The sequence below is a fragment of the Uranotaenia lowii genome, chromosome 2 (assembly GCF_029784155.1).
Source record: "Uranotaenia lowii strain MFRU-FL chromosome 2, ASM2978415v1, whole genome shotgun sequence".
NCBI classification, from domain to species: Eukaryota; Metazoa; Arthropoda; class Insecta; order Diptera; family Culicidae; genus Uranotaenia; species Uranotaenia lowii.
This window is the reverse complement of record NC_073692.1, coordinates 186,047,403-186,119,491: the sequence shown is the minus strand read 5'-3', so window position 1 is coordinate 186,119,491 and position 72,089 is coordinate 186,047,403. Positions and strand designations below refer to the sequence as shown.

Here is a 72,089-nt window from a genome sequence, read left to right as displayed (position 1 = left end):
TGGTTTTCAGCTAAATGTATAAACCATTGAAACTCAGAAATTGGCAAAAGCAATGCACCGAAACCAATTAACGATATCTGTCTGTGTGCTCAAATTTTCATCATTCATCATTCTTATTGTTGTAATCTAGAAATGTTCGTAATAAATCAGGGCTTGAACGGACTTATTTTAATTATCATCCGACTTGATTAGGTCGACAGTTAACCACCCTCTATTCACATCGATTGGTTAGTTTCTATATTAAGTTGCAAAATTACATCACTTTTAATTCTTGATGTTTCTTTTTTTCCATGAAGGTATTTTTTAGTGTCAAGTAGTAAGTTAGTGAAAATGTATTATTCATATATATATATATATATATATATATATTAACTTAGCTATAATGTAATAATTGAGTTGACGATTGTATTCAACAAATGTCAAATAAATGCAAGTGTCTTTTCATAATTATTACCACTAGTTCAGTTGTTTCAGATTAACCCACAATTATCTTCATTTTAGGTCTATAATTTCAAATTTGATATAATGCCGTTGCCGAAGGCGCTTCAGGCAAAAAAAGTTAACTTGACATATACTCTCTAAAAGTCAACTGTGCTCATAAGAATCGTCTTCTGGAAATGCTGGTAGTTATCGAAAACTGTGAATTTTCGGTTCTTTTTTTACCGAAAACGGTAAAATGTTCGATAATTTAAGCTTATGGCGCACAGCGTTTTACGCGAAATGATCTCGAAGGCCTCGAACCATCTCGCATAATACGCTGGGCATCATTAGCTTGAATTACCAAACGTTTTACCGTTTCCGGTAAAAGTAAACCAAAAATTTTACAGTTTTCGGTGAATTTTACCGGCATTTCGGCATTACAGATACTTCAGTAAAAATACATATTTTCGGTAAAAATAACTAGAGTTTCGGTAATGATTACAGATATTTCGGTAGAAACCACCGGTTATTCGGTAAATGTTACCGAACTTCTTCAAATTTTTTGGAAAGTCTCACCGGTATTTCGGTGAGTTTTACCGGAATTTCGGTAATTTTTATCGGTATTTCGGTTATAACTACAAGTATTTCTGTATTATCTACCGGCATTTCGGTAGTTATTACAAGTAGTTCGGCAAATTCTACCGATGGTTCGGTAAATATTACCGAACTTATCAAGTTTTTTGGTAAAAAAATTACGAAATTTCGGTAATATTTATAGATACTTTGGTATTAATTACAGGTATTTCGGTAATAATTTTATGTATTTCGGTAAACTTTACGGGTTCTTCGGTATATATTTCCGAGCGTTGATAGTTTTTTCGGATAAACATTACCGTCTTTCGGTAATAAATACAGGCAGTTCGGTGGCAATCTACCGATTGTTCGGTAATACAACGTTAACAACTGTCAAAATTTTGACAGATGAAAAGATTTGATTAGCCGAGTTTCGGTTATTTTTACAGAAATAGGTCCGTAATATTTGACAGCTGTCACTTCTGGGCCATGAAAAAATTACCGAACAGTTTAACGAACTCCACATGTTAGGATTTCGGTAAAAAAATTACCGAACTCGGTAATTTTCGTTTACTGTGCACATGGAATTTTCTGAAAAAGTTAAGTTTCAATTTTTAAATATATCGAGCAAGGCCGGGTGAATTAGCTAGACAAATAAATAAAATGATCATAAAGGGTGATACGTTCCAAATTTGGTCAAGGGAAAACGCGTGTAAATCGGTGAAATCGTTTATTTAAAAAATCAAATTAAATTTCTTTTTCAAGTTTAATTAGTATAAAATTCAGGAAAAATATTCAGTTAGGCTTCCGCTTTTCCAAATCCGAATTGCCGGGCCTTACGCTTAACCCCTGCCATCAGATTTTGTACAGCCACCTTGTCCACCTTCTTCGCCGCAGAAAGCCAGTTTGCCTTGAACTGCTGCTCGTCCTTAGCAGTTTTTTTGGTTTTCTTTAGGTTCCGCTTGACTTGACAATAGCCCAGTATTTCTCAATTGGGCAGAGCTCTGGCGTGTTGGGAGGGTTCTTGTACCACTCCATGGCCTTTTTACCGTAATGGCAAGATGCCAAATCCGGCCAAAACAGTACGGAACAACCGTGTTTCTTCAGGAAAAGCAGCAGACGTTTATTCAAACACTCTTTCACGTAAATTTCGTGGTTGACAGTCCCCGAAGCTATGAAAATACTGCTTTTCAAGCCACAGGTACAGATGGCTTGCCAAACCAGATATTTCTTCGCGAATTTTGACAATTTCATGTGCTTGAAAATTTCTGCTACCTCTCCCCTTCCTTTTGCCGTTTAAAACTCCTGTCCCGGAAGCTGCTTGTAGTCGGCTTTGACGTAGGTTTCGTCGTCCATTACCACGCAGTCAAACTTCGTCAGCATCGTCGTGTACAGCCTCCGGGATCGCGCTTTGGCCGTCGTATTTTGTTTATCATCGCGATTTGGAGTCACTACCTTTTTGTAAGTCGATAGTCTGGCTCGTTTTTTAGCTCGATGCACGGTTATAGACGATACACCCAGCATATTTGCGGCATCTCGGAGAGAGAGGTTAGGGTTTCGCTTGAAACTACCGGCAACTCTCTTTGTCGTCTCAGCGGCTTCCGGTTTTCGATTTCCCCTCGATCCAGACTTCCTGGCTGTCGACAAATGTTCCCCAAACATTTGAATTACATTTGTCACGGTTGATTTGGCAACTTTTAGCGATTTTGCCAGCTTTGCATGCGAGTAGCTCGGATTTTCGCGATGGGCGAGCAAAATTTTGATACGCTGCTCTTCTTCCTTGGACGGCATTTTGACAACTGAAGAGTGAATTCCAAATTCAAAATAGGAGCAACATTCTACACACACACACACCTCCAAAATGAGGGATGTTCAGGTTTTTAAATGCAAAATTGAAAGAAATACGTCAAGTTGATATTGACCAAATTTTGACCGTATCACCCTTTAATCACAAGCGATTTTTTGTTTTTGATACTATTAGGATATATGATGATGATCACATGGGAATACAATTCCCTTCATTCCGATAGACATCGACACTCGACCAGTATAATTTTCATACGCCAGGTTGTCTCCTGTAGTAGAATGGTAATACATGGGCCCCGGAGAGGCGCAAGATGTGGGTTCAAGTCCTACCGGGAGACTAGGCGAATTTTTTTCACATGTTTTCTACATTAATTTTCATCTTGTCTAGTCCCTGAAATTTCAACTTACAGTTGGATTCATTTCTCTACAAAAAAATGAAATGTTTGAGTCAAGACCCATCTCTGGGTCACAATTAAAAAAAAAAAACTATAAGGATATTTTCACGGTTTTCGCCGTACTTGCTCTTGAATTTCAATACAAAACAAATGCTTGAATAGATTTCTTATTTTTATTATGGTTGTTAGCATGAATTATTTGTTTTAATGTAAAACTCACATGAGTTTCGTTTTAAGTTTAAAATTTCTAGAGAACATCACATCACAAAATTCATGTACCATTTAAATGAATCAATTTTTGTGCTTAAAAGTGACATTATTTAAGCAGTCTACCACTAAGGAATGTATTTGAAAAACAAAAATCAACTCTTTGTTTTGTGAATAGAATGCATAGATATAAATTGATGAAAGTTTCAGCGCTGCTGCGTAATAATGTAATGGTTATACGTGCAAATTTTTCGTGCAGCTTCGAAAAAAAATATTCGACTTTAATTTTTCGGCACAAAGTTCACCATCTATAATGTATAGGTACTATTTACCACTTTTTTTCAAATCAAGTCTATTTTTGATAATGTCTTCTGTTTCCTGAAGCTTGACTCTCAAAATAACTCAAAACTTTTAATTTAATCTAATTTAAGACAAATTTAGCCGATTGTTCTCCTTCGACACAAAATCTACATATTTGATTTTTTATCACTCCACCACAGTTTTCACGTACCTAATAACAGGATTCTAGGTCCAACAAGGAACATAGAATCAACTTTGTTTTCCTTTTAATGCCGGGAAAATGATCGCATTTAGGGGCAGTCTTTTTTTGTATATTATTGAAATCCTGACTAATTTGCAGCTCCCATAGATTGTTAACTTCCTCAAGTACTAGACACGAAATTTTCCATTTTTCTTCTTATTTATCTCCAGAACATCCAGGCGAGACATTTCAACGAAAACTTTCGGACTGGAAATCTGAAAGAGTTCGATTCGCTGACAATTACAAAATTTTTGAAAATATCTCCCCGCTAGCGGTCGGTATTTTTCGTACGAATTGACTACCGTATTTTGTTAATTTTACCAGTGCAGTGGGCCGCATTTTTACCTTGTAGAAGTGGAGCAAGGCAGCTTTTTAAATCTGCTAGACGAACCAGTAAGAAAAAGTTTTGTTTATTTATCACATCCCGGAATGATAGTTTCCGATTGCGCTTCCTTTACTTAATGGAAATAAAAATCTTCACTTTTTTCGAATTTTAGTTCATTGTTAGATCCTCGATTTCTCTTTGAACGATTGTATTTTGGTCGAATAGTTAATTCCCAGCTGTTTTTGGGTCTCCTACTGGGACTTTCCAGGATTTTTCTCGATCGTACCCAGAAAATTTTGTCTATGAGCTTTAGTATAGGAGGCTATCTCAAAAACCACTTGACCGATTTTCACCAAATTTTACACACGTTCACATTGCATTACTAAATAGGTTCTCTGATTTTTTTCATTTTCCATTCATGCATTCAAAAGATATTACCAAATCAAAGTGTTGTATTTTTTTTCGAATACACTGCTTAGCATTTCCTTCTCAAAATGAGATCTTTTTGGCATTTTTTTTATTTTGCAGCAAAAATAGTTTGTTAAAATATTTAAAATAGTTATTTTCACCAGGTTCGGAAATAGGAAATCAACATAAGATAAATTGCGTGTCAAATTATAAAATGGAGCTTACAAAAATTTTAAAACTTGTAAAATATTATAACAAATGAAATATTTTTAAATTTGATTCAGTTTTGCATACAAATTAAAAAGCAATATCTTGAGCCATAAAGTTTGATGGATTGATTCCCTCAATCAAACCTGAATAAAATGAATTGATTCTCTAAAAAGTGTCACAAAACTTAAAATGTTATCTTACCCTGATACATTTAAGTAATAAGTTAAAACAATTATAAAGAACATTGAATTTGTAAGATTCTTCGCCAAGCCTCAATACACCTTTGTTTCTGGGTTGTTCCCGGAATTGAAATTAAAAATGTAGGAAATTATTTCTCTGTTTCGCGTTAGCACGAGAGCACATCATTGTGAGGCAAAAGCTATCACTTCAGTACACTCCTCTCACTCTGATGAACGCAAAGACAATGGTAATGTACTTGAATTTGCACTTCTATTTATCGTCAGATTAAACGGGCGGAAAACAACAGCGCAGCGGGGGAAAAACCGTTTCACTTCTGCCTGCTGCTGATATTAAATTTATAGAATAAAACAGAGCTCCAGAACCCATACCTGGGATGGAATCCTGGATGACGTGACGGAGAAAAGTATTTGATTGTGAAAACTTTGTTACCCATTTACGGAAGGAGGGCGGAGAAATCGCTACTTCTTGCTTCGTTTCTATTCTGCTGCTGCTACAAGTGTGCACTCCAAACCAACTCGAAACAATCCGTAACAACCGGAAATGGCTCGACGCCGAGGAGCAAACCAGGCAAACGCGAGGGGAGCTGCACGTTACACTTACCTACGAGGTACTTGTTGGGTGGAAATTAATTTAACATTCTGCTGTTTACACAGGTGGAAATTGAAATCCGCGGCATCACGTCTTGCAAGCTTCGTTTCTTGTATTGGCAGCCCTTTAAAAATGAACGAACGGCGCGGCGGAAGAATCCATTGACTGTGGACGGATAAATGGATGGATGCCTTTCGCCATCGAGGTGTGGCTCATGATTGGATCTAAGTTTGTTGTCTTGCTTGTAACAGAATAGCTTCTCAATACTTTATCGCACCTTCCGAACCCATTTGTTACAATCTCAACCAAAACTTTTAATGTATTTCGAGATGACTGAAATTTTCTTATCGGAGTAGGTATCACTCTTAAAACTTGAATGACCAACGTCCAGAAATAGTTGGTCCTAAAAACTCTAACAGCTAGAATTAAAATTTAACTTGACAATCGAGTTGTACCTAATATTGACCTATCTGACTATTCAGTCCAATATTCGGTCGAATATTCTATTGAATTTTTAATAAAACAATCAAAAGCGTTTTTTTTTAATTTCCCTCTGTTACTTTCATTTTAATTTTTTAAATCGAGTATTTTAAGCCAGATGATGTTTTTTTTTTAAAACGAACACACACATATAGGATCTGATATATGATTTTAATCGCCGTAATTTGTATGATTATAATTTTAATGGCATGTGCGGCGAAATGAAAACTAGAGAGAGAATTTATTTTATAGAATTTGAAAGAAAGGTGGATAGACAGGCATTAGTGCGCCACTAGGAGAAAGCTTGATAGGTGTTGAAATTTTAGGCTAGAGGGCATGTTGATGAAAAGCTCCCATGAATTGCTCCCGCCTTTGCTCTGCATTAGCTAACTATACATGAGAAACCCAGAAACCATTGGGCTCGCTATACATGGGAATTCTCTTTCTGGGTTTCTCATGTATAGTTAGCTAATGCAGAGCAAAGGCGGGAGCAATTCATGGGAGCTTTTCATCAACATGCCCTCTAGCCTAAAATTTCAACACCTATCAAGCTTTCTCCTAGTGGCGCACTAATGCCTGTCTATCCACCTTTCTTTCAAATTCTATAAAATAAATTCTCTCTCTAGTTTTCATTTCGCCGCACATGCCATTAAAATTATAATCATACAAATTACGGCGATTAAAATCATATATCAAACAATCATTGGCAAAAAGAAAAAATACAACAAGAAAAATACGGTTCAAAAAAAATTGACACTTGGCCAAAAAGTTAGAACGCTGAATAGATATAATGTGAAATGCGAAAAAATCGACAAGTAGCAACTATTCGCTGCGAATCTGAAATAATGGCAACGTCGATAGAACTGTTCTCGCATAAGGAAAGCTCAGTAGGCCCATGGGTTGCTACGTTTTTGCTCGTTTGAAGTGTGCGTAAAAACACGCTCTCAAACCATTGGGCTCGCTATACATGGGAATTCTCTTTCTGGGTTTCTCATGTATAGTTAGCTAATGCAGAGCAAAGGCGGGAGCAATTCATGGGAGCTTTTCATCAACATGCCCTCTAGCCTAAAATTTCAACACCTATCAAGCTTTCTCCTAGTGGCGCACTAATGCCTGTCTATCCACCTTTCTTTCAAATTCTATAAAATAAATTCTCTCTCTAGTTTTCATTTCGCCGCACATGCCATTAAAATTATAATCACATATAGGATCTCAGTGAAACTTCATGTTTCTTTGAAAAGATCAAAATTCTACTTAAGACTAAAGTGTACATCTTTCTAATGCTAATACCACCAACCCACAGAACGAGTACTATGTATGCCGTGACCGAGACTCGATCTCATGACCTCTGGCTTAGAAGACGTGAACGCTATCCTCTAGGCCACGGTCGCCAATGTTACACGATTTGTCTATGTATCGTGTGACCAACATCTTTTAAATAAGTGTTGGTGAATCGTGTTTTTAAGCTTTTTTTCCTCAGATTTAAGCTTTTTTTTACCTTGAGAACATAGGAGATTATAGGAAAGGTTAAATCTCAGGAAAAAAGCTTAAATCTGTCAAAAAAAGAAGAAAAAAGGAGAAATCTGAGAGATGTGCTCCACACGGTTTGAATAACATTGCCGGAGTCTGGGTTTTACACACACTTCAAACGAGCAAAAACGTAACAACCCATGGACCTACTGGGCTTTCCTTATGCGAGAACAGTTCTAGCGACGTTGCCATTTTTTTTCAGATTCTATTTGCAGCGAAAATCGGAAAAATTTCAACGTCGCTAGAACTGTTCTCGTATAAGGAAAGCTCAGTAGGCCCATGGGTTGTTACGTTTTTGCTCGTTTGAAGTGTGTGTAAAATCACGCTCTCGAACCACTGGGCTCGCTATTGGGCTTGGGCCTGCTAAAAAGAAAAAAGCCTGCTCTTCACTCTTACACAGATTTCCATAAGAATGACAGCTCATCGGAGAGAAATTGGAGTGAAGGCTGTTGCTCTCTCTGTTTAACACACGAGAAATCGTATACTGGGATTGCGAGCGTGCCCATCGCCCACACATGGGTATTCTCTTTCTGAGTTTCTCATGTATAGTATTAGCTAGTGTAGAGCAGAGACGGGACCTTTATTGGGAGCTTTTCATCAACATGCCCTCTAGCCTAAAATTTCAACCCCTATCAAGCTTTCTCCTATTGGCGCACTAATGCCTGTCTATCCACCTTTCTTTCAAATTTTTATAAAATTAAAATTCTCTCTAGTTTTCATTCCGCAGAACAAGCCATTAATATTAAAATCATAACTGAAAGGACATCAGATGACTTGTCGCTTCTAGATCGTTAAAAGATTGTGTTTCTGTGAAATCCGGGACAAAACATGTCGAAACAGGTGCGAAAAAATTTGAAATTGCTTAATATTTGATATCGAATTAGATAAACGTCTAATTTTAGCAAGATACTTCAAACTAGTTGTTACAATCAACTAAGATCGATAACCTTAGAGCAAGTTCACTGGTGTTGGGAAAAAGTGGTAGAAATTTTGTCACTTTTTGCACATTTTGAAAATTTTTCCATGCAAAAACATTTTCAAGGTCTGTGGCCTTCAAGTTTTTCTACAACACGTGTTGTATTTTCGCATGCTGTGATGTAAAAAATAGCAATATTTCTATCACATATGGCTGAAATAGAAACAGTGCTGTAAAAATATACAACGCCCAAAGCTTATGAAAACATTTTACATGGTAAAATTTTCAAAATGCCAAAATTTCTACCACTTTTTCCAAACACCAGTGAACTTGCTCTTAGGCATATCATACTTTCTAACACACGTATTCATACGGTCGGGAAATTTAGGACGAATTTTGGAAAATTTGTTAAAAACCGACATATTAGAACAAAATCTAGGTAGGCATTTTTTTTTAAATATTCAAGAGAAAAATGAAAGAAAATTCACCAAATTTTAATTAAATCATAGCAGTCGATGATTGTTTGCCAGGTTCGTCCAAAAATGTGTTGAATAGGTTTGTCAAGAAAAAAGTTGAGAAATCTAAAATTAAAGCTTTGAATAAAGGATCAAAGAATCAAGTGAAAAATAGAACCAAAGCCAAAATGTCGCTGCAGAAAGCTTTTCCAGATTTGCAAAAAATCCCCAGCACAAGAAAATACAACCGCCAAAGTTCCTGCTCATCTCAACTTCGGATTCAATTGCAAATCTTACCAGTAATACTGCTAATCGTCTGGTCCATCAAGCTCCATCGGAATGTACAACATTATTTTGATTATTGGTCCAAGAAATGCACTTCTTAGTGATCTTGATGCTATTCTAATTTTTTGATCAAGTGATCTATAGAATTTCCAAGGTGTTCACACGGTACTAAGTACTTATTTCTTGAACAAAATCATCCAGGACACCTTAATAGTCACGGAGAGTAGAAAATTGGTATCAAATCTGTTCAATAGTAAGATAATTCTGTCATCTATGACTTGAAACGGGATAAATAGTATGTTGTTTAAAACATCAGTATTTTTGAATAAGAAGCCTGTTTTTTTTATTCAAATTCATCCTAGAATCTATGTTTCATCATTTAACTTCATGTTAATGAATAAATTAGGTAGTTTGATAAAGTATTATAGCTCAAATATCAAATTACTTAAGGCTAAAGGAACATCTCTTAAAACCAACTTCAAAACCTTTGAAATACTTGAAAACACCTTAAAATGCATTTATCTATTCAAATAGTTCGTAAAAGCATTATTATTCACTTTTACACAGTAAGTTTTAAGAAATAATCTCGTATTTGTAGAAAAACATAAGTGGTACTATTCTTATTTAGCACCTTTTTTTCATATTTTTGGTCCTTAACGCCAATTGTTTCTTTCAAAAAATCTTATTCTTGATTTATCCGTTAAATAATTTAAAACAAACTGTGGAAGAAAATTTGGGCGATTTTCATTCGCGCAAGGATAGCTAGTGTCCGCCTCATTTAATGACACCCACTGCAACCCTGAGCCCTCGACACATTTCTTGTATAAGAATAAGCTAGCATGCTAAATTTGGTAGGTACCTATTGCTCGCTCCGTTCTCGAGTTATTCTGAAAATTATAAGCGTGCACCCCGCTCTCCCTTTTTATCTCCTTAATGGGAGGAAGCAGGGGTCCATAATATTCTTAAAAAAAAATCTTGTTCTCAAATGTCCTCTCTTGCCAAATTTGGTTCCAAATTTTTAGGGAAAGACAATCAATGATTTTTACCTTTCACTATTTGAATGATGAAATTGGTCAATGCTTAAAATCGATCTTTTCTGCTGTCAAATAGTATTGAAAAAGATTGTGCTTTGATAAAATTCCTCTTCCCAAAGAACAGAATCCTCCTGAAATAAATTGGCACACTATTTGTAAGGTTGCACTTATCTGTCCAGTAGCAGCAACAACATCTTCCTGCTCCCCTACGTCGCGTTTCCCATTAGTTCCTCAGTAGAGCACATGTAACACTTGCGCGAATAATTGAAAACGTATAGCTGATAATTTATGAAGATCGTAAAACATCGTCCAGATGCGCGCTCCGTCGTGGGAACTAAGAATCAACCCCCAGACGGATGCACCCCTCCGGAAGGTGGGAGGGGTTTGACTGCCAATAGTACGGGGGTTTGGTACCAATTTCATCGTGGTGTGGCTGCCTGTCGATATCGTTTCAGGTTGACACATTCGATGCATCTCGGTCGGTTTACATAGTTACGTCCAGTAGTGGCAGTGAGGACACACAAAGGATGGAATCTTTCTTTGCTTTCACCTGTAGGGAATTCGGATCGGAACAACGACGTGTACTATCAAGTGCTTCCGCGATCCGATCCGGCAAACATCGGCATGGGGTGATATTTTCCCTTTTTCTTCCTTCGAACAGTTGATAGTGACATTTTTCGTACTTACCGGTTGGTTTGGATATCTATCCGTTGAGATCGTCCGTATCCCCACCAAGAGTGCTGGGTTTGAGAGTGTAAAGAATGCTGCTGTTTGCGAAGAAATTCATCCCACGTTCCGGATTCCGGACAACACAGGAATAAATTTTCTCCAACTGACAATGGAGAAAGTGAAAAACTACCTGGAAATGGGTGCGAAACATGAATCTGATTTTTCTTGTAGCGAAAATTTGTTTACAATTTCGAGATGCAAGAAATTCTAAAACACGCAAAATTTCTTTATTCATTGATTGTAAAGTTACTGATATTTACTATCGACTATAATAGATATGATTTTAATTCCGTATGATTGTTAAATTTCAGCTCATGAGAGAGCTAGTGAAAATTAAGTACCTTAATCCGGGGTAAGATTGGGCACTTTTTTCAATATTTTTCGATTATTTTTTCTGTTAAGGGGAATGTGGTGTGTTTCATATGTTTAAAACCAGTACGGGACTCTTAAGAACGTAAAACATGGTTGCAGAAATTTATTAGACTACTTTATATTTGAGTTAGAAATCGATTTCTTTGGGGTAACATTGATAAGTCTATATTTTGACGGTTTTCTTGTTCATAAAGGATACAAAACATCTCCTGAATTTATGTATTTCTTATTTAGATTTCTTTGCGGTCCAAAAAAAACACATCGAGATCCTTAATGTGTTGAGGCCGAACAACAAATCAAATCGAAAGATGGACAAAGATGATATATAAATTTAGGGGATTATTTTTTTTAACATTACTTATAAACTTTTAACTACAAAAAACAGATGAAATTTTGCCTTCATTCAATTCTCTAGGCCCTCGCACTATTCCTCTTTAATTTTTTCCTTCAAACTTTACCGTTTGATAGGGTTTCTTGCCTTTTGTCCTAGACTGGCTTACTGGCTTATTTTTGGAAAATGCCCCATTTTTTTGAATATCAAAAATTTACCACAATTTGCAACAAAAACTACCCAAAAGCTATACATTCACTAACAAAAACAGTTGAACTCTCACATCAATCAACCTGATTTCTTCTAAACGCTTTGATTTCATCAGGAAGGGTTGTTGTTTGGCAGCCTTCGAAAAAATGGATAATTCAAAATTTTGAAGTTACATTTTTACTTACATTTGAAATTTTAAAAAAACAAACCAAGTTTTTCCCAATTTGAAACTCAACTTATAGGTTTATAAACGTAGAAAAAAGGTTTGAGATATTATAACTTTAGACTTAGTTATTGATGATTATTTGGAAAAATTTCATGTTTATCAAAATTACCCTGGTAATTAATGTTACCCCGTTTTACGGTACTGCCTAACGAGACATCAAGCAACAAAAGTGTTAGATGCAACATTTGTATACCACCGCACGGATTCATTCTTAATTTAATATAATTTTTTTGAAGTTGTTTTTTTTTTATTTAAAGCAAGTTTTATAAGATTTTGATTTAATAATGTAAATAAAAACTCGAGCAAAAGATGTCCAAACTTTAACATTTTTTGATGCCTTCAAAAACTACCCAGTATGGTGGATGAGCTTTGAATATGATACCTACCTATTTCCGACAATCACCAAATGTTTTTAAATATTTATTTTTACAATTCAGCTCCTTATCTAGGGAAAAATGCAAAAAAGGCAAATGAATGAATGTTAACCTCGTTCCCGCACGCTGGAAATGATGCTTATGGTTACTTGGGATAAGCAATTTATGCCAAAAAAAACTAGGTTGTTTGAAAAATTGTTTTATTTTTTTTAAACTATGAAAGAAATGAGAAATTTAAGTTTTATTATAACTAATTGAATTTTTATACACTAAAATCGTTTGAAAATTTTAACAGTATTCTGTAATAAAGCTTAGTTCGTTTAGAAATGGGACAGTTACGAATGTAATATTTTCTATGAAGGATGAAGGTAAAAAAAAATTGTCGTTTTTTATAAGAGATATTTCTACTTTTATTTTATTTTACTTTTATTAATTCTACTTTATTCGTGGTATCTTCCATCGGCCAGCGCACACTTTTTTCATTCATGAAATTGATCAGTTTTTCCCACTTATACTTCACAAAATCTGTATTTTGGGTGCCTGCTCTTCCAATTTCAGCTTCTCTTTTGAAAGAAACTGTGGGCAATTTTTTGGATTCAGCTGTTCAAATTTAACAAAACTTGATTATTTTTGAGCCACTAAGGACTGTATTCGAAAAAAATTCAACACTTTCATTTGTCAATAACTTTTGAAAGATAGAAGAAAATTGATGAAATTTTCATTGATACTACCTAGTCTAGTAATATAATGTTTATATGTGCGAAATCTTTTTATCGATCTGTTTAGCAGTTTTTGAGATAGCGTCTAATGAGTTAATTCATTGCCCAAAATTTTCGGGCAGGATCGTGAAATATCTTGTAAAGTCCCATTGAGATCAGCAAAAACAGCTCAAAATCAACTATGCGACTAAAATTCATGTGGTAAATCGTTCAGGGGCGGTCCTAGAGTTGGCTCTTGGGGAATTTCGAGAAACAGATTGGAGCAAGGGGGGGAGGGGGTTTGAGTTTGCAGTTGCAAATAAGACTTGTATTTTGTAGGCTTGGTTCTTGTAGGTTTTTAATTTGAAAAATTTGAAATTGGAGAAAAAAGTAAAAACTATAAACAAATTTCCTCAATATACTTATTTCGATATCCTTTTATAAAACAATCTGTGAATCTAAAATGTTCACTGCGAAAAAGTGTTGATAAAAAGATTGTTTTCGTAATTTATACATTTGATAGTTTAAAAATTATAACTTTAAGAATTCTTTAAAGAATTTTTCGATATACTAAATATTTAATTATTTTTCTGAAGTATTGTGCTGAATCTTTGTTCGAAAGTATCGAATTATTTTAATTCTTGTTCAAATTCTTAAATTTTTAAATATGAATTTAATTCTAAAATAAGATCATCGATTCATTTTTATTTGTTTTTTCTTGAATTTAAAGCTCTCATACTAAATTTTTAATTTTGTTGAAACAGAATCCAAAGAAAAAGTAGCTAACTTGCAACGAATTCTTATGAAAAAAGTGAAAAGCCGTAGTTTTTCTTTATGCTCTCAATATTTTCTAACTTTTTTTATAATGTTTTATTTCAATAAAAACATATTGAATAAAGAGCTAATTTCTGAAATTTAATATTTCAGTATTTTAGTGAAAAGTCATAATCAATGGCAATTGAAATAACAAAACTTTCAGATTCAGAGTGGAATTTTTAACTTAAATTATTAAGCTGGATTTTTAATCAAAATTTTAAATATTTTTATGTAGATGAAAACAGTATAGGCGATATAATTGGTGTGAATCCTGAAATCCTTGTTGGTCAAAAATTAGAAAAATGTTTTCCGAATGTTCAACTTGAGCAATTACATTGTTTCCGAGAAAATAGTCGGGGATGACGGAATAGTTTCTCTCACCTGGGAAAAATTAAAATATAGGCAAGTTTTTGGAGCCTGTACTTTAAAACTGATTTTGAAAATAAATTTCTGAACTCGATTTCAGATTTTATCCATCACCTCTAGTTTCAGAAGTAGTATATCCAGTATTTTAAGAAAATTTAATAGAGATCATTAATGATGTACCGAATAGTGCGAACGGCCGAATACCGACTATTGGTCCTTTTGAAGTATTCGGTGAAACGAATATTCTTGAAATAAATAGCATGAACATGAAAAATCGCAAATAGGCTTAAAATATTTTCAAAAGTACCGTCTGCATAATCGAATACCATTGTGAGTAATATTTTAAAAGTGATGATAGAATTGATAAAAATACATTTCATAGAATTTCATAGAAAACAAACAATGCGTGATCAACTGCACTCACATACACACGCAGGTAACGCAAGCCTTTAAGGGGGGGGTAGGGTCTAACGGGTATAAAAAAAACACCATTTTCACGATTTTTTTCTAGAGCTATCGTTCAAACAAATGTATTCAAATTTTTTGCATTATACAAAGCATTGTTAAAAGAACATTTAGTAATTTTTTCGTAGAAAAATATTGAAAAATGAGCCGGTGACGGAGCATTTTCAAGGATGCCTTTTAGAAAACAGGATTTGCGGTGGACACTGTATCTCAGCACAGGATCATCTGAAGTCAAAAAATCAGAGCAAAATATTTTTAATAGATGTTTTTCTAGACCCCAACGTTTTTATTTAACTTAAAAATATTTTTATGAAATTTTTGTGGCTGTTTGAAGTAAAAACTACGATTTTTCACTTAAAAATCCGCCATTTTTCACCTCTAAAATCTCCCAAAAGTAAAAAAATCAAAAAAGAAAAACGTTGGGGTCTGGTATTTTATATGTTGAAAATATGTTCCAAATTTGAAAAGAATCGGATAAGTAGTTTTCAAATGACGATGTCCACGGACTTTAAAAATGTGCTTTCGAGAAAAACGCGTTTGAAATTTCTGTTCTTGCTTTCTTGCAGTTTTAGATAGAAGGAGATAAAGGCCTATAACTTCTACAGTTTTGCTTCAATTGACTTGAAAATTTGACACAACATTCTTGAAATGTTTTACAATAAGAAAATAAAAAAATAAAAAAATCGATTTTTTGAAAGTGTTAGACCCTACCCCCCCCTTAACAGCTTTGGAGCAAAAGTACTAATCAAAGCATGTGAAAAGCATAACTGATATCAAGTTTCAACCAATAGTCAAAGTTTCACATTTTTAATGTAATTTTTTATTACCATAAAATCCCCATAATTGGAATTTATTTTTGAATTTTAATAATAATTTGGTCTCGGAACAACTGTATCGTAACCATTTCTTACTTGATTAACCTTATTTTGAAAGTTTTAAATTAATGAATGGAATTTTTTATAAAAACTATTGATCATTATTTAAATTGTTTAATTGTGATAATGGCTCGAAATGTATGCGGCCCTTCGAGCCAAAGGGGTAAGTGCATAAAAGCTAATGAAAGACGTAAAATATCACAATAAATTAGCCTGTGAAAGAAAAATAAATTATTAATTAAAAAAAAAGAAAAGAAACTAATTTAGAGAAAACACATTTTTAATTTGATGTGTTTGGCAATTTTCTATATATTTATCTAAAATGTGTATTAAAAACGTAAAAGTATGTTAGTTAAAATTTTAAAAATCAATAAATCAAAATCGATCATTTTTGCTACGTCGAGGCAAATATAATCAAAGCACTTTTTTTTCAAAAACGTTCCAAAATAAGAAATTATTTTTTTCGAAAATATTCTGAAATTTAAATGTATCTATCTTATAAATTAAAATTGTCTAGACAGTCTTGATATCTTCAATTCAGAAAAAATATGGGATTTTGAAAATCTCAAATTGAGATGCATTCTGTAAAAATCGGAAATGTAGTATTAGATGTAGGCAACAAAAATCGAATCTGTGCCCAGGTGGAAATCTGTGGGAGGGGGGTAGGGGTTGCCAAATGTCCACACTTATGCACGGAGAGGGAGAAGAAGGTAAAAAACTTCTTTTTCTGTCCACGTGGTATCTGAACGGCCCCAAAGGCAATTTAACACTTAAAGGCTCAAGTCTGTTTATTTCTAAAAGGGATCGAGATATGTTGATCCATCAAACATGGAGCCAAACCGATCTGCAATAACTCGTAAAATAATAAAGTTATGATCGAAACAAGTTCGCAGTTATTTATTGAACTATTTATTGACTATTTGGTGAACATTATCAAAAAATGATCAAACTATAGCTAAAGTTTCAACGAAGTTTGTCTGAAAAAACATTTTTACTAAATATCCAAAAAGCGAAAACAACTCATGAGCATTAAATATAACTTATCAGATTAGCGATACGTTGCTTGATGACAGAGAAACGCACGAAATTAAATTGCATGTTTCGCATAATCCCAAACTTATGGCCGTATCACCATACTGAGGGGTGAGCCCAAACTTTTGATCGATAGCACAAAATTAAAACAAAAATTGTTTTGTTATTTATGAAAATAGATTCAAATGCAATGCGAATTTTTAAATTCGGTCCACCCAACCCTGAACTGATCGGGTTTAAATATAAAGTGCGGTTTTTCGGAAATTTTCCAACTTTAAGCCAAGTTTAAGTCATATTTAGTAAACATATACATTTTGCCAAAAACATACGAAAAAGGTTTTGATCATCGACTTTAGAATGAGATCAAAAGAAATGCAATATTTATGTCATAAGATGACTGAGATATGGCCAAACAAATTTTCAAGTTTTTGAGGGAGTGATCCCAAACTTATTGCCGGTAGCGTATATGGTCAGCAAATTCTAATTCAACGCTGCAAGTACCCCAAAAAAGTTATTTGGTGAAATTCGTTCCAGGGAATTGCCAGTTACAGCTGTTTTAGTTTGGCGGACCGACTTTTTTTCAATTTTAGGCTATTGAGTGATAATAAATTCTTTTATTGAACAAACACCCCCACGGAGTGGAAAAATTTGAGAATTCGAAAGTACATCTACTAGGAAAAGTTCTTAGTTTTTATATGAAATCCAGCGTTTGCGAGTATTTCGTAACGGTTTTTTGCCGCTTTGGGAGGGTGATCACCCCGATCAGGACCGCGCCTGAAATCGTTCTAGAAGCCCTAGAGGATCTAACAGTGAGCTTAAATTTTAATAAAAGTAAGAATGAATAATTCCATGAAGGTGTGGGGAGTGAGGGGTTTAACATAGCGCCATTCAATTGGAGAAGTGGTGAAGCAGGTTAATTTTTCTGTCTGATTCTCTCAACAAACGAAAAACAGACTAAACATCATGTCTTAATGATAGAAAAGCTGTTCACCGATAAAATGAACAAAATACGGTGTTTAAATTGTGCGCAGAATGGAAAATCCGGTAGTGGGATGAAATTTTGAAAAATTTCGTGAAGGAATTCGGTACGAACGTTCTAGCGGGCACCAGTCAGAAATTTTTCATTTAAAAGCCACGCCTGAATAATTTGGAGAAGAACGAGAACAAAAATTCGATTGTGTGCTTGTTTTCGACAGGCTCAACCGCCTTAAGACCTAGAGAGCTGAAATTTGGTATGGGTGCTCTTTAAGACCAAGAATGATGAAAAATGTTTTTAGATTTTCGGATGAACCCTTTGCAAGGCGGTCGTCCATTCAACACAATAACTGTTTTAGCGATATGGACGTTATTATATATCGGATTGAGATAAAAATTTGAACTTTGCTTTTTTGAACGATGGAGAATCCCACTCAGGCATCAAATTGAGGGACATGGATCGGCCAAAGGAGTCGTCTTTATTAACTGTTTAATAGTTTTGCGATATTCACGTTATTACACATTGACTTGAAATGAAAATTTTAGCATAGGAGTTTTATGTAACGCTCTATTACTTTCAGGTTTTGAAACTTTACGTCAGGGGTTGGCAAAAGGGGTCGTCTCCAAAAAAACTGTTCACTGTGTTTGCAATATTGTCTTGATTATGCATAGGATTGTAACGAAAACTGTCACATGGTGTTTTAGAGCTCAGGTAATTGATTTCAGGTGTCAAGTTTTGGATCGTGATCCAAAAAAATGGTCATCTAGGGGTAGTTATTTACTGTTTTCGCGTTATTTTCGTGATTATGCATCGGATTGAGATGAAAATCGGCAAATGGGAGTTATGAGATATTAGCAATTGATTTCAGGTAGCATGTTCCGAGTCACGTTTCGGCAAAAGCGGTCGTCTATATAAACTGTTACCAAATTAATGACGTTATTATACATCTGATTTGAATAGAAAACATCGCAAAAGGGAGTTTTATGAGTCGGATAATTGATTTCAATAATCAAATTCCAGACCATGGAACCGTAAAAGACATTAATAGGTCAGTGTTTTGTGCAATAATTTTATGGGAGGCAGTCAATTGATACTTGGTATCAAATTTTGATTGTATCCCATTTACCCGAAAACCATTGCCCAGAATGAATTTTTCCCAGAATGACAAATACCCGAAATCAAACCCCAGAATGAACCATTTCCCAGAAAAAAATTCCCCAGAATGCACCATTTACCAGAAATTTTTTTCCCAGAATGGACCATTTCCCAGAATTTTTTTCCCCAGAATGAAACATTTACCAGAATGGCACAAATCCCAGATTTTTTCCCCTAGTATTTTTATTTGTTTTTTTTTTTCTAATGAATTCTTGAATATTTTATATGATTCGAAATTAATTTTTTCAAAATGATTTTTTAAATGAAACTACGACTTTGAAATTTTCCAACGATATTTATTTTATAACCAATACTGTGCTTTGTTTATGGTTTGGGTACTTTAATTGATTCAATGCTTACCATGGTCCTTTAAAAAACCGTTTTGGTATCCGACTCCTCACGCTGCGCGTTCGAACTTGAAAGACGTTTTGTCCTTCACGCTGTCGCGTGGCGGACGGGGCTAAGGGATCACCCCTAGCTTTCACGCAGACCTAGGAAGCCCCGGCAGATCTAGACCAATGTCTTAGGGCCGCCGCTTCCGACGGCGGGTCGGCGGCCTCCTCGGACTTGGGAGCTTCGGCGGCTTTGTGCCGCCTCAGCCCCTTCATCCTCGTTGGTTGCGGCTTTGCCGCAAAAGAATGAAGTTATGAAACCCCATGTTTTTTTGTATCAATTCTTTTTTTAAAATAATTTCTAGTAAGGGTAAATGTTTTCAATTTTCTGGGAAATGGTTCTTCTGGCGAAAAAATTTCTAGTACATGGTTCATTCTGGTGAAAAAATTTCTGGGAAATGGTACATTCTGGCGAAAATTTTTCTGGGGAATGGTTCGTCTGGGGAAAAAAATTCTGGGGATTAGTTCTTTCTGGCGATTGGAATTCTGGGGATTTTTCATTCTGGGCAATGGTTTTCGGGTAAATGGAGTACAACCTCAAATTTTAGTTTGAAGATTAAGCAAAGGAGTTGTGCATACTTAACCCTACATTTAATGATTTTTTTTTATTTTAAAATTGTTTTAAACAGTTAGAAATGATGTGTACATTAAGAAAAACAATTAAAATAGAATACGATTTTTCACTTTTTTTATACATTAATGGTTGCAAATTTGTTACTTCATGAAACGAAGGGATTAATTTTATTTCAATTTCAAGTTGAAGGACAATAAAAAGTGGCGACTGTAAACACTGATGAATGTTTAAGGTAATATTGTCGGAAAAATGCAACGGATTCAATACACTGAATATACTAAAAAAAATTTTGACAGTGTTCGCATACTTTTTCATCACTCGGGCAAAGAAATTTTTGGATTATTCAATGGTTTTGCCGGCAAATTTGGTGCAAAATATTTTTTTTTCTCTTGCATCGTTGAGATATTTACGCGTTTATTCTAAAAAAAAGTAGGACGGATCGTACTTTTTACGGGCAACAAAATGCTGTAAAAAGTTGGTATGTCCGAAAACAAGAAAATTAGCTATCAGCAAAAGAAAGTGTCCCATTTCTTAATAAACTAAGCTTTATATGGGTTCGCATGCAGAAGAGGATTAACTTTATCACCAGTGGAGCTCAATCGAACTCGCGACGAGATTATTATAAAGTTGATCGAGGATTCCGGAATGTCCGGGTGCTTTACGCTATACATGTTGAATATATGGAAGCTTCCTATCGGAAATTCTAGGAACTTCGAAAAAACACGTTTATTCATAGAAATTTTCTTTACAAATCTACTGGTCGACTGGAAATCATAGAAATAGTAATGAAAGAAATGCTTGTATCTGGACCTTACATTACGTGCTGAGGATTATGCTAGTTCAGAAATAAAAAAAACACTTTTTCAAGAAAAAAATTAAAAAACACTTTCTTGAGTTCCTTGAATTTCAACGTCACCAAGATATCTCAACTTTTATAGAGTGCGTGTCGTGTCTACGTTTGGCATAATTCAATTTATGTATGTTAAATTATTTCCATTTTCGCATGGCTAAACGACGGAGGTCAACCGGCTAAGCCATCGTCTGTAGCAGCATGGATGGAACGGACGGATGACCGGTCACACACTGTCCCGTCATAGGATCATTCGGAAGAAAAATATTGTAACATAAACACCCACACGTGTTCAGTTAGAGTGGTTCACTTTTGAAAAAAATATAATTTTCGCTACAGTTCCCATTGAAGAAGTATTTAGCAAATATTTTCGACCGTTATTTGTTAGTTTTAATTTGCTATAGGTAAGTAAAATTACTGGTTTATTCTATGCCAAAAAACTTAAGTGAACCAATGTATGAACAGATTTTCGTCTAAGGTCAATACTTTTTTCGCAAATCTTCAACATCAAGAGTGGGTTATGCTGCTCAGCGAATAAATTAGTCGCAAAGTTAAAACGATTAGCGGAAAATTTGTGGAGCTCAACTAGACGATATGAGGGGAGATTGAGTTTTGTTGGCATCGTAGGTGCCACCGTACGCTGGACACGGTTGACGGATGGGTGACCGTCTCGAAACCGAACAGCTTAAATGATGGCTCAATTTATCTTTGAGGACGAACTTTGGTGGCTGCAATGGTCGAAAACCTTTTCCATCTTGTTGATAAATAATCTTTATATAAACTATAGCTCCAAACTGTATCGGTCATCAGTTATCGAGTGCAAGTTTCCCAGTGCAGTAGCTTACATTTTTCGGTGGACAAAAGTTAAAGATTAGCCATGAAAGTGAGTTGAGCAATTGTAGTGATTGTAGATTGAAATTGTGTTTTAAATTATTAGTGAAAAACATAACTGTCAAATTATTTGGCGATAAATGAAGTCATTCATAAGAAAAACCATTTAAATATTAGAAGGGGAGATAAGGGCACCCCTTTTTTAACGAATGTACGCATTTTCAAAAACAATTTGTTATGCGAAACACAACTGTAGGATAGATGTATCATCTTGATCTAACATAAACATGATGTTTAAATGAATCCTCAAGTTTTACATTCATTCAAATGTTGGGTTTTTCACCTTAAATAATGCCAAAACTCAATTTAACTTAAACTTGTTGACTAGGAGTTGAAAAAAGCACCTTTTGTTTTGGCAGATTGAGGACCGCCTGCCGTAGAATCCTACAGTTTATTCAACTCATTAAACGGTGCTTATTTTCAGTGATTCGGGTGTGTCAAATTCATTTTTTCGTTGTTTGGTTTTAATCACCGCACTTTTCTGTGGTTTTCTTTGATTGATAATTTTTCGGTGATTTATTTAGGACGAAATTAAAACTGCTGTTTTTTTTACGTTTCGGCATACGGAGCTTCAGCCATCTTAGGGGAAAAAAACTTGTTTTGCCGCGTGTTTCCCTAACGGCCGTCTCTTAATATTACAAATATTAAGAGACGGCTGTTAGGAAAACACGCGGCAAAACCTGTTTTTTTCTGAAGATGGCTTAAGCTCAGTAGGCCGAAACGTAAAAAAAGCAGATTTAATTTAATCCCAAACAAATCACCGAAAAATTATCAATCAAAGAAACCCATAATTCATTTTTTTGAATTTCAAGAAGCCTGTAGTTTTATAAGTCTTTTTTTGGTGAAAATGATCGATAAAATTTTGGCAAATATTAAAAATGAGATTTAGGTAAACAATTTTTTATTTGAATTTTTGTATGGAAAAGGCAAAAATTTGTTCGGAGAATGTCACCGTTTTTGGGTTTTCTAGAAAATATTGTTCTCACGCAAAGCAAATGAAATTCTTCCTATGAGGCTTGCTGGAAGATTCTCTAACTACAACTTTGTCGAAGATGGTAAAGCTGTAGAAATAGCGAAAAAATAGTTCAGAGCGTTTTATTTTTATGAAAAGAAACTGGCAACACTGTCAGATTTTTCGTCTAATTTAGCTTAGCTTAGCTTGATTGACTACTCACATCCATCTTGAATCATTGAACCCGAAATGCTCCTTAAGATATGTTTGAATGAAGATTAACTGTCAGATTTTTCGTCTAATTTGCAGAAATATTCATCCTGTTGTGTTATCTTATGTTATCTAAACTCTTCGAAATACACTGAGTTTTTTTTTACGTGGGGGTTTTTTGCCGCGTAAAAACCGCGTTAATTCGAAAATCCGCGTAAAAAACCGCGTTAATTCGAAAATCCGCGTGAAAAAAAATAAGAAATCCGGGCAAAAAAGTACGTTTCTAAAAAAACGCGTAAGAACCATGATTATTTAAAAATTTGCGTACAATGATAGTTTATTTTTAAGATAAAAAACAAAATCAATACGATAAATAGAATAGTAGAATATAGTGAGGCTTATTTGACATTGTGGAATTCAGATCGTCTCATGTCTCATGTCTCAGGTCTCATGTCTCATGTCTCATGTCTCATGTCTCATGTCTCATGTGTCATGTCTCATGTCTCATGTCTCATGTCTCATGTCTCATGTCTCATGTCTCATGTCTCATGTCTCATGTCTCATGTCTCATGTCTCATGTCTCATGTCTCATGTCTCATGTCTCATGTCTCATGTCTCATGTCTCATGTCTCATGTCTCATGTCTCATGTCTCATGTCTCATGTCTCATGTCTCATGTCTCATGTCTCATGTCTAAGGTTGCCAGAATTTTTTCCACTCCCATCCGGGCCTAGCAATTCCGGGCATTTTTTCAAAAAAACCTGGCAAAATCCGGGCATGGATTTCAATTTTTCAAATCCAAAAACCGGGCAAAACCGGGCAAAATTTAGGTGTTATTATATATAAAAGCAAAGAAAAAATGCAAAAAAAAAATAAATTAATATTTCATTAATACAATTGCAGACTTCCAAAAACTTTTTGGAACACTTAAATATTTAAAGGTTTATAAAAGTAAATCAGCGAAATTATTTGAAACAACCGTTGAAAATTTCCATACCGTTAATCGATTTTGCTGAAACTTACTCAGAAACTTTGATATTTTTTTGGTTACTTTGTGAAAATTGTGAAAAAATCCGGGCAATATCCGGACTTTTTTCACGATATCCGGGCAACCGGGCCGGACCGGACTTTCTAGAATTTTTGCATCAAATATCCGGGCAAACCCGGATAAAACCGGGCAGTCTGGCAAGCTTACTCATGTCTCATGTCTCATGTCTCATGTCTCATGTCTCATGTCTCATGTCTCATGTCTCATGTCTCATGTCTCATGTCTCATGTCTCATGTCTCATGTCTCATGTCTCATGTCTCATGTCTCAGGTCTCATGTCTCATGTCTCTGGTCTCAAGTCTCAGGTATCATGTCTCAGGTCTCAGGTCTCAGGTCTCATGTATCACGTTCTTAGTCCCAGAGCTAAGATTTTCCCAACTACAAAAAGATTCTATAGTGTTTTCTTTTGAAAAAGTCTTAGAATATTTTTCTTAAAAACCGCGTTTATTCGAAAATCCGCGTAAAAAAAAGTCGCGTAAAAAAATACCGCGTAAAAAGCCGGGTAAAAAAACCTCAGTGTAAGTTACTTTTAGGTTTTTTTTAACATCTCAAGTGTAATCCAGGGCTGCATTTACAAATAGGAGCAATAAAAGCAATAGCTCCTGAGCCTTCGGTTGAAATGAGCTTTCGAGAAAGAAAACAAAAATTCTACCTAATAAATAAACAAAAATCAAAGCATTAAAAATTCGTGGATTATACAACATAGAAATTAGCAAAGGATTTTTCCCCAATCTACCCCGAAAATTAACAACTGAAGAAAAAAAATTATATTAAGAGTGTTTGCAATGCGTCTCATGATTGATTTTTTGGCTTCTACACAGCAAATTTTATTTTGCTGGAAACCAGCGAAATTTTGCTGAATTACGTCCAGCTGGCTTTTTTGCAAACATTCACACAATTTTGATTTTAATTGCTAGAAACCAGTTATCGCAATTGCTGGAAATCAGATTGCAAAAAAAACAAACGGAAATTTTTGGAATTTAAAATGCATGTTACATCTAAAATTCGATATTAAACCACCATGTTATATTTTTTTAAAAAAAGTTGGTTTGTTCATTTTTCTTGAGCAACATTTATTTAAATTTTTCAATAATTAAAAATAACAGTGGATGCCAACGGATTGGTCGCTTTTGGCCAAGAATTGGTTATTATGCTCCATCTGAAATAAATAACAAAAAATATTAGTTTCTTTGGCGAAATACTTTATCTCTTCGAATAAATTATACCTTTGATTTGAATGCTTCATCGCTGGAATAAGGAGTCAAACAGTTTTCAGGCGCAACGAAAAATAATTAGCAAAAGCAAATTCGATTTTGACAGATCGATTGCTGGTTTTTCAGCAATGAAGATTAAATGCTGAAAAAATTGGCAAGACGGAGAATGTTTGCTGGTTTCCAGCAAAAATTTTAATTGCTGGATAATTCCAGCATTTTTTTAATGCTGGAAATTGAAGAAAAAAATTACTGTGTAGACACAGCAAGATTTATTTTGCTGGAAACCAGCAAAATTTTGCTGGATTTTGTCCCGCTGGGTTTCTAGCAAAATTTGATTGCTGAAATATTTAGCAAACTAGATAACTGGAGATCCAGCTAAATCAATTGCTAGAAATCAGCATTTTTTTTTTCAAAAAACATCTGGATTTTTTAAGGATTTTCAATTAGATTTTAAATTCAAACCCCCATGGTAGTCATATTTATAAAAAGACATTTGTTTGTGAATTTTTCTTGAGCAACATTTATTCAAATTTTTATAACAAGATTAATATCTGCTTGTGGGTTGGTCACTTTTCGCCACGAATCCGTACACTCCATCTGAAATGAAAAAAAAAAGTTTCTTTATCAAAATACTTCATTTTTCTTCGAAAATTAACATACCTATGGTTTAAATGCTCCATCGCTGGAATATGGATTCAATCACTTTTGGGGCCCAACGAAAAACAAAGTGCAAAAATATAAACAATTTCGAGTTTGACAGATCGATTGCTGGTTTTTCAGCAATGAAAATCAAGCGCCGGATAAATCAGCAAGACGGAGAATGTTTGCTGGTTTCCAACAAAAAATTGGATTGCTGGAATTTTCCAGTAATTTATTTGCTGGAAATCGAGGCTAAAATTTACTGTGTACATTTTTGCCTCAATTTCTAGCTGAAAAAAAGTTACTAGAAACGTCCAGCAATCCAAATTTTTGCTGGAAACCAGCTGTCTTGATTCGTTTTGCTGACTTTTCCATTACTTGTCTTTTTTTGATAGAAATTTCAGTAGATTATTTTGCATGAATCCGACAAGAACGCTGACAATGTGTTTCTAATTTTACAGACTGATTCAATTTTTGAATCCCGGCCAGATAGTCGCTGAAAGATTTAGGAAGAGCATGCGATATGGTTATTTTTTGTTTAACTTCAATTTTGTTTTATATTCATTAGTAAAATCAATTATTTAAACCAAAGTATGGGGTTTTTTATTACTTTAAGAAATGTGAATAAAAAACAATATTTATGAAAATGAATCCATATAGGATGATTTGCAATCGTTGTCCCCTAACCCATCGTTGCACAGCATGACTTAAATTGTCAATATTTCAGCTGTTTTTCAACTTATCCTCAAAAATAATACTGAATCATTTAATTTGGAATGTTTTCTGATGAAATCAGACTTTTGAGATATTTTCTGCTGTTAAATGTGTATCTTATGACAGTTTTAATTTTTCTTGATTTTTTCGCGCGGTTTTTGTGCTTATTGTTAACAAAAACCTTAACATTCCTTCTACGGTAAATAAGGTTTTACGTCAGAGAAAAACATTTTTAGTATCAGTTTTCTATACAAAACGTTTGTTGGACAATTTTAACACCATGATTTTGAATAAAAATTATGATCCATACTTAACCAGAAAAAATGTCGGATCGTGCAACAATTGGTCCGCTCAATCTCCTCCTGCCCCATTGTTGTACATAATTCCTCTGCAAAATTTGTTTGGAAATTTCAAATTAATAAATTCATTTGCCTCCAAAATCATTGTTTAGTTGTTTTAATAGGCAAAAATAGCAATAAAAATTTTGGAAGCGATTGATTAAGCCCTGATTTATGACAATGTGATTTGAATTAGAAAGGAGGGTTGTACGGAAAAATCCAAATTTTCATTTAAAAACCATCAGAGATGTACTTAAAATTAAAAAAAACATAATTTTGGATTTTTAAAATATTTCTTAGTAACTAAACCTAATTTATTCCCCAGAAATGATATTCGTTGTCATACAAAAAATTCAAAAAAGGGTAAATATTTTTTAATTTCAAGGCTCCAGGAAGCAAATCCTGCAATTTTACAATACTTTTCAATTGATTCCGATTTTTTATTTTGAAATGGTTATAACTTTTTTCATGAAATACTTTGCTTTCTCTCATGTTGGCAAAAAATTAAGCTAAAGAATATGCAAAACCAATAATGTAAAACAAACTTAATTTCAAACTTATTTGAATTTCTTGGATATGCGAAAATGTCTTCTTCCATACAAATTGTCATACAAAATTGAACACGTTCATTGACTACATGCAACTGAAACAACTCGAGCTGTCAATTGATATGAAATGTTTTTTTTAAGAATAAGTAGATATTTACATTTAACTAGTAATTTTAGTAATTTCTGTACTCCAATTTCATTTTTTCTATTCAGAATTTTCATATTTTTTGCACACAATGTTGATTTTTGATAATTTATTCAATTATTCACAGATACTTTATATTTCCAGATGTTTATTTTTTCTACCGTCAATCTAAAAATTGAATTTTTTAAATTATTAACTTGTTGAAAAAACATATGTTAAAATGAAAGTCAGGCTACTTGCATTGTCTGAAAAGTGTCAAAGTCACCTCAACTGCATTGGCTTTGAGAGACTACTTTTTTATCAGATTTATTTTTGAAATCTTTTATCCCGATCATTAACTCAACATTTTATGCAAAGAATCTAAAATTTTTCTGGAAAAACCTGTTTCTTAAATTTCTAGATGACAAATCTTAAAGAATTGTATTCCATGTCAACAGCGAACCCCTTAATATCGTTAATAATATTGTCAAAATATTGTACAGTAGGAAAACAACGATCCTTAATCCCAAAAAATCGAAGTCGAAGGTTGGAAGACCCGAAATCATAATTATCTGATGTACAATTTCTCAGAAATTCGAATCTGCCATTGAATTGTCGTCAATGAAGACATCTAAGTGAAGCTTTATTTGGCCCTGATTCCAGAGAAATAAACAGCATTGTGAAACTTAATTTGATCCAAAATAGTTTTTCAACCGGAAAACTCTTGGGAAACATTTCTATGTTATGTGATTGTCTCCTGAAGATTAATGAAATGCTACTGAGGTTACATTAATTACAAATAAACCCTCTTACATGAAAAAGATATTTAAATTAATGAACATTTCAATAAAAAATTATATATCATGAGCATAAATCAGTCAAACAATCTGAAGCTTTGTGTGGTGTGGTTGTGTCCATTTTTAAGTTTTATTATTTAAAAATCGATCGACTTCCAAGTCAGTCCTAAAGCAATTGTTTTATAAAATCACATCTTCTTCATAAGGGTATAGGGGGGCAAAACAGATCACGTTCTTTTATCTTTTCACCTGTAAATAGGCACTTAAAAATTAAGCATTAAATACCTTTTATTTCATTCTATGGAATTTTAAAGACATAAAATTTTATGTTGGTAGGGCATACAAAGACATAAGCTCAACACTCGGCAAATAAAGTCAAATAACACTCTCTCTTCTATAAATGAACAAAATAAAATACAATAGAACAATTTTTTTGCAGGCTTCTTATATGAACGATTTTGTATTTCAAAATAACACGATTTCTGAACATGAAGCGTCCGAATTTTTTTCGTACATTCCTAGCCATAGTCCTGAGTTGTTCATCGATCTGAACATGAGTCATAAGTAGCTGGAATAAATTGTTGTCCTGTTTTCTGCTATTCGCGATTTATAGAGACAAACAGTTAAAAAAACGAACACAAATACATAAAGGATCTCAAAAAAATTTAATGTTTCCGCGAAGAAAATCTAAGCGTACATCTTTTAAAGATATGATGACTAGAAACTTACACATGGTAAAACGTGGTAACTATCAACCCACAGAAAGTGTACTATGTATGCCGTAACCGAGATTCGATCTCATGACCGCTGGCTTTGAAGACCTTAAAGGCTTTCCTCTAAACTATGGGCGGCGGGAAATGTGTGATATTTATTGTTAGCTTTTTCGTTAAAGTTAGTCGATAATAAAGGTCGTGGTTTTTTTTTTACAGGGCGTTTCTCGCTCAGCATTGAAAATCATAAGTGCAGCGAAAGACCCTTCACAAAAAAACTAAATTTATCAACACGATCACCCTTTTTCCAAGGTGCCAAGAATTCACGAGCTGATTTTGCATAATTTGGAAGCGCTGAGCCCAAATATGCATCTTTTATTTCTACCATCTTGACTTTTTTATATTAGATTTGAGGCTTAACCTCAAAAAAAGGAAATCATCGATTTCAAATTTTTCTACATTTGTGACAAAACTGTAGAATATTACTAGAGTTTGAAACAAACCACCAACTTATCCGAACTTTGCAGGTTATTTTTTGCTTTTGGTTCATTTTTCACCGTTTGGTAAAAAAAATTGTTAAAGAATTTTTAATCGAACCGAATCCAAGCTATTTTTTGAGTTGACCCCTCCTCGCCCTTGGAGGTTCAATGTTTTATTGAAAATTATTAATCAAAATTTGTGATTCAAGAGAAAAAATTAAGATTCAAAACAAAAATGAAAGTCTCAATAACTCATTTCCGGCAAGAATTTTGATACAAATTTTCAAAATTTTCTCACTTGTTACAAAATGGTCAACATCGACTTCAAACCAATAGTTTATCTTAGATACGAGACCATTATTATCTGATTTCAAATGTACTTAGTATATGTAGTATACTATTCAGTTCGAATTTCCAAAAATCATATTCTGTATACAACTAAGAAAACTTAACTTTCAATTAGAATATTTGTTTGGACACGAGTGTGAGTTAAATAAATTTAAAAATAAACAAATATTATAAGGTTAGACGTGAGAATTATTTATTCCAATTTTATTCTACGAATGAGTATATGTTTTTCTTTGTTTGTGGGCTTTTCGGTTTAAAAAAAAGTTAAACAGTGTTTTAACAATTTTATCACAAGACAGAAAAGCCAACAATCAATAAACAGTTTATGATTGAAAATTGATTTGCAATCTAAATTTGGTCAGGAATAAATATTTGAAACATAAAAAATTTTATAAAATGTTTTACATTCCAGCTTCGATTTCACACCCTTATTCTGATTGTAAACATCTATACAAAAATACGATGCAACTCCACAATTTTCTTCAATAACTGGGAACTAAATTAAGATTAATAATTCAAAATGTTTAGAAATTCCATTTTGAATTCAAATTCATCAGCTTTAATGTTATCGACATAACAAATTATTAACCAAAATAGAGCTTATTCATGGGTTCTGATTGAATTTTTCATTCGATTCATATTTTTTGAAAATTATCTGAGGGATTCAGATTTTAGATTCAATCTGAGAATTGGAATTACGATTTCGAATATGTTTTGTAATCAGATATCATCAGGAAATGAAATTGAAATTTAGAAACCCACAAAAGAGTTTTAATTCGTGTTGGACATTCGTAGCTCTAGATAAAGCAAATTCTATTGAGTATTTGAAAATATTTTAGCAAAAGATAAAAAATTTAGGTTTAGAATTAAAAAGTATTATTTTTATTGAGATAAAATGTTTACATTTCTGATCGAAAATTAAAAAATTAAAAATTGAAGAGCAACATTTTTTCAAAAGAAAAAAAAAATAAAACAGGCCAAAGTCAAATCAAATACCAAAACCACGGCTTTGTGTTTTGACAATTTATACAACATTTTCCATTTGAATAAAAAATTACTAATCATCCTGAAAATCAAAAAAAAAATTCAGAAATCCATTATCTACAATTTTTTATTGAAAAAATTTGTCTGTGCAAAGTCTAAATCGGAAGTTTGATAAATCATCTTCATATCATCATATTATAAATAAATATGTAAGTAACTTTCACATGACAACTTCCAATTCTGCCTAGAACTTAATATTTGCCACGTTAATAGTTTAAAATGCTTCAATACTCAGCCTTTCTATTTGCTGAGAATTTGCTTAACAATTGCTGATTTAGCAGTACCGGATTAAGCCATCGGGGGCCCCTATGATTCGATTTTTTTTCAAAAGCTATCCCAGAGAAAACAAAACATTTTTAACGTGTAAAAGAACTGGATATGAGCTCAGTTTACTGTCTTCAAATAGCCATATTGTCTGCGTAGAAGATAGTTTTTGGTACCTTCAAATAAAAATTATTAATTAATCAGGTGCAAACATTGTGGAAGAGTTTGGACATTTTAAAACAATAAAAGCTCTGATTTTGAAAAATTACCGGATAGATATTTTAAATGATTTTCATTTTATCATTGATCGTCTGGTTTGTGATTCATCGTGAGATATTTACCTCATTACAATTGGGAAGTATCATGAAGATTTGAAACATTGAATACAAAAAAATTAACAAAATAATGGAATTCAAATTCCATAGAGATACAGATAAAATAGTTTCAGAATTCAAGCCCAAAAATTAGGTTAGATTCAGAATCACAATTCAGTGTCTCAAATCTTTAATCATAATAATTCAAATATAGTTTTGAGAAACAGAATATAAATTAAATAAAAAAATAGAGATTCGAAGTTACAATCAGAGCCAAGACAGAAATTGTACCAAATGTGAATTTCAATTTTATATCTCTGAAACACAAAAAAACGTCTTCATGAAATGTTTATGAATATGATTCTCATCAGATAAAAAAAATGTTATCAAATTGTTATTCTAAATGTGACAAAAGTGGTATAAATGCAAAAATGATCGATTGAAAAAAAGAGTTTAGTACCTTTAACAAAGAGTTCCTCAAAATTCAGAAAAACCATGGAACTTAACTTCAGTAGCTGAAGAAACAACACAAGACTTGAAAATGTCAATAAATAGAATCTGGAAAAAGATAAGAATAAAAACATAGAAATATTCATGTTAAAAGAATCACTCAATGATATTTGCCACTTAACTATGAGATCATTTTGATAATAATTTTAAAAGCAGTTGAAAATATTTCAATACGAATTTCAAGTCTAAGACAGAAAACATCATGAAAATTCAATATAGAAACTCTGTACTGTTGTTTGGTCCAATTTAGGCAACTACAGTTTTTTCAAAAGATTTTATTGTCGAAAATTTGGAGAGGAAAGGGTTGAGAAATTATAAACCAACGGAAATTTCAATAATAATGATCGAAAAGTGAAAAGTAATAACAATAACTAGTATTAACCCGAATACTGCTCGGGTAAGATTCTGAAATGCTGATCAGAAAGTTTCTCTGTTCTCTCTTAGCACTTTGAGTCAGTTTTGGTGAAATTAGCTGCTATTTTAGAACAGTAAGCATTACTTGAAAAGTTAACATAATAATAAACATCATTATTGTGCAAGACGTTTGTATGCAATGAAAATGAAGAGAAGTTTTTCTTAATTTTCCCTGTTCTGTACAGAATAATAACACATTGTTTTTGTCCAAATTTTGGGTTAAATTTTTTGAAAATCAATACCAAGATTTTGATATTCTTAGCTCGCAAAATCTAGGCCCTGCTTACTCTAGGGGCCCCCCTTAACTTATGCAAGAGAAAAACTATTCTAGATATTATTTCCTGGGGGCCCCTTTAGTTGTTGTATTTGAGGTTTTCATTCCGATTTTCTAGTTTTGATTTCTTTTCATAGATTAGTAGAAAGTAAAAGTAGTATGATTAAAGGAATGTTAAAACTTTTTTTTCCCTCGGGGGGCCCCTCTGAGCCGGGGGGCCCGGGGCGATTGCCCCTTTTGCCCCCCCCCCCCTTAATCCGGCCTTGTGATTTAGACAAACTCTAAGTGTGTTTGTCTCCTTGAATTTCTTTACTTTCTTGTTTAAGATTTGGTTGTGCAATTTGAACGTTTTCAAAATGAATTTGTTGATTATTTTTTGGGTTATGTTCATTACTTATAAGGAAAAATGTCTAAGTCGAAAAACAATGGTACACCATCTTAAGAAGTTATTTATGAATAATCGGGCACAGTGAATTGCATTTCTGTGTTGAAGTTGGTTTTGGATCATGATTTAGCAAAAAAAATATTTAAAAATTATATAAAAAAATATTACCAAATTTCGAGGGGAAGGGGGAAGGGTGACAAAAGAAGAAATATATATTTTTTTTCCGACCTAATTAAGCGAAAAAAAGGAAAGCCAACGGTGAGGGTTAAGGGTTAAGAGTTAACTTTACCAAAAAATATGAACTAATTTTTACAACTATGGGATTTGGTTAGCCTGAAATTGGTGAAAGTTTGTACAAAATATGTATAGAAATGGTTATAAATTCCATCTAAAAATCTAACAATGTGATGAAAAAAATATTTTCCAACAAAAAAGCTTTAAAATTTTTTACTTGATATACCTAACTACATTTTTGTAATTATTTAGGTCTTAATCCTTCTGTTGGTTACCGTTTGTTTGGTCGCTGCAGCTCCTACCGAATCAAAGACTGAAGATAAGGATGAACCAAAGGCCGAAGCACGAACCCTCGGAAAGCGTGGCATCTACGAGTTGGATGATCACCACGATCATCACGTTACCAAAAAAGTGACCATAACCAAAAAGATCCCGGTCCCCTACCCCGTGGAGGTGGAAAAGCATGTTCCAATCATCGTGGAAAAGAAGGTGCCCGTATTTATCGAAAAGAAGGTCCCGGTCATTCACAAGGAGTACGTTGAGGTGCCCAAGCCCTATCCAGTGCATGTCGAGAAAAAGGTTCCCGTCTACGTGAAGAAGTACATCGAGAAACCGGTGGGAATTTCCGTTCATATTAAGAAACGCCATTAAAATTAGCCTAAGCAAAATAAACCGAGTGCGTGTGAGATTGGTTGGCCTTAGTTTGAATGAGAGATATGATTGGTAATTCAAAATAAAACAACAGTGAAAAAATTAAAAATATTTAACTTAGTTTATTCTTATATGATGATCCTGCAAAGCTAGTTAGATGACTTTATCAGAAAGACTGTTGCATACATAATTCCTCCATTTAAAACACCACTATATGTCATCTATTGTGTCAACGCTGCAGATTAATAAAAAAAGAAAGAAAGGGTTCTCTTTCATCGCGACTAGACTTGATTAACATCGTGCATTTGCAGTATACAACAGCGCTCAACAACAATGGAGAAATCTCTACGATTTAGAACCACCCGGAACAAATGTGTTGGGTCTCTACACTATGAATGTGGGTATGAGCGCGGGAATTTCTTTTTTTTTTATTTTGGTTCTCTAAATTCTTGCCGCGCTTCCATTGCTTGCATGTGGGTTTTGAGGCGAGAGCCCTTTTCGCATGGACCAGTATCAGTGGATCAGCAATTTTAAACCCGTCCCTGTTGTTGGACCCAATAAATAACTGCCCTGTTCCGGGGCGGCTCAAGATTTAGTTTGTGTTGGCACTTGTTTGGATATGTTTTTTTTCACTACAAAAGCAGCGGTTTAACAAATTATAATTCAAAACAATGCAATTGTGAAGAATTTTTAACGAAGTTTTCCACTGGTGTAGATAATTTTTTGGGGCCCTAGAAAAGATATATTTCTGTAGAAGGAAATTAAAAGATTGTAAAACTGGTATGGAATTTTGGTTCCACAGATAGAGCGCTATGCTAAAGTAAGCGGATTATGTTTCATTAGTTTCGAATGTCTTTTGAAAACCAAAAGATTAAACTAGAATTTGGTAAATTAATCAGCGACGCAATTAAAGAATAGGACATACTAATTTACAGCTTCCACATATTTTTAGCACCAGTAAACAACACTCAAAATGTACTAAAAATGCACTGAAACATGCATTATACCAAAGATGATATGATTGGGAGGCACTACTGGCGTATAAACTCGAGCTTCCAAGCAAAATGATGCATGATCACTACATTCAAGAGAAACAAGAAAATTATTCTTTGAGATTCTTATTCTATTGGATAATTCATCTCAGAATCAAGAAAACTATTTTTTCGTCGGGTATTGAGAACGAACTTACAACAGCTATTATCTTCAACTTGTCAATCCGACGGCTTCACCAGTGTACTACCTGAGCCAAATTGTAAACAAGAGTTAATTGTCTTAGTGTTTCTGCCACGCTCAATCTAAAAAAAAAAACAAACGAACATTGCTGGGTTTCTGGCGTTTGGCTTGGGGATTGCCAATATTGTCTTGTTGGGGCAAAGGGAATTTGAAGCGAGAAAATATTCCTTGCTTTCCATGCCCATGCAATTCTACTCAACCCGCATGGAGCACATCTCTGAGGTTAAAAGATAATTTTTTTTTGTCAGATTTAAGCTTTTTTCCTTCTATTTAAGCTTTTTTCCACAGGAGTGCAATGCTATAGAATCCGTGTGGAGCATATCTCTCAGATTTAAGCTATTTTTTGTTTGATTTAAGCTTTTTTTTTCTCAGATTTGAACTTTCATCTCCAATGCTCTCAAGGCAAAAAAGCTTAAATCTGAAGAAAAAAAAAGCTTAAAAAAGAGATTCACTAGCACTTAGCAAATATATGTTGGTCACTCGATACATAGACAAATCCTATATCATTGCAGCCCTCTGTTTTAAGCTTAAATCTGAGGAAAAAAGCTTAAAAACGAGATTCACTTACACTTAGCAAAAAGATGTTGGTCCAACGATACATAGAGAAATCCCGTGGCATTGTAACCCCGTGTGTGGAGCACATCTCTCAGATTTAAGCTTTTTTTCTCAGATTTAAGCTCCATCTCCAATGCTCTCAGAGGGCTTCAATAATATAGGACTTGTCTATGTATCATGTGACCAACATCTTTTAACTAAGTGTTGATGAATCTCGTTTTTAAGCTATTTTCGCCTTGAGAGCATGGGAGATGAAAGCTCAAATCTGAAGAAAAAAGCTCTACTCTGAGGAAAAAAGCTTAAATCTGAGAGATGTGCTCCACACGGATTGTATAACGTTGAAGGGATCTGACTTACAGCTGAGCATGTTGGCCGTGGTTGTTTCACTGTTGTTTTAATCAATCGAATCTACAATTTTTACCCGATGAAGATAATGAAGCAATCCTTTTACCGATTTTTGGAGATAATGAAACATTACAATTCCTTTTCGACAATCTTGCTACCTTATGTCTTAATCAAATAAATCATGTGAAAAATGCCTGCAATCGCTATCTCGATTTACTGTTTTCAAACTTGACTGATGACTTTTGTATTTTGGAAGCTACTAATCCAATTTGGAAAAATGAGATATTTCATACAGCTATCGAATTTTCAATTATATGTTCTGACAACAAAGGAATACCAGAATACGAATATGAGGAGACCCTTGACTTTTTCCATGCAAATTACACAATGATTAAAACTAAATTACAATCAGTTAATTGGCAATCATCATTTCAAAGCGAAAACCAAACTGTCAATCAGGTAGCTATTTTTTATAACATTCTTGGTAATATCTTGAGTAAATATGTCCCAATAAAAATAAAGCGACGAACGAATAATAACAGAAATCCGCCATGGTTTTCAAAAGAGCTAAAGCATCTTAGAAATAAAAAGCAGAAAGCGCATAAAAACTGGAAAAAGACACCATCGCTAGCTAATAGTTTAGAATATCAAGAAGCATGCAACAAACTAGCCATATGCCTTAATACCTCCTTCGAAGAATATAATAGGAAAACAGAGGAAAACATTAAATCTAACCCAAGAAGCTTCTTCAAGTATGTAAGTTCCAAATTGAAAAGTAATAATTTTCCATCTCGTATGCACTTGGACAGCGCTAACGGTAATAATTCCCATGAAATATGTAATTTGTTTGCCAATTTCTTCCAAAGCGTTTACACCAGTTTTTCGGAAGCCGATCGCGACACTGCGTTTTTCGATTATTTTTCCGACTCAGCATCATTGACTGTGGTAGATTCAATCACCCTTGAGGAAATACACAAATCAATTTGCTCCCTGGATAGCTCCAAAGGGCCCGGGCCTGATGGAATTCCTCCATTACTTTTAAAAAATCTTGTAAATGAGCTAAGTGTGCCCTTGTTTCTATTGTTCAACTCATCGTTGAAATCCGGTGTTTTTCCTCAAGTATGGAAAGAATCTTTTCTTGTACCTATTTTCAAGTCGGGGAAAAAGTCCGACATTAAAAATTACCGGGGTATAGCAATCTTATCGTGCATACCGAAACTTTTTGAAGCAATAGTGAATCAAAAAATATATAATCAAATAAAAACACTCATAACTGAAAAGCAACATGGATTTGTTAAAGGACGATCTACAGCGACTAATTTACTTGAATTCGTTTCTTATAATATCCACTCTATGGATCAAGGAAATTCCGTTCAGGCTCTATACACGGACTTCAGTAAAGCTTTTGATAGAATCGACATCCCTTTGTTAATTTTTAAACTACAGAAAAACGGATTCAGTACACAACTGCTGAAATGGATTGAGTCGTATTTGACAAACCGTACACAAATTGTTAGATTCAATGGTTCACTTTCGAAAAGCATCTCCGTTACATCTGGTGTGCCTCAAGGCTCCCATCTCGGTCCCTTATTATTTATCTTATACGTCAATGACATTACTTATTTACTGAACCAGCTAAACGTGCTTATATACGCAGACGATATGAAGCTTTATATGATAGTCAACAACGAAGAAGATTTCAGGGTGTTTCAAAATGAAATAAATATTTTTTACAAATGGTGCAGTAAAAGTCTTCTTGAACTAAACGTGAAAAAATGTTCACATATTGTATTTACAAGGAAAAAATATCCGTCATATGAAATTGTCACATTAGGAAATGAGCCTGTGGAGAGAATCAATAAGATAAGAGATCTAGGTATTATATTGGACTCAAAACTTACTTTTGTAGATCACTATAACTTAGTAATTCAAAAATCAAATAGTATGCTTGGCTTTATAAAACGTTTTAGTTATAATTTTCAAGACCCATATACATTAAAAACATTGTACACAGCTTATGTCCGATCCATACTTGAATACTGCAGCGTTGTGTGGTCCCCCTTTCAAATTTCTCATAAAAACCGTTTAGAATCCATTCAGAAACAATTTGTTCTATTTGCTTTACGAAATCTAGGATGGTCACAGAGCCAATTACCAAGCTACGAATCACGCTGTTTACTAATAAATATTGAACCATTAAGTGTTAGAAGAGAATTTGCTGCAATCTCCTTTGTAAACGACATAATTAATCAGCGTGTTCAATCTACTTATCTACTAAATAAGTTAAACTTTTATTGTCCGAGTCGCCAGTTGAGAACCAGAAATCTGTTTATTTTAACCTCTGCTCGAACTGATTATGGTAAAAATAGTCCAATCAATTGTCTTATGCAGAATTATAATAAAAACTACCAGAACATAGATTTTACTATGTCTAAACAGCAGCTAAAAAGTGCTTTTTACGGCGACAGGCACTTAAGAACCTAATATTGTAGTATTTGAAGTAATATTAAGATTGTACTTCTAGTTTTAAGAATATATATGTAGCCTACGATGTTTGGTGATATAAATAAATAAAAAAAAAAAAAAAAATAAAAATAAAAGTTTGCCGGTGGTTTGAAACCAGATCCCTGCAACGTTACACGATTTGTCTATGTATCGTGTGACCAACATTTTTTAAATAAGTGCTCGTGAATCTAGTTTTTGAGCTTTTTTCCTCAGATTTAAGCTTTTTTATACCTTGAGGGCATAGGAGATGAAAGCTCAAATCTGAAGCTTTTTTGTCAGATTTAAGCTTTTTTTTCCTCAGATTTAAGCTTTTTTTTCTTCTCAGATTTGAGCTTTCATCTCCAATGCTCTCTAGGCACAAAAAAGCTTGAATCTGAGGAAAAAAGCTCTAAAACGAGATTCACGAGCACTTATTTAAAAGATGTTTGTCACACGATACATAGACAAATCGTGTAACGTTGCCGGGATGTGGTTTAAAACCGGCAAATAACAGTAAAACAACCACGGCCAACCAACCCGGCTGTAATCCAGATCCCGGCAACGTTATACAATCCGTGTGGAGCACATCTCGTACTGCCGAGGGCCCACTTAAAAGATTTTGTAGAAAAAACACTCTATCAGGGGTCCTATTTTATTGCGCACGATATGACCACCGTATTTGGTTTATTTTGTTCGTGGACAGCTCACCGTTAGTTCATTTAGGTCTCCCCGAACGATTTACCACATGTATTATAGTAGAATCATTGATTTCAAGTTGTTTGGTCGATAAATTCCTTCATTTGACTCACCGCAGTCATGGTATTTAGAACGGTTGCTTTGAATGGGTTGAAGATGCCTCCTGTTTTTATAAAAGCTGGATTAAAAGTTAACATGAGCTGAATGAACCCGAGAAAGTTGTTTTCCAACAAAACGGAGCCCCATGCTATTCCTCGAAACGACCCCAATCATGGCTGGAGGATAATATGACGTTTTGCCGAAGGATCTTTGGCCTTCAAGAATTACAGATTAGAACACCTACGACTGTTCGATGAAGGCGTATTAGTTGATCTCGTACGAGCTTTGTTTCGCAAGAAATTATAAAGATGTGATAAAATAAGATTTTGTTTTTCAAACAAAGTATGATTTTCCTTACACTGAATAAACAATAACTATTAAGTAAGAGTATTCTTATTCAAAAGATGAAAAAAAACCTCATTAACAACTTATCTGTTTCTTTCCAAATCACGTTCTTCAATTCGTACGTTTACCGTGTAATTTCCACAAAAATGTCAGGAAAACTGTTGCTGGTTCATGAGAATGGCGCTTTTTCGTTACATGACTTTCCGAAATTTTATACCCACAATTCTCAATTCAAAACTGTGCATAAATTTTCTTCATCGATCCTATGCATTAACTTTTAACTGATAATTCCACAATACGGATTACCTCAAAAAACTTCTTGTGCTAATTTTACATCCATTAAATTGCCCGTCTCTTAAAATCCTGATGTGGAATTTTCTTATCCCAATCCGATGCATAATAACGTCAATATCTGAAAACCATGAACAGTTAATATGGACGACCCCTTTTGCAAACCTTTTACACCCATTTCAATATCTGAAATCGATTGCTCGTCGCTTAAACTTCCTGGGTGGCAATTTTTATCTAAATTACAAAATTTGATACCTGAATAAAGCTGCCTGTCTTTTAGAACCCACATGCGTGAATTTTCATTGAAATGCAATGAACAATAACGTCAGTATCACAAAAGCAGTGAACATTAGACTGAGTCGATTTGGGTTCAGTTTTGAATTTCTCAAACCCTGGAATCTAAAAAGCTTCGTCTTAGCCCAAAAATCATCCATGATTTTTTGCAGATTTTTTAAGTAACGTTTATTATATGAGTAAATTTGGACTTTTAAGTTTGTATGGGAAAATTGAATATTTTGTACTGAAAAATCAACATCATTTTCGTTTCTTCTGTGAAAGCGAGCCAGCTGATGAACTTTGTGCCAATTTATAAATTCTCTAAAGAAATTTTTTTCGCTTTACAACTTTGTCGATGACCGAAATTCCGTATCTTATTAGTCAAAAAAGTTATAAGCTGTTAAACAGGGGTAATATATAAACAATTACTTCAGTTGGCATCACTGCTGGATGCCTAACGAGGTATTGCATGACTACTTTTTAAGCAATACTTTGCGCCCTAATATTGCGTTGCTTTTGAATTGTGGTATGATACGAGGCCCAAGACCTTCCATTAGCTTGTCAAGTTTGGTTGACTATCTCGCTCTCTCCGCTCATAATCTTTCCTGATTCGTATTAGATCTGAACGTAATAAGATATACAGAAAAAGATAGCATGTTCTGCCGATTCCTCCGTATCTACGTATTCCGGTCATTAAGGCGAGCTGATAAGCTTAAACCGATGAAGGTAATGCTTGAAGCACCCATGACCCGAAAGGAACTGCTTCAGGTATTTAGAAGTTGACCTCTTCATACTTCGATTTACCCAGTCTTGCGTTGTTCGATGCGTCCCATTGCTCCTGCCACTCGAGCATTGACGCTGCTCGTTGAACTTTACGCACTCCTGTAACACTCCTGTAACGCACTCTTCGTAACACTCCATATCCTCCGCCAGAGTTCTGTCGATGGGAATCATGTCAGCGATGACGAAGGCAGCATCTGTATGCACAAGAAACTCGCATGGCTCAGCCGTTGAGTGCTCCTAAATTTGGATCTGTTGCGACCACCTCCATGACGGCGCTCCAAGCCGCTCCTCCTTATCGTAGTTTCGACTATTGTACGCTCGCAAGGGTATGTCTTTTGCTACTCTTTGAACCATGGCAATTCGGAATAATCCAGGCCACTGAATCGATGACTTTCGATGCACCAAAACTTAAGCGAATGTCGACCATTACTCCAAGGTATGTCAGCTGCCGTTCCGAAGATGTCGTGTATCCTTCAACAGTAATCTCCATATGCGGCACAATTCTTTTGTTGGTCATGAGCAGAACTTCGGTTTTATGGTGAGCTATCTGAAGGTCAACTCCCTCCATCCAGATGCCAACCAGATGCTACGGACACCGTTGCAAGGTCTTCTACCTCCTCGATTATTTCGCCAGTGATCATGAGCACGATATCGTCAGCAAATCCGACTATTTGCACGACTGCTGGTAGTTTCAACGTTAACACCTCATTGTACATGGCATTCCAAAGGACAGGTCCGAGTATGGAACCCGGCGGATCACCCGCAGTTAGGGCAGTAGATCGTAGCCCAGTTTCGTTTTCGTACGTTAGGAGCCGATTTTCGAAGAAGCTTCCTATTATCCTGCAGACAGTGTTGGGAACACGCATCCTGTGAAGCGCTTTGGCAATAGCTTCCCGGCTGACATTGTTGAAGGCATTCTTAACGTCGATCACCTGTCCGCTTCTTTTATGCGCGCTTCGCGTACTTTGTCACCATTCGGATGGCGTCCACCGTAGCTCTCCTTGTCCGAAAATCAAACTGTCTGTCCGACAGTCCACTTTCGCCTTCTGTGTAAATAATAAGTCTGTTGAATATTATCCTCTCCAGTAGCTTACCGAGGGTGTCCAGCAGACAAATGGGTGAGTACCGATTGAGTGGCCACTGCGTCGGGCTATGCTGCAAGAAAAGATGTGTAACGATTTCTTTCAGTTTTTTCGGGCATTTTTCGGTCGGCGACCTTGGGCCACCTAATCTCGCCAGTGCAACTCTATAGGCTTGGCTCTATTGGTTATCGTCTACGCTTTGGCATAACAGCCGAATGGTTGTCAGACTTAAAGGACACTAGGCAAAATAGAATGGATATTAGGGCGTATGAATTTCGGTCTTACATCCGAAAGGCCAAATGCATATTAGATCGAATAAACGGTTAGTCCGAATGGTCACCAAGCCGAATGGTTCTCAAGCCTTGTTTGTTAAGCTTCATGGACATAAGGGGCCGAATAAATGATAGATAGAATGATCATCAGGCCGAATGGTCATTAGGCCAAATGGTTGTTGGGCCGAATAGATGCTAGATCGAATGGACAGTAGCCTTAAAATTCGATATGCCGAATGAATTTAAAATGGAATAGTCCCATAGTGCAATAGTTTATCCGGCCAAAGGCTGTTAAGTCGAATAGGTGCTATGTAGGTCTACCGTCCAAGGTGGTTTAGTGGGACGAACAAACTACCGACAGCAAACACACCCACCGGTTATGGTCTGGAATCAAATTTCTATCTTGTAAAAAAAAGAAATCTTTCGGCCTTATAACCAATTCGACCTAATGACCTTCAGCCCTACATCTTCCGGCCGAATGTTACAGTTTTCGTCACGATTAAACCAAAATTGTATAAAATTGAGTATTTGTAAAGAAATGTTTCAAAACTCATACTATAGAATTCAACGCAACATTAGCTAAATTTTTTAGACCTTCCTCACATATGATAAACAATGCAGTTGTTATGTATGGTCCTTTAAAAAAAATCAGTCTAAATAAATCGCAAACATGCAAATGAATTCGCCACTCCTAAAGGGAATTGAATTTTACTGGCTGAAAGCAACATTCTCCAGATCCTGAAGAGAAGTGCTGCAATGGAGAAGATTTTAGCTGGAGGAGAACGCGAAAAAAAAACCGCAGACACCCCAACAACGGCTTTCCTCACCTTCGGCCGAAATGCCGCGGCCACAATCCGACTCCGAGATGCCAATTTCCACACAATCGGCGACCCAACTGTTGTTCAGGAATGCCAATTTCGGAGTAATAAATTCATGTGAAAATGGGAAAAACAGAATGAAAAATGGAACCATAATAATTGCTGTAAATATGAAACCAGTGGTCACAGCTATTTGGGGAGATTTTTTTTCTTCCTTTTCCCCGCTTCGGTCCGAATGTAGTTTTCGTTTTTATTTCAATGGTGCACGTTTTGCATGGCGCTCAAGGATTCTTTTTTTTGTTGGTTGCCTCGATGTGTGTTTGCCTACAAATAGTTAGTGGATAGGATGACGACAAAGAAAGACTGGGAAAAATGTATAGTTTGCCTATGAATGGGCAGCCAGGATGCCGCAGAACTGCGAATCTGGAGCTAGGTAACAATGAATTTAACAGTAAAAATGGATGTATTCCGGTAGTAGTATTTTTTATTGAGCTGAATTCATAAAAATACAGCCTAAAACTATGCAAGCTTCCATAGAGAATTTATCCACTATATACAGTGAGTGATACAATAACAATACCACTATGTATTTTACTTGTTAAAATGTGAATGATTTTGGTTCCTAACGTCAAAAATTACGTTGTGCTTCTGATGACCGTAGAACAAGTTTAAACAAATCAGAGAAGTAATTTTGACAATTGTCAATCAGTCATATTTCAATAAGCAAAACACATTGTGGTAGTATTCTTGTTTCGCTCACTGTATAAAAACTTTTTATTAATATGAATTGACACGTGGAACACACGATCACACGAAAATCACGATATTGAGGAGAATGTATAAAGTCAAACATTAAGCTTTTTTACCACGAAGAAAATGCTGTTTGGATTGTCAGCAATTTTGAAGATTTCCTAGTAAGTTTATGTTATAATTACCAAGTGTCTTTTCTAACAGGTGCAATGTGTTTATATTGTTTTATGTTACTGTACTAACAAGGTTCTTTTTTTGTTTTTCTTTTATATTATTTTGTTTATTTTAATTATGTAATTCTAATCATGTAAATATTGAAATGTTATACAGCTAACAGCCATGATCGGGGTGGTATAAGATCTATGTGGTTAATCTATAGGTAAGGACAAGACTACCCTTCACGAGTGTGAGAATAGGTTATTTCAATGTTTTGATTGCGACATCTCTAACGAGCCATTTACCGCCATTTACCGGAAGCTGACAACGATACTTGTAATTTTACAGTTTTAATGCAATAACCTTGCGTTAATATACTCAAAACCCAGTGCAAAGTCGAGTTTAGTTGTTAGAATAGTCTCAGAAAATGCAGATTGATATATTTTTTTTTGAAACAGCTAACTCAGAACAGCCGTCAAGAATTCTGTGTTTCATATTTTATAAATCTAAAGATGCCAAAATGTCACAAATTACGTCACATTTCTAATAACCTTTTCAAAAAATTTCTACTGGAACAGCTTTGGCGGTTGATTACACCGGGTTTTACACCACTTTTCACATTTTTTGTGGCCATGATCTAAAAAATTTTGAAAAAATATTTCTATATGTGCAACATATAGCTTCTTATTTCAGCTTTCTCAAGCACTAAGTGAATTTGTTTTCCGAGCACTCAATAACTGACTTACAGCCTTTTTCCCGAAGCATGTTTTTCCGATTTTTTTTTCTTAGACTTTGAATAATTTTAAATAAATGATTGTAGATGAAAATTTTCTGAAAATTATATTTGAGTCACGTTATAAGATTTCCAGAACTATAAATTTTGTAAAATTCGGTTGAGAAACAATAGAGTTTTTGCGGATAATTGTTAGGGGTCATTTGACCCCCGGCGGTATAAATAGGTATATACAAAATGTCAGTTTAGTGTTAATACGAAATTTGTGAAAAGTCCGGCCCGGCTGCCGCATGTTATTGGGAAAAGCCTGGATTTTTTCCTGGATATATTCACTTTATTTGACAAACCAAACAAAAAAAAACAAATTGTGTTGTAGGAATTTTAAACTTATGCATCCAAAACTGAATTTTATCGGCAAGTTTTATAAAAAAAATCATAAAAGGTTTTTAAAGCCTAAACTACAATTAAAATCTGTTATAAACTTAAGGAAATTATCTTTTTCAAGTTTTTTTTCTCGATTCTTTTTGAGCAGTCCTGGATTTTGTTCAAATTTGCCCGGAAATTGCCTGGATTTTTGGTCGACAATTTTGGAAACAAATACCCGGAATTTGCCAGGTTTTTAGGTAAAACAGCCCAAATTTGTCCGTCCAGATACGCGCTGAAAAAAAATCTGGAAATTTCCCTTTAAACTTTCCTGTAAAATCCCTTTTAAATGATTCATGATGTTTAAGAATTTTTTGATTCGTATTTACGGAATTGCAATGACTTATAATTTTATATTGCTACTAGCAGACCCGGTAAACTTCGCCTTACCATGTTCAACTTGGTGTCCATTTTCCATTTTTCCTAGCTTTTTTTATATTTCCCTCCTTTCCGTTTACTCGAGTTGTCCCGCTTAATTCTATCGGAATAAAACCTAAGAATTTTAACTAAATTCTACGGATCTTTACTTAAATTATCCCAAAATAACCTTCAATAAATATTACATGCATCGTAGATGTATGCATCGTATTATGTATGTTTTATTTGTAGTATTCCATTTAGTTGATTTATTCCGCTTTATGCAAGTTCACATTAACCCTTCGTTTCATAAAGTAACAAATTTGCAACAATAAATGTATGAAAAAAGTGAAAAATCGTATTTTATTTTAATTTTTTTCTTGATATTCACATCATTTCCAACTGTTTGAAATGACTTTTGAAAGAAAATAAAAGATCATGAAATGAAGGGTAAAGGTTTGAGTCAAAATCAAAAGCTTCTTATTTATTGGAATATATTGAATATGAATCTTTATGAAAAGGGATCTTTGAATTTCGGAACATTTTTTGGAGTATTTGCCTAATTCTATGCCTAACGCAGCGTTATCAGCTCCCAATTAGCTTCGGATGATGTATTTTTTGGAGCTGAAGAAATAAAAAAAAATAAAGCAGATTTTATACTAACCATTTTCAAAAAGCTTTTTGTTCACTACCCTCTTTCTTCAAAGCAGTTTGAATTAAAATCCATATTTTCACCAAAATCATTTTCAAAGAAGTTTCACCTGTTACTAAACTTATAGAAATAGCACATTTCTGTTTAAAGTGTACCAAAGGCTTTTGTTATGACATTAAATGTTGTATAGTGCCAGTTCGTATTTTTTTTTTATTATTCGAGAAAAAAATAAATTCCTTTGAACTTCAACCCAATGAATCAAAGAAACGATTGGTTTTGAAAGGAGGAAAAAAAAATGTTTAGAGTTTTTTGTTATTCAGCTGAATAACAGCATTTTTTCTTTTTTATCTTAAAGCGCCTATGTGCCAATTTATCCTATTATTTTAAAGATTCGAATTAAAGCATTGGGATGTTCTGATTCCAAAATTTCCTAAACATTGTTAGTGGTACTATACGATTTCATTTAAGATTATGTAATATTTTCAAGATTCAATAACATTCATTTGAAAAGCAGATTTTCAAAAATTCAACAGATCAAAAAGAAATAATCTGTTCAGGCTGACAGAAATTAATATTATTTTTATCACCTTCTGGTCATATTAAAAGTTCATCACAAAAATATGCTGCCCCTGGAATACCAATCACAAAAAAACTTTTGAACAAAAAAGTGAATCAAAAGTCTCTTCTATTTAGACAAAATATGTAAAACAAAAACACACTTTTCATGTTAAGTACGTACTTGAATTGTGAGTAAACATACAGTAAACGTGTAAACAGTTTTTCGGTGAATGATTTAAAAAAAGTTGAGTTTATTTAGTCAGATTGTTAATTTGGGCCCAACAATTTTTAGATGAAGCGATAATTTATACTTTTTTTGTGTAAAAGTTGAAAATTTGCTTTTGCTATAGATTACCTTCTTGGTTTAAAAATTCTTCCAGAAAATGCATATCCTCACTTTTTGTTATGAAAGAGTACATAGATTATTTTATTGATAGCTTCAACTTACGCTTGCAAAAAATCAAAAAATTCTCTGCATTCGGCCTTTAAATACTTCAATCCTATCTAATTAATTTCAAAGGATTTCAGTTGTTTTTCAAAAAAATTTATGGCGCTTTTATACATCTACAGTTAAGTACATTTGTACATGTAGAAAAAATGTTTTTGTCAATATCTATAAAAAAAATCTGATTCTTTTTTCTGTTATCAATATAGATCAAAAGTAACGTTCTAGGCGTATTGGATTATCCGAAATGAAAAGCTTCCCAATTTCTTTTTTTCAAACGTCCGCTAAGTGTCATACCATTATTTCATATGCATCATTACTAAATTCATATTTTTGGACAAAAATTTACTACTTAAATTTACAAGAAATAAAAATGGATTTATTATTTAAAATCGTTAATACGGTTTTGATTCGATCGTTAAAATACCAATCCGTGTCACATCTAGGCGTCATGTATTACCATGTGCTGTGTACAATTAAGCAAGGAAAAATCACATCTAGGTTGCCTATCGCCCCACGTGCATAAGAAATATAGGTACTTTGTTGAGAAATTTTTTAATTTTTCCAGCGATCAATGAACATGGTTACTATTATCTTTCAACGACGTTTGCTAGCGACGTCTCGCCCATGGAGACGAAAAACAAACCCCTCAAAGAAAAGAAAATTTCTAAAAATGAATGCCTAACTTTTCAATTTCAGATTTTGGCAAAACAAAATATATTTGTTTTATTCGATCGGCAAACTTTCAATCTGGGTCACATCTAGGCGTCATTCATAACCATGTGCTGTACAAATAAGCTAGGAATCAAGAAGAAAAAAAACTCATCTAGGCTTCATTGCGCCATCACGTGCATTGAAAATTTGCTTGGTTGAGAAATACGCGCCCAAATGTTCTTACTAACCAGTATGCTATGCCATGGTTACTATTATGCATGCAAAAAAAAATCCAAAATATGAGCGCTAATAATCATAGCAGCTTTGCCTACTAGCGACACGTCGCATACGTCGCGACGTTGAGAATCATAACGACGCATAGCGAGTTTCCTAGGAAACTTGAAGCATGCGATTGATGGTCTAAGGAAAATCAACAGAAAATAACGTAAACAATGTTTGTGTACTATATGGAAATCGCCTACTGGACTGCGAAAAGAATAACAAATCTTCGAATGACAGGAATCTCGCTAGTAAAAAGCGTCGCTAGTAAAACTGTCGCTATTCGGTTTGGTGCTATACACATAATATCCTCTTTCGACGTTTGCTCGCGACGCCTCGACCATGGAGACGAAAAACAAACCCCGCCAAAGGAAAGAAAATCTCGAAAAAAAATGGATGCCATGACTTTAATATGATTCAAAAAACTAAAAATATAGTTATTACGGACAATTGATGCGACTTTTTGTTATTTTTATTAGATATAAACCGATTCGCATGCCTACAGAATATTCTAAAAATAATTTCATTTGAATCGTTTGGGTCATTCCGGAGGAGTAGTACTACAAACACCGTTACAAGAGAATTTTATATAATAGATGACATACACTGCCGGCCAAAAGTTTGGGATCACCCCCTCAAAAACATGAAAATTTTGATAGACCATAATAATAATAGTCATTTAATTACATATTGGAATTTTTTCGATCTCATTCAAGAGATCGTGAGCAAAACTTTCTTAGTATGTATTTGATAAAATGTTAACATTGAGTTTATTTTACTTAAATTTAGCTTACATCTGGGACATTTTTCTGAAACTGAACTTAAATTTAAACTCGATCATCTCAGGGTGAGGTGGACTGAATTTACTTATTAAAATACAGTTGTTTATTTTTGTGTGAAAAATTGAAATGTACTTAAAATATATAAAATGGCTACTTAAGTCGTCGTTCAAAAGCATGGGATCACCTCGTAGTATGGTGTTAAGGCCAAAAGTTTCGGATCAGTCTTCTAAAACATGCATTTTTATTTCACGCGTATCTCTGTAATCAAACAACGTTTTGATTATCTGGTAAGCTGATTTGGAAGCTAATGAGTTGAACTTGCTTCATGGAAATTTAACTGAATTATTTTTGAATACTAACATCTTCAGCCAAAGTTTCTTTAGCCAACTTTAGCCATAGTTTTATCATTTTCTGATAGTTTTCACCAAATAGTTCGACTGTTGAAAAAATATGCAAATTTGTTTTGACCATAACTTAGTTGTCTGACAAGTAATTGCATACCGGATTGCCTTATTTGAAAGCTTAGATATTGCAATTAATTTGGAAGGCTTAGTTAAAAAAAAAACAAATGATTATCATAAGAGCGTTAACCAAAATTAGAACATTCCCAGAAAACATTTATGAAGGTATAACGCAGGAACAACAGAATTATTCAAACAAATATACCAGATAAAAAGATTGTATAAAATTTACCAAAATAGCATATAGCCACAAAAGTGGAGGCGATATATCTACAATGACAAGATTCCAACGACTCGATTTTCCAACAAAAAGCAAAATAAACGAAAAAAAATAATTTCCTCGACCGAGATTTGAACTCCAGTTCTCCGAGTTCGCAGTCCGGTATCTTACAACGAGGCCATCTCATCAGTTGATATGATCCACGCTATAGGTTAATTGGTGAGATTTTCTTCTTACGAACCGGTCAAAGGAAGAAACCGGAGAGAGCGCAAGTGAAGGACCGCCCATTTATCGTAAATCAGTTCACCCAATTCGTAAATGTCGAATTAGCATATTTTCAACTTTTTGGACATATTTACGAATTGATTAAACTGTTATCCGATTCATTTTTTTTTTGGGCAAAGCTTGTCGTAAATGATTGATAGAAAATCACTCAATACCAACGTGTTTACGGTAGCTTATAAAAATGTCTTAATATTCGATTTGGATTATCATTTCTATTACGATTTCATGTTAGCTGGGTTAGTTTTTCAATGAGTATGAAGTTGAGATGACATAAATCATATGATTTTAAGATTTTTACATTTAATAACTATTTCATGAGTAAGTGCAGGTACACTATCAAATAAGCTAATCCGATCTGCATATTTTTTATAACGGTAGGACTATTTAGTGAAAACCATCAGAATATGTTTAAACTTTAGCTAAAATTCTGAAAAGTTAGTCTTCAAAAATATTTGATCTTAATATCCATAAAGCAAGTTCAACTCATTAGCCTCTTATCAGCTTACCAGATAAACAATACGTTGTTTGATTACAGAGATACGCGTGAAATAAAAATGCATGTTTTAGAAGACTGATCCCAAACTTTTGGCCTTAACACCATACTATGGGGTTACTCCAAACTTTTGAACGATGACTTAAGCAGCTATTTTATATATTTTAGTATATTTTAAATTTTAAGCACAACATTTAAAAAATGGATTTTAATAAGTATTTGTCGCTGCCTGTGGCGTAGAGGATAGCCTTCAAGTCTTCTAAGCCAACGGGCATGGGATCGAGTCCCGGTCACGACATACATGGTGCACTTTCTGTTGGTAGGTGGTTTTAGCATTTGTAAGATGTACGCTTAGATTTAAGTAAAAAGGAATCTCTTCTAGAAAAAATCAAGTTTCATTGACATCCTGTATGTTTTTTTTTTTTTTTTATCATAGGTTTGTTTATTAAGGCATTTTACTAACATCCTGTATGTGTTTGTGTTCGTTAAGTATCAAAAAAGAATTCGAATACGACTTCAATTTTTAGATTCGGTCCCCCCCCTCTGAGATGATCGGGTTTGAATTTGATGTTCGGTTCTTGAGAAATGTCCCAACTTTGGTCTTAATTTAAGTCATATAAACTCAATATTAACATTTTGTCAAATACATACAAAGAAGCTTTTGCTCACGATCTCTTGAATAAGATCAAAAGAATTTCAATAATGGCGGAGATATGGTAGATCAAATTTTCATGTTTTTGAGAGGGTGATCCCAAACTTTTGGCCGGCAGTGTAAAAGAAAATAGCTAATTTAGTTTAGAAAAACACTTTACTCAGATATGTTCGATCGATTCCGACGGTAGATTTGAATTTCTGAGAAAATTTTACGTATGTTTGTTATTATAACAGGTTCACAAACCTGCGGCTTTGAGTATTTTTGGAATCTTGGATCCAACTTTTCCTACCATTTTAATTGAAAATTATGAAAAGAAAACGCTCTTTTGCATTAAATTCCAGCAACGAATTTTTTTTTTAACAAAATCTATACATTGATCACCCAACAGTGAATTTATTATATTACGGTTTTCATAATCATTTTCATAAATCATGAAATCATGAAAAAAACGCCAATATTTTACAATTTTAATTCGGTTTAATGTGCAAAACTTTACAATTTTCTGTTGTTATTTAGAAGAAAAAAAAATCAAATTTAAAACATTCACAGAGAATAGTGTTGATATTGTAAACCCTTTCTTCGCCAAGCGCCACCCACTATAAAAGATATGAAAATTTAAAAAGCCGAAACATCAACTGGGGATTTCGATTTGTCTCCAAACTTTGGCTTGAGAACAGTGGTAGCTTTGTTAATAATCTGAGATAATTTTAAATTAAATTGAAATGTCCATATTGCAGATTTGATTATTCAAAGTTCAGTCATGTTTTGAAGTGTATGACGCTTAGTGACAAACGTCTTAAACAATTTGTACTAGTTGATAAATTTTGATTGACAACTTTCCAGCCGCCATTTTGCCTGCCTAGCTATTGTTATTACTATCACAAACTACATTGACTTACTCAGACAGGGTAAAATTAAAGCAAAAGAGCAAATTTTCTCCACCAATAAAAAACAGATAAAAAGTAAATTTTTTTCGCTTTGTAGAAAAGTTATGTAGCTCCAACATTGAAAAATTTTGCTTAGCTTAGCTTGATTTACTCACATCCACCTAAAACCGTAAAACCCGAAATGCATGGTTGTATATAACGTATACATTACCGTCAACCGGGGCAACATGCAACAATTTTCAACTTCAATGGCTTCTAAAAAACTTACGTTCACAATTAATTGTATCCTTTATGCATCAAAAGTTTTAAGGATGCTGGGGCATCAAATTGGCGTAGTTAAAAAAATTATTGGTTTCTTCAGTTATTTTTAATTTTCTAAAAACATGCGATTTTCACACTCCTTAGAAAATGGGGTAACTTGCAACAAACTTTGTTTTTAATGAAAAATCTTATGAACACGTACGAAAATTCATAGTTTTTAATATATTTGCGATTCCTTAAAGACCATTACGCATGACAACACCAATTGCAGTAGTTTTTGGGTCTGAAAAAACAAATTTTCACATTTTTTCTGAAAATAAGGATGCTGCATACATTTAGGGGCTAAATAATACTACGAAAAAATCTACAAGCTGAAATCATAAAAATAAATGTTTGGATGAATGAAATTTAAATGTTTACAAACGCGTGATGTAAAACATTCATATTCCAGCACATGGAAACGAGATTTACAAGGTATTTCTTTGATTTGCATTTTGTTGCATTTAACCCCAGACACCTAACTGAATTTTAAAAATATTCATTTAAAAAAATTGGGTGATTGTTCGAAAAATATTTTTACACCAACAATGTTGGTATAACATGAGGAAACCTGTAAAAAGTTTGTAGGTAATTTTATCAAGCCGATCCGTCATACTGGGTAAAGTTTTTTTCGGCATCAAAAAATGTTATAATTTTTACATTTATTGCTCGATTTTTCAAATTTTACATAAAAATAAAAAAACTTAAGACAACTAGCTCAAGGTGCGAGAAATTATGTCATCATCATATTGTTATCATTAAAAGATAACTTTATTACAATACATTAAATTAAAAATTGATTCAATGTAGTGTTATATAAATGTTGCATCGAACCCCGCTGTTGCATGATGCCCCGTTTGACGGTACTTGTTACAAAATCGAAGATAACAATCATTCCGGGTTCCTCGATCGCTGGCATGGCTCAGTAGAACAAGTTTCACATCGCCAATGGTTACTACTTACTCCGTGATTGACCGAGGCTATCAATATTGTTCAGAGGTCAAATGAAGGGTTCTTGGGATTAGCAGCTCAATCACACTACACAAAACTGATGCTCTCTCTTTTAAAGTCAATAACGGCGCTGGTCACGTCCTAGTAGTCAATGGATAGATTGGAAGAAGGGGAAAGGTATGAAAGATCAATTTTGTGCTTTAGGACCGAGGTAACCTCTACATCCTAGCAAAACAATTTTAGTTGGGAGAGGGGTTGAAAGAATTGATTTTTTTTTTAATTTTTTTTATTTATTATTATTATTATTATTATTATTATTATTATTATTCTTTTTTTATTTTTTATTATTATTATCATTATAATTTTTTTTTTATTTTTTTTGATTGAGGAACACTTTTGACTAGTGTTACGACGAACCATAAACATTATTCTCCTAACTCCTATAAGTTCCTATTGAAAGCTTTCAGTTCATAAAAAAACATGAGTATGTTGAGCTTTATGGCGAAGAAAATTAACTACTATCGCCGAGTGCTTATTTCTCATAGAATCTTTCTCCAACATAAATTTGCAAAAAAATAATTATTTTATAAAGAGTAAATATACCCGTTCTTGTCCCCTAAAGCGGGCCATAGACTACACAAATGGCCTGTACAAATTCGATGATTCCACGATTCGATGAAAAACCATCTCCACCCCGGCTGGAAGGATGGTTTGTACAAAATATTTCGATCCCGACCGATTTTACTCCAACCGTTTGGGCGCTCATTCAAGCAGTGCCATACACTATGCAAATCGTGTTTACAGCGACAAAATTTCATCGAATTTCATCGCATTTGTACAAATGTTGTGTAGTCTGTGGCGCGCTTAAGACATGGTTGACAAGTTTTACAAGATTGTAAACTTCCTGTAATGTGCAGCTGTACATAATTGCTTACTAAAATATTCATGATAGATCAACTCAACTGTTGCTAGGATAAGATTATTCATCTTTCTTGTGATCAGAAAAGTAAAACTGCTCGGCGTGTAATAACTCGTGCCCACAGATGCGGATGAACGATTCGTTGCAATGGTAGAAGCGCATCCTGATGCTATGTAGGCGACACATTCTTCGTTTCCTTCTGACAATGTCGAGTGAAAAAAAATGTATACGAAAAATTTAGAGTTCTATTTCAGCCCAGAAGAGCTCGGATTTTTTTTTGTTGTCCTGTAAGGGCGCAGTCCCGCTCGAATATTTCCATGAATTGAACCAAAATGTTTCGCGATCCTTTCGCGGTTTGCTGTCGTTTCTTTTTCCCAGAATGCACAGATTTGGTTGGTAATCACAAACATCGACTGGCTGGTTTAGGTGGGTAAACCAGAAGAAAGCTGCCGGAGGGGTGGATACACGTTCTTGAAAAGAGCTCCCAAAGGACATCCACTTGGCCTCCACCCACATGAATGGGGCTCTTCGGATGAATTGGTAACAATTGGGAAAAATTGCCACTTTCGAGTGCTTGTCATTTTGCTGCCGAGTATTCTTTTGGGCAGACGACTATGCGGAATCCACCGTGGCGTTGTTATGTCTCTATGTATGGAGGTGGTCTTGATGCTGCGGATTGTGAACAACATAATCGGGATGGGGATTTGCCTATCTATTGGGAGATATCACTGAAAGTTCCATTGTGTTTCGGCAAGAGGCCAATTCAGTGGACTCGGCTGGTTAGCAGTTATTTGTATACTTCCTTTCGGTCGAATCTGGGTTACAGCTGCTGGATATCAAAATCAAAGGCACAAGTTTTCGGATGCCGTATGTAAATTTGTCGGTTTTTGAGTAACGGCCAGTATTTGTTTATTATCCTTCACCTGGTATAAGTTTTAATTCATTTCCCTCTCGTTTCAAATCTTTTTAAAGGCTCTACGAAACACAACATGAGTGACATTTTTTACATTTATTGGCCGGAAATTCAGCGACTTGATGCAAAAGGAAACTGGACAAAATTCATTAAGATAAAAAAATTCTGCTTAATGATTTTCTGTATGAGTTTAATAAGAAGACTTCTGAACCCATATCTTATTTTGAATGAATTAAATGTCCTTAATGAAATAAAATTCCAAATCTTTAGAACATTAAATATATTTAATCATAGAACAGGTCTTTTACTCATCGCGAATCCAAAAAATGCAATCATTTTTTATCAAACCGTTCAAGTTTTTCCGATCCGAGGATGTATTTCTAAAAATTCGAAAATCCATTGATTTTTGTTTTTAAATATTTCTGTTAACACTGAAAAATGTAGAAACATGACAAACATGCAATTCAAAGCTGTTTATCAGCACAATTATTTCGAAAACTGCAAGTAAATAATTTTGACTTCTGAAGAAAATTTGCCACATTAATAGAGGAGACTCTTTCCCATCCAACGCACTTTCACAAAAAATTGGTCGGCGGTCTAGAAAAACTTTTTGTTTAAGATTTTGGAACAAAATTCGCAAGGTAATTAGTAAAATTTTCACTAATTATTTTTCCTAAAAACTGAAATAATAACTTTTAAAGTTTTGATAAAAAAGAAATTTTACCTAAACTTTTGGCCAAAAGATATAAATTTCGAAGCTTTAGCTGTAAAAAATCTGGCAACACTGCAGAAAATTTTCAAAAACATTGTATTGTAATTGTTAGGGCGTGAAACACCCTATGAAGAAACCCGCTGGGCTCACTGCTGGCAGCTTGTCTGTCAGCCGATCGACGCGAAGCAGCGGATAACAACAAACTACAAGAACACATTATCATTGTTTTGTATTCACTTTGCTAGAATCGAGTATCGTGGCACGTACCTTTTAACACGTTATTAAAGATAGTTTTTAATTCGTAATCGTGCGCGTTTTATTATGTTTGTGTCCGTAACGTTCCGGAATACAACAGTGGCGACGAGTCGGTCGTAATTATTCGCGACATCCGCTGTTTTCGATCGCGAAATTACGTCACCCACGCGAAAACGACGTCGGTGCGAGACGAGTGAGATGGATTCGGGTGAACGTAACCTCACTCCGGATCGACCCGCTGGTGCTAGTGGAACCAACAACGGTTTTCCCATTGGACAGCAGCTCCAACCAGCCGGAATGCAGCCGAATTTTCTTCGTGCTACACAATTCGGTCAGCAGCTACCGAATCCGGGACTCGCAACGCAGTTCCTCGGGCAGCAGCAGCAGCAGTCTCGTATGCAAGACTCCCCCGCGACCGAAGGCATTTTTTCGCAGCAGTCATCACCTCATCAGCTCTCAGCATCCGATGCGCTCCTCACCCAGCTCCTCCAGCAGCAGCAGGCGTTCACAACCCAAATGTTGAACCAGCAGCAGGAGTTTATGCGGCAGCAACAAGAAATGTTTATCCGCACAATGTCATCGATAAACATTCAGGTGCCATCCAATCCCGAAGTGATACTCGATTCACTTTCGCACCACATAAAGGAGTTTCGATACGATCCGGACCAGAATATCACTTTCGCGGCCTGGTATGCGAGGTACAACGACCTCTTCGAGCAAGACGCTTCCCGGCTCGATAGTGAAGCGAAAGTTCGTTTACTCCTCCGGAAGCTGGGTGCTGCTGAGCATGAGAGGTATGTAAACTTCATACTATCCAGACAACCGAAAGATTTCCTGTTTGAAGACACCGTAAGAAAGCTGGGGATACTATTTGGTGCCACGGAATCCCTAATCAGCAAGCGGTATCGGTGCATGCAGATCGCAAAAAAGTCCACCGAGGATTATATAACGTTTTCTTGCCGCGTAAACAAGAGTTGTGTCGATTTTGAACTGAGTAAACTGACGGAAGAGCAGTTCAAGTGCTTGTTATTTGTTTGCGGCTTGAAAACGGAATGTGATGCTGAGGTGCGCACTAGACTGCTTGCGAAAATAGAAGATCGGAGCGACGTTACCCTGGAGCAACTATCCGAGGATTGCCAGCGGCTGTTGTGCTTGAAAAAAGACACAGCCATGATTGAAGAAACGTCCGGATCAGCGGTGCAGTTTGTGAAGCGGAGTAATCATCGGCAGCAGACTTCTCAAACACCTCCGAAGAGAACAGTGAAATCAAAAAGTGCAAACAAAAACATTCCCCCATCCCCGTGTTGGAAGTGCGGTGCAATGCACTACACTCGTGAGTGCCCTTACAAGGACCACAAGTGTAGTGATTGCGGAAAAAGTGGACACCGAGAAGGTTATTGTGCGAACTTAAAAAGTGAAAAGCCCTATCGAAAACGAAAAACTAACACTTTTCGGGCAAGAACACTAAGTGTAAACACAGTGCAACGAAAGCGGCGTTTTGTGCAGGCGAAACTAAATAGTGCTGAAGTGAAACTCCAGTTAGACACTGGATCCGACATCAGTGTCGTGTCGAAGCGTGTGTGGGAGAAAATCGGCAAGCCATCCACCACCCCCGCACTAGAAAAAGCATCTACTGCTTCTGGTGCCCCTCTCCAGCTCCTGTTTAAGTTTGACTGTGACGTCAGTGTCAATGGTCAGCATCGCCGTGGAACTTTCTACGTAGTCGACAAAGCGCTGAATCTGCTTGGCATCGATCTGCTTGATTCATTTGGTCTCTGGTCAGTGCCTATCTCATCGTTCTGTAACCAGATTACCAAACCATCTACATCGTTGGAATCACTGAAAGCAGCTTACCCGACCGTCTTCAGGAGTGCCCTAGGATTGTGCAGCAAAACCAAAGTAAAGCTGGAACTGAAGCCCGATGTCCAGCCAGCTTTCCGGCCCAAGCGCCCAGTGGCTTACGCAATGCTAGGTACCGTCGACGATGAGCTCGATCGGCTTGAGCGCGCAGGCATCATTTCACCGGTTGATTTCTCCAACTGGGCAGCTCCGATCGTGGTCGTGCGGAAATCCAACGGGTCGATACGCATTTGTGGAGACTACTCCACCGGGTTGAACGAAGCCTTGCAGCCCCACCAGTACCCGCTTCCGCTCCCTGAAGACATTTTCACGAAACTGTCCAATTGCACCGTCTTCAGCCAAATCGATCTTTCTGATGCCTTTCTACAGGTCGAGGTTGATGAGGATAGCCGGAACCTGCTTACCATCACCACGCATCGCGGGTTATACCGGTACAATCGCCTCTCGCCTGGCATCAAAACAGCACCCGGAGCTTTTCAGCAGCTGATTGACACCATGACAGCTGGTCTCAGCTGCACTTCTGGGTACCTCGACGACGTTGTTGTCGGAAGCGAAACCGAAGAGGAACACCTAGCCAATCTCGAAGCGCTTTTCAAGCGGATTCGCGACTTCGGATTCACATTGCGCCCGGAGAAATGCACTTTCGTCCAGCCTCAAATAAAATACTTGGGGTACCTGCTAGATCGCCATGGTCTACGTCCAGATCCAGCCAAAGTGCAAGCCATCAACGAGATGCCCGCTCCAGTTGACGTGTCCGGAGTCCGTTCGTTCCTCGGAGCCATAAACTACTATGGCAAGTTCGTGCCCAACATGAGGACACTTCGGTTCCCGCTGGACGAGCTCTTGAAAGCTGGAGCTAAGTTCAATTGGACCCCTGCATGCCAAGAATCGTTCACCAAGTTCAAGGAGATTCTTACTTCAAATCTTCTGCTTACCCACTACAACCCGAGGCTCGACATAGTCGTCTCGGCGGACGCTTCTTCAGTCGGAGTTGGGGCTACTATTAGTCACCGATTTCCGGACGGTTCTGTGAAAGTCATCCAGCATGCAGCCAGAGCGCTTACACCAGCGGAGAAAAATTATAGCCAGCCTGACAGAGAAGGAATAGCCATCATTTTTGCAACGACCAAATTCCACAAAATGATATTTGGCCGCCACTTCCTCCTGAAGACCGATCATGCCCCTTTGTTGCGGATTTTTGGGTCGAAAAAGGGCATTCCGGTCTACACATCGAACCGCCTGCAACGATGGGCACTGATGCTGCTCCTGTACGATTTCTCCATCGAACATGTGCCGACAGCGAAGTTTGGGGACGCCGATGTACTATCTCGGCTGATCAAACACCATACAAAGCCCGACGAGGATTATGTGATCGCATCTTTGGTTCTCGAGGATCACCTGAGGTCAGTTGCTTCCGATTCTCTTAATGCACTTCCCCTTACTTTTAGCGACATTCAACAAGCCACGCAAACCGATCTGGTCATGAAGAAGGTCTACCGCTTTTTGCAAGATGGTTGGCCCGATAAAAAAGCTCTCTCCATTCCTGAGCTCAAGCGCTTTTACGACCGAAGAGAATCCCTCACGATTGTCGACGGTTGCATACTTTTCGGGGAACGGTTGGCCATCCCAGCTCCATTCCGCAAGCGCTGTCTCGACCAGCTTCATCGTGGCCACCCTGGCACTCAGCGTATGAAAGCCATCGCTCGTTCATACGTTTATTGGCCGAACGTTGACAACGAAATCTCCAGCTACGTCCAGGCTTGCCGACACTGTGCACTGACAGCGAAATCTCCACCACACTCTGCACCTTCGCTGTGGCCCAAATCCACCAAGCCATGGGAACGAGTGCACATTGACTATGCTGGACCAATCGAAGGAGATTATTTCCTGCTTGTGATCGACTCCTTCACCAAGTGGCCTGAGATCGTTCGAACAGGCAGCACCACAAGCACAGCTACAATCAACATTCTCCGAGATCTCTTCGCTCGTTTTGGAATGCCGACAACTTTGGTGAGCGACAACGGGCCCCAGTTTTGCAGCGCTCTGTTCCAAAACTTCTGCGCTGAAAACGGCATTCAGCACCTCACCACGGCACCATTCCACCCACAATCGAACGGCCAAGCTGAACGATTTGTGGACACCTTCAAACGGGCCATTCGAAAAATTCGAGAGGGGAGAAGTTCGGTACCGATAAGCGAAGCGTTGTGTACCTTTTTGCTGACCTACAGAAGCACACCCAATCCAGCGACGCCTGAAGGGAAGTCGCCAAGCGAAGCTATGTTCTGCAGGCCAATTCGAACATCCTTGGATCTACTTCGCCCACCAGTTCACAGCGCAAATCCACCAGCTGAACTCAACCGAAGCTTCCAGAGCCATGACCCGGTTTACGCGAAGGTGTTTTCTAGAAACCAATGGCACTGGACACCAGGAACGATTGTCGAACGAATCGGAAACGTCATGTTCAACGTGCGTCTGGAGAACGGTAAGCTTGTGCGATCCCACTTAAACCAGCTTCGTAATCGTACTCCAAGTGGGCCAATGAATTCTCCAAAACCATCGCAACTTCCGTTAACCATTCTGCTGGACGCCTGGAACTTGCCAGAACCTTCGATACGGGCCTCAACCTCTGCGCAATCCAGCCCACCATCAACAGCGCACGGTCGTTCAGCTTCGCTGCCAACTTCTACACCGAACACTGTTGTGCGAGATCCAAGACAGTCTCCAGATATCCCACCGATGTCACCATTGCCCTCAACGTCTTCTACTACCTCACCATCAAGCTCGTCTGATACAGTTGAGTTTCAATCAGCCATCGAGCAAACAGCTGTACACTTGCCTCGTCGATCTTCTCGGACTAGAAGACCGCCGATCCGGTTTGATCCGTATCAGCTGTATTAAGGGAGGAGATGTTAGGGCGTGAAACACCCTATGAAGAAACCCGCTGGGCTCACTGCTGGCAGCTTGTCTGTCAGCCGATCGACGCGAAGCAGCGGATAACAACAAACTACAAGAACACATTATCATTGTTTTGTATTCACTTTGCTAGAATCGAGTATCGTGGCACGTACCTTTTAACACGTTATTAAAGATAGTTTTTAATTCGTAATCGTGCGCGTTTTATTATGTTTGTGTCCGTAACGTTCCGGAATACAACAGTAATGAAGGTTTATCTTTACATAGCGATGACAGCCAAATCGGTCATTTCGAATTTCGAAAACCGACAATATACATTATGTAGATTGGCCACAAAAAGAACTGCGCTGTACTAAATTCCAGCTCAGTCGGACTTGATTTGGGGGTGCCGCAAAGCGCTCAAAGTTTCGGTTTTTTTACCTGGAAATTTGGAAATTTTCCAAAGAGGGAAATCGAAAAAACTCGAAATTTTAACTTTGATACCAAATGACTTAAAAAGTCATAAAATGTCTAATGAACTTACGGTTTTTGGATCTTCCAGAAGAAAACCGTATCTTGACAGCAGATGATTCTGCGGCACCGTCGACGAACCAAAACACATTGTTCTGGTTCTTCGTTTGTTTTGGTTTATTCGTCTTTTGAGAACAATAGCGATTGATCATTGATGATTGCTGATGACAGTTAGTGATGATGTACACGGTACAAATGTTTACATCATCACACTGTAAAGCAAACCTATTCAAACTGTGGTTTACAGTAACACTGCAGTGTTGGCAGATAAGAATAAGTAGTTTTATCGGATTACAGATTCTTATCTGCCAACACTCTCCACTGAGAGTGAGACAATAGCAATCGCTAATTAATAGTGTAGTTATGTAATGACTAGACTGACGAAACATGGATACACGGAGAAAAAGTATGGTATTTCCAACAATAATCCACTTTTATTCAATCATATATTTGATTGATTCTCGACCAACTATAATTATCAAAATTTCAACAATACATATAATAGACAATCTGACTGATTTCGTACTTTCAACTATGGCTGTATGAATAATTTGCATTTTTCATTCAACTATAAATATAATAGATTCAACTATAATGTACAATTGATGTCATACATTCAACAATAATTATAGTTGATTAAACTATTATTATATTATTTGATTATAAATATGACAGATTCAACTATAATAATATAATTGATTCAAATTTAAATCTGATAGATTCACCTTTAATAATGTGATTGTTTTGATTATAAATATGACAGATGCAATTTTATTTCTTTGATTGAGGTCAACTATAGATATTGTAAATTTAAATTCTGTTTATATTGGAGGTTATCAAATCTTAAGATTCACTCTATATCATGACATCAATCTATCATTTGCTGACTTACCATAATGCTAGTTTCCTGTGGGATCCTGCCAGGATAACGTAAAGGAACGTCGAGACCCACGTCCATTTCGCGCTCAGCCAGACTAGGTGTACCTTTCCCAATTTCAGGAACTGTCGGCCTACAGCATGACCGCTGCCAGAAACTGGTAGAGGAAAATGTTTTCCCATCGCCGGAGAGCGCTTGCTCTTCGCCACCGACGTCAGGAACTGCCGACTGAGCCCTAAAAACAGCGATACGATCGCTGCAGTGGTGGTCTCACACTTACGATTTATTTTTTGTGTTGGCTGATGAACTCGGATGAACACTATAGTATACAAGTTTCACACAATAAATCATAACAATATAGTTATTTTTTTTTAAGCTCTATAACTAGATTCAATCATACATTTGTAGTTGAATCTATCATATTTACAGTCCAATCAATTATACCACTACAATTGAATCTATCATATTTACAGTTGAATCAATTATACCACTACAGTTGAATCTATCATATTTAAAGTTAAATCACTGACCATACTGACTGGACACTCGATTTCGTTTGTTGGATAATTTTTCCAACAGTACGCAATATCGATTCCAGAGTGCGCATCTATCGATTCAAAGAAATGTTATCCCAGTTATAAATTGCCAACAACTTTAGAAAAAATTAGGCAATTTCGATGATAAAATCGGGCTAAACAGGTACATTTTTCCAACAGGGCATTTGAATCGGCAAAATGGTAGGTTTGCCACCTACCGTCGGTATTGCGAACCTGCAAAATTTGACGAAAAAAATTAGCCAGAAAATTATCTAATTTTTGTTGTTGTGTCCTGTCAGTATGATCAGTGGTTAAATGTTAGAGGTCAACCAGAAATGTATAGTTGAATCTATTATATTTATAATTGAATATCTAAAATCAATCATACAATAGTAGAATTTTTCATATTTACAGTTGAATCAATAATACCACTACAATTGAATCTATCGTGTTTATAGTTAAATGTGAGGCGTCAACCAGGAATGTATAGTTGATTTTTTTTTATATTTATAGTTGAATGCCTAAAATAAATCACACAAATTAAGTTGAATCTATCAGAATAACAATTGAATCAATCATACCAATACAGTTGATTCTATTATATTCATAGTTGATTGTGTAAGGTAAATCAGCAGTTTGTAGTTGAATCAAATATATTTAAAATTGAATGCCTAAAATCAATTATACAATTGTACAGGGTCCGGCAATTGAACTGCTACATTACTTCAACAGTAATTATTTCGTTGCACACGAAACAGTATTGAACGACCCTCGTCGCTTTGTTTACATTAAGTCTTAGCTATCATTGTATGTAAGTGTTACTTTTGTTATCAGGTGTTATCCGGAAAAAATGATCTCGAACAGAAACGTAGCGCTGTGGTTGCCTTTTTCCTAGCTGGCAAACGGCAGGAGGACAAAGTTCGTGAGCTGTCCGATATAAGTGTGTGCAGAAGTTTTGTATACCGTACAGTTAAAAGATACCTGGAGACCGGAAGTGCCAAAAAACGGTATGGTGGGGGACGCCGACCTACTGTGGTGACACCTGCCATGGCGAAGATCGTTAAGAAACGCATTAAAAGAAATCTTCGTCGTAGTGCCACTAAATTGGCAGAGGATCTCAACATATCGGATCGAAGTCTCCGTCGGATCCCGAAAGATAAACTTCAGACCAAGCCCTACAAGATCCAAAAGGTTCAAGACCTTACGGTGAAGCAGAAACAAGAACGGGTAAAAAGAGCGAAGGCGCTGCTGAAGAGGGCCGCGGAAGGAAGGTTGAAGAATATCATGTTTATCGACGAGAAACTCTTCACCGTACAGCAGTTCGTGAATAAGCAGAACGACAGAGTTTGGTTGCCAGACAAATCACGAAGCCATGCAGACTTGCTGATGGCCACCTGGCGATAGAAACCAGCATCGGTGATGGTTTGGTCCGGTATCACTCGTGATGGCCGGACTCCGCTGGTTTTTGTTCCTGAAGGAGTGAAGATCAACCAAAATACATATCGGGAACTAGTTCTACAGAATGTCGTCGAACCGTGGGCACGTCGACATTTTAGTTCCAGGGATTGGGTTTTCCAACAGGACTCAGCGTCGGCTCACAAAGCGAAGAAAACCCAACTTTGAATTGCGCAACATTTTCCAGGGTTCATTTCGAGCTCCGAGTGACCGGCGAGTTCGCCAGACCTAAACCTTATGGACTTCGCTGTTTGGAGTATGTTGGAGGCCGAAGTCTGCTCTAAGAAACATGAAGATGTGGAGGTTCTGAAGCGACATCTCGTGGCAGCCTGGGATAAAATACCGCAAGAACACCTGCGGGCCTCATACGATACGTTCCTCGACCGTCTGCGGCGAGTGGTTAAACTCAAGGGCGAGCAAGTCGAACTTTACCAGTGAATTTTGGAAAAGTAATTTGTTTTCAAGAGAAATTGAATGAATTTGAAACAGTAAGTTGATTTTTGATCAATTTATATATTTATTTAAATGTAGAACTTCAATTACCGGACCCCGTAGTTGAATCTATCATATTTACAATTGAATCAATTATACGATAACAGTTGAATTCATTACAGGGTCCGGCAATTGAACTGCTACAAAACTTTAGGAGTGATTATTACGAAGTATACAAAACCGAGTTAGATGACACCTTGTCACCGTGTTAAAATTATGTCTAAGATGTCAGAGGATATTTTTAGCTTAGCTTAGCTTAGCTTGATCGACTACTCACATCCACCTTAAGTCATTGAACTCGAAATGCCACTTTAAACTATAACTGAAACTGATTTGATACTTTTGTGTTAGACTCTATTTCGTCATCATTAATACTTAAACATTTCGGATTCCATAACCGCAGGCGTGGCTAAGTAGAACGAATTCCACATCGCCAATGGTTGCTACTCCGTGATTGACCGAGGCCATCATTTTTGTCCAGAGGTCAAAAGAATCGTGTCTGGGATTGACAGCATATTCTCAATGAACAAAACTGATGCTCTCTCTTTATACATCAATAACGGCGCCGGCCACGTCCTAGTAGTCAATAGATAGAGAGGAAAATAAGAGAAAAGGATGAAAGAAATCAAACTTATGCTTTAGGACCGAGGTCACCTCTGCATCCTAGCAAAACAATTTTGGTGCGGATGTGGGGAAAAGGGGTATGATCAGGAAACACTTTTGACATGTGTAAAGATCTTGTTCTCAAAATCTATTTTCCTATGCTTCTAGTGTTTACTATAAGGATCTTATTTTTGAAAAATCCAAAAAGAATGTGACTGGCACTATTGTGATAACTAATAAGAAATAATGCAATGATATTTGTTTTAAAAATAAATATCTGCTTGATTTTTTCATGAGTAATTAAATTCGCTGTTTTTTTTTTAGTTCATTTACGTGTAACTAACATATGCCTCATTTAGAATAAAACAATTGCAAGATTTATAATTCGGCTGAACGCTATCTATCCAGATAACTCAAATTTATCAGAGGATTAAATTTACATATTTTCCTAACTCTAACAGTAAGGCTTGTGAACAGCAAACTCGTGAGGTTTGATATAATCGAATGAAATTTTGTGAAATGCATTAGTGTTTTAATTTTATGAAACATAGAATTTTAAACAAACATTAAATCTATTTTAACAATTTTTGAAATACAGAAAATAATGTAGCTCTATACAAAAATCTCTCATAATTTCCTCACTATTTTCCCTGATATTCTTAAAAATTCCCAAATCAAGCTTTATTCTTTACTTCAATGAAAAATTTTGTAAACATATCTATGATCAGTCAGATTCTACAATTGCGTTTTAGAGGGAATTCGACCTCGTTTATATGGCTTAGCTATTTGTTTTAAAAAAATGATCATTGAATTTTCTAAAAAGCCTCAATTTTTATAGGTATTTCATTCTCAGTTATCAGCGAGAATATTAAAATCTAAAATTATAGATCTTGAAAATGAAATAATGAATCAGGTTAAGTTCTAGAAATATCTTTGATATTAGAATAAAATTGAAATAAAATTCCAAGAAAGATTGAACTTTTCAGACAGGAATCAAGCTGCTCATGCCTTTCATTAGTTAAGAGCCTTTCAGTAGTTGAAAAGTAAATAAAATATTCAATACTTAGCTTCAGGTTTGAAAGGTCCCCAAGAGTAACCATTTGTGTTTTGCAGATTTGACCGATGATGTTCCGCTAGACTTACAACCTCCTAAATTCCGCTGCTTGATATGCTCGCTCGCTCTTGTTGACCGTCCGGTTGACTGGCCTGTCACTCATACCGTTAGCTCCATTCTAGGTCTTCTAAATCGGCATTTTAACGATGATTAAACTTAATTTTCATAAAAAAATTTCTCTAATCAAACAAACTGAAATTCAGGAGCCTGAAAAACACCTCTAAGATGTCAGAGGATATTTTTGTTAATTTAGTAATCAAGTGTTTTTTTTAAATAGCCTTCGAACCTTAAAGTAGTACTTTTATTGCCTAGTTCCAGGCTGTGAAACGGTAGAAAGACATATTTAGTGAGTTGTCCAATAAGTGTATGTATTTTTTTAAATTTTGGCTCGCACTTGGAAAATACCCAAGTATGGTGGGAATCGTCAAGCTACAGTGGCGACACCTACCATGGTGAAGATCATCAAGATGCACCCTGAGAAAATTTCTTGGCGTAGTAACACTAAATTGACGATAGATTTTAATACACCCGATCAAAATCGCCGTCGGATCTAGGAAGATGATCTTTAGGCTCAGCCTTACAAGATCTTAAGATTTCAAGACCTCTCGTTTGAACAGAAGCAAGAGCGGGTAGAAAGGGCGAAGGCGCAGCTGACGCGGTCCGCGCAAGAAAAATTGGGAGAATATCGTGTTTTCTGCCGATGAATTCATCGTCGTTCAGCGGTTCGTGAAAAAACATAACTATAGATTTTGGTTGCCAGTAAGATCACGAACCTATGCAAACGTATCAAAGGCCACAATACGACAGAAATCTGTATTATTAAAGGTCTGGGTCGGAATCACCCGTACTTTCCTGGTGAAGATCAACCGAACACCCTGAAGAGGTGTAGATCAATCAATTTACGTATCGAAAATAGTTCTACGGCATGTCCTCGAACTGTGGACATGTCTCAACTTTGGTTTTGGTTGGTTGTTTTTCAGCAAAGCTTCACAAGGAAAGAGACCAAGGAAAGAGGTCCCAATTTTTATGTGGGATTTTTTTGAGGGTTAATTTCGAGTACGGAGTGGTCGGGGAGTTCACCGGACCTGAACCCTATGGACTTGGCTGTCTAGCGTATACAGAAGACCGAAGTCTACTCCACAAAACATGACGGGTTGGAAGTTCTGAAACGCCATCTATTTGAGTCCTTGGATAAAATACCACAAAAACCACCCGCGGTCTTTTTAGAATATGTGCCTTGAGCTTCTGCAGCGAGTGGTTAAGCTCAAGGACAAAAAAATCGAAAGGCGCCAATGGATTTTGAAAATATGATCTGTTTTGATGTAAATCAAATGAAATTTGAAAGAAAAAGTTTTTGTTTTGATCAAATTATTTGTTAGTTCCAATGTAGCACTTCAATTGTCGGACCCTGTATATTCATAGTTGATTGCCTAAAGTCAATCATCAGTTTATAGTTGAGTCTACTATATTTATATTTGGATGCGGAAAAATCAACTACGATTTGATTATTGGTATAACCAGCAGAAATAATTAGAACAACTGTGGTCATTTTTCTCCGTGTAAAGAAAACTTTTTTCCAAACACTGAACCTGCGTGTTCAACAATGTCGAAATTTGGTTTTATCTCTAAAAAATAATTAGTAAGAAATCGACTTCAAATTTTCAAAAAACACCTTAGGGGGGGGGGGGGGGGAAGAAGGGAATCCGGAAACTTGAAACATTTATTTTGAGGACGATCAGGTGTTATCTCGAATAAAAATTTTGGTCGAAAATTGACTTTCTAGGACTTGGTCATTTTTCGGAAAACCGACCGTTTTTCGGGAAACCGACGAAAGTCGAGTCCGAAATGTTAATTGTTGGCCAAAAATTGTTTCGAGATAACTCCAGATTTCGTCGTTCAATGCATTTCTAAGCTATTTGGCATCAAAATGAAAATTTTGATTTTCCGAATAATTAGGGGAGAGTGGGGATACTTGATCCCCTTTTTTTATTTTCACCATATCTTTTTGGAAAAATTTAGCAACTCGCCGTCTTTGACATTTTCTGACAGCTTGTAACTTCAAGTTTCTAAGCTCCAAAAATTAGAACGATACTTGAACCCGTTGATGAACTAGAAGCATTTTCGTGGGAGTAAAAAAATTGCGATTTTTCTGAAGTTTGGGGAGACTTGATCCCCTATTAAAGGAGACTTGATCTTTTATTCAGGAAGCCCTAATCCTTGTATAAAAAGCAAACAAAACCCCAAGATAGAATGTTAATTGACTATTTTGGTAATGTTTGTAATCATTTCACAATTTATAGCAGACATAAGAAGAAAATTCTATAACTTTCTCTCAACGCTAATAACATTGCATACTTAAAGGCGCTATTATTTTTGCTGTTTTCTTCAGACAATTGTTTGATAAATATTAGTTTTTGGATAAATATTAGTAATTTCGTAATCAGCAATCATAACGATCAATTCAGAAGAAGAATTTGCCATTTGGAAGGGGGACCAATTGTACCCATAATCAACATTTTAGAAAACTTTTTCTGAAAAAAGTTGAGAGTTTTCCATTGCTTTGAAAATATGGCATTATGAAGTTCATTTTACGCTTGAACGATTGATACATTGTAACAAATGTTTTTTTTCATAATTTTCCCATGTAAGGAACATTTTAAAGTGATGAAAAAAGATCTTCAAGTTACATTTTGTGAAATTTTTCAAACAAAGTTCAATTACTCAAACAATTATTTTGCTAAAAATTTTTATACTACAAACATTGTTATTTTGCTCATTTTGGCACATTTTTCTAGAACATTTGATCTTTGTAAAACATTCCAGTTTCGAGATATAGCGAAGGAATCAAGTATCCCCAGGGATCAAGTATCCTCATTCTCCCCTACCCCTTTTTGTGGGTCAAAAACCTATTTTTTTTTTTCATTCAATAACAGTAGGTAAATAAAATGCAAAACCCTGTTTCCAAAAAATGGTGCGTTCTTATATCACGAAACTAAATCGCTATAGAATTAAATCGAAACCAAATTTCAAAAAATCAATATTAGCGTTTTGTTTGTTGTTATAAATTGATACTTTTCTGGAATGTTTATAAAATTTGGCTCGGAGAAGAGTAAAAACGTATGGTTTTGTACAAAAATAAGAAAAATAGAACAAGTGACGCGTTGTGAAGTTTCCACTTCAATCGCTTATTTTCTGATAACGATTCGTGCAGTGGAATTACTTTTAATTTAAAATTGTAGCGCTTTATAGCTTGAATTTTGAGGAATATTGTTTTTAGTGTGGGCAATAAATCAAACAATTTACCAAAAAATAAGTTTTTCATAGTGTCTCTCATGGTAAAGTTTGTAATCTTTATCGAAAGACTAAGTAAATGATAAATGTAGGCAAAAGTAGGTTAAATTAGCATTTTCAGTGAATACAAATTAAATCCTACTAATTAACAACTAACATTTAAAGAAAACTAAATTATTGTTTTTGTTTAGTTTGTTGTATAAAGACATCAATGGTGAAATTAGGTTATAGTTTTTCGGAACCATTAATTAAAAAATTTGTTTTTTTTTTAATTACACTAGTTAACAGGTTTTATTTAGGAGGACAACAATTTTTTTTATAACAGGAAATAGGGGAAAACAGGATCATTCTACATCGACAAACTGCAAATAAAAGTTTAGGAACCACGAATATTTGCATTTGCTCAGTGCGTTTCTTATCAGCTAGACTAGAGAAAGGTGAAGGTTACCAAACTTCGATTGCACTCAAGTTCGCACGATAGCTTGTCATCATTCAGTTCTTGGACGATTCCCGTTTGTGGTGAACCGGGATGTGGTGGTGTTCTTCGTGCTGCTGCTGCTGATGATGATGACGGTACTCGTGCTGGTGGTGATCATCTTCGTGATGATGCACCTGCTGCTGGTGGTGATGTTGATGGTGTTCTGCGCTGTCATGGCTTTCATCCTTGTGCTGAACTAGATGTTCAGGGACATGATGAACGTATTCTTCATGGCTGTGGTGTTCATGGTCATCTTCGTGAGATTCATGAATTGGCTCGGACACGAACTTGGTGAGCTTCAGGGCAACTGGACGGACTTCCTGCTGAGTTTGGTGATGTTCGTGGTGGCCTGGGCGTTTTTCAACCACAACTGGCTTCTCTAGGATGACAGCGTAGGGTTTTGGGACCTCGACCTTGTGAACAATCGGAACTGGAACCTTCTTCTCTACTTCTACGCGCACTGGTCGATCGACGTGTTTGACGACTTCCTTTTCGATGTACACCGGAAATGGTTTTGGGACCTGGATGGTGTAGGGCTTGGGCACTTCAACCTCGACCTTGTGAACCACGGGAACCTTAACTTCCACTGGAACAGGGACAAATCGCTCTACGTGCACCGGGACCTTCTTTTCTACGACGACTGGAACCTTCTTTTCCACTTCGACGGGATATGGGACTGGACGGTCAACATGGACCTTCTTTTCGACGTACACTGGGACCTTCTTCTCGACTTCGACTGGGTAAGGCACCTTCACTGGATATGGAACGGGACGATCGACATGCACGGCAACCTTCTTTTCGACGTAGACAGGAACCTTACGCTCAACTTCAACGCGGTATGGCACTGGTCGATCAATATGAACTGGAACCTTCTTCTCGATGATGGTGTGCTTCTCTACTTCCACCTTGTATGGGACTGGGATTTTCTTGGTGATGATGGTGTGCTTTTCGTCCTTCAGATCGTGACTCTTCTGACGGTACACCTTGATATACCTTACTTCAGCACTATCAGCAGATTCGTATCCGTACGAAGGCTTGAATCCATTCATCACATCCGGATGTCCATACCCATGTGCGTAGTCGCTGAGGCCCCGCTTTTCATGTACTTTTGGCTGATCTTCAGCCTTGATAGCATCCTTGCTGCTGTCCACTTCCTTATCAGACTTTTCGATGGCTGCACCCATCGCAATGGCAACAGCCATTGAAAGCACTAGAAATTTCTGCAATGAGAAAAACAACGAGAATCACCAGTTATTACACTAATCAATCACAAAAATACCACACAACAAAACCAACGCACCTTCATACTGGTCCCGATAACACTTAACAAAGCACTAAGATGACAAATTGGCGGTTGATGCTCCCCGACCACCAAATCCGGTGAACGATCGCGGTCGAATGATGCTCTTGTTTGGTGACCGTCAACCATTTATAGTGAAGCAATTTCTTCATCCTTTCTTACAGCAGAAACCCCGAAAAAACCGAAAACCCCTTCAAGATAGTGCGATTTCCGTTGGAAGTTTTTTTTTCTTGGCCCAAGTCTCTTCGGGCCAATGATAAGATCAACAAAATCGAACCGAAAGTCAAAAACAAGAGCGAAAGGAGAGACAAAAAAACTGATGATGACCCACACGAGGTCTCGAGTAGCGGTCGCATCATTGCATCGGGCGGATAAAGGGTGAAAAGTTGAATCGCATTAATAAAACCCCGTTTGCGAAGCGCGTGAAGATACGGGATTAAAACACCAATAACGGCAAATAAAAGCAAAAACTTATGGGGTCTTGACTCGTCAAGGCCGTCATCGAATTTTGACAGCGATATATTGATAGCGGCTAAGAGGAGGATAGTTTATTGGATCGATTCATCATATTTAGGATCGAAGGTGAAATAGAAAATTAGGAAAATGTACAAAAATATTAGGAAAT

The 72,089-nt window shown here is 35.8% G+C and overlaps 3 protein-coding genes across 3 annotated transcripts; 2 read left to right on the top strand and 1 right to left on the bottom strand.

Annotated features, from left to right (window-relative positions):
* Positions 1-21,621: 21,621 nt before the first annotated feature.
* On the top strand, positions 21,622-33,937 carry LOC129747237 (uncharacterized). Its single transcript, XM_055741335.1, has 2 exons — positions 21,622-21,698; positions 33,518-33,937. Exons 1-2 carry the CDS (start codon positions 21,693-21,695, stop codon positions 33,914-33,916), a joined length of 405 nt encoding a protein of 134 aa, XP_055597310.1. The 5' UTR covers positions 21,622-21,692; the 3' UTR covers positions 33,917-33,937.
* Positions 33,938-56,233: 22,296 nt separating this feature from the next.
* Positions 56,234-60,793, top strand: LOC129742158 (uncharacterized protein K02A2.6-like). The gene has a single exon (XM_055733999.1). The coding sequence runs from the start codon at positions 56,234-56,236 to the stop codon at positions 60,791-60,793; it is 4,560 nt and encodes a 1,519-aa protein (XP_055589974.1).
* A 9,174-nt stretch (positions 60,794-69,967) lies between these two features.
* On the bottom strand, positions 69,968-71,553 carry LOC129749051 (titin-like). Its single transcript, XM_055743875.1, has 2 exons — positions 71,465-71,553; positions 69,968-71,384 (listed from the first exon to the last, which is right to left on the bottom strand). The coding sequence occupies exons 1-2, from the start codon at positions 71,468-71,470 to the stop codon at positions 70,179-70,181; spliced, it is 1,212 nt and encodes a 403-aa protein (XP_055599850.1). The 5' UTR covers positions 71,471-71,553; the 3' UTR covers positions 69,968-70,178.
* Between the last annotated feature and the right edge of the window lie 536 nt (positions 71,554-72,089).

Coding starts and splice junctions, on each gene's coding strand:
- LOC129742158 (XM_055733999.1), top strand. CDS start 56,234: ATGGATTCGGGTGAACGTAACCTCACTCCGGATCGACCCGCTGGTGCT.